Consider the following 72,089-nt stretch of genomic DNA (forward strand, 5'->3'; position numbering starts at 1 on the left):
ACAATTATCTTAAAAAGATCGATATGTAATATGACTTATGTAATTATATTATTACTAAAATAAATATGGGAAAAATGAGAAATAATCTATTTATAATTATTATAAAAATAAATTTAACGACCGATGTTTAGCTTAATTACCATAATAATTATTAGGCAAGTACACTAATATATGTGCAATTATACTTTTATACCTTATGTATATTCATTTTCACCATATCGCATTTAATTTTTTCTTCCTCCTCTATATTCGAATAAATTAATTTTAATTATTATAAAAAATCTAACAACACATGTTTAATTAATTTTTTTAAAGTTTAAATAATTTAAAATTTTTAAAAGGAAAGTGTATTTAATTTTTTTAAGTTTTTAAATAATTTTCAATCAATTAGTAATATCCTTTTCCTTTTCCAATTTGCCTAGTTTTCGTCTCCTTTTCCATTAGGATCTTTTTATATTTTCAATCAGCTTTCTTTTCCGTTTTATCTTTACTATTGTTTGCGAGGAAATTTTACAAATGATGATTTTATTTTCATTAACAGTAGTATAGATATAGAAGTACAAATAAGTATTTGAATTATTATTATTGGTGTAAATAATGATTAATAAATTATTTTTTATTATAAAATTACACAAAAAAATTTCATTGTTCTCACAATTATAATGGTTTAATTATTCTCAGAATTTGGTAAATAAAATTTTGTTACCAATTAAAATTTATTAATATTTTTATCAATTAATTAATAATATTAGTTTGTGTTGGAAAGTTGAAGGGGGGATTTTATAACTTTTATTAATAGTGTTGATACGCGAATATAAAAACAATATTACCAATTAATAGATATTAGTTAATTTTCATTTTACATTTTCTTACCAAATAAGTTTTATTAATTATTTGACCAATAAAATATTTAATTAATAAACCTCAAAAGTTTTGACGGAAAAATGAAATAGAAGAGTTTTACTTTTATATATAGTATAGATTATATAAAGCTTACCAAATAAAGTCATTACATGTATACATCAATCAATAATAATTTTATTTGGTAAACTTTATATATATATACATGTACCAAATATAGTAATATTTCTTTGGAATACTATAATATACATCATATAGTAATTTGATTGTTGAAATTTTTATGTGTGAATATTATCATCAGAGGAATTTAATTACATACATTAACATAATATAGTAATATTTTTTAATACTATAATATACATAATACACTAATTTGATTTTTTGAATTTTTATTTTTTTAAATATTATCATGAGATGAATTTAATTACGTACATTAACATAATATAGTAATATTTTTTTAATACTATAATATACATCATATACTAATTTGATTGTTGGAATTTTTATTTTTTTAATATTATCATGAGATGAATTTAATTACGTACATTAACATAATATAGTAATTTTTTTAATACTATAATATACATCATATAGTAATTTGATTGTTGGAATTTCTTTTAATATTATCGTGAGAGGAATTTTAATTACGTACATTAACATAATATAGTAAGTGAGAGGAATTTTAATTACGTACATTAACATAATATAGTAATATTTTTTTTTGAATACTATAATATACATCATATACTAATTTGATTGTTGGATTTTTTTTTAATATTATCATGAGGGAAATTTAATTACGTACATTAACATAATATAGTAATATTTTTTTTTGAATACTATAATATACATCATATAGTAATTTGATTGTTGGAATTTCTTTTAATATTATCGTGAGAGGAATTTTAATTACGTACATTAACATAATATAGTAATATTTTTTTTTGAATACTATAATATACATCATATACTAATTTGATTGTTGGATTTTTTTTTAATATTATCATGAGAGAAATTAAATTGCGTACATTAACATAATATAATAATATTTTTTTAATACTCTAATATACATCATATAGTAATTTAGTTGTTGGAATAATTTTTTTTGAATATCATCATGAGAGGAATTTAATTACATACATCAACATAATATAGAAATATTCTTTTGAATACAATAATATACATCATATATTGATTGTTAGAATTTTTTCTTTTTAATATTATCATGAGAGGAATTTAATTACATACATTAACATAGTAATATATATATATATATATATATATATATATATATATATATATTAAAAATACGCAAGATTAATATATTCATACTGGAATAGAATTGAATAAAATATTACATTAATTTCATGAGAGGAATTTAATAATATAGTACGTAATATTTTAATGGGTTATTGTTCTTATAGTAGCACATAGATCATATACTAATATATATATATATATATATATATATATATATATATATATATATATTAAAAATACGCAAGATTAATATATTCATACAGGAATGGAATTGATTAAAATATTACATTAATTTCTGTGTATAATAAGGAATAGAATCATATTTTGAATATTTTGTCAATTTTAGCCATAAATAAGGAAGGCTAGGATTTCTGATAAGGAATTATTATATAATATTATGTTGACCGATTTCAAAATTTTTGGACTAAAATGAGCGGGAAAGCTAGCACTTCTGTTTTAATATATATATATAGATTTAGATTTAAATGTGTTAATATGTACATGTTTTCCATTTTGTGTTAATAAGAAATCTACGTGTATCCGATAAAAATATAACATGTTCTGAAGTGATAATTGCATGGGTCTCTAGCAATATCTTTATATTATAATATTGGCTAATTAACAAGTAGATATGAGTTTTCAAAAAAAAAAAAAAATACAAGTAGATATGTAATCTACTTCATTTATTTCTTGTAATAAGTATTATATGTATGTACAAAGTTCTGACTATAATATTAAAATATGGTATTTCCCTCAAATTTCTTACTCCAAATTAATTTATTGAGGTATATATGGTATGTACAATCTGATGAGTCTAATCGCGTGAGATATAATTCATATCAATATAGTATTAAAAAAAAAGTTAAACATTTCTAATACAAATTTAATTAAGAGCAAATATCATTTTTAGTCCTTCAACTATAATATATGTATCAATTTTAGTCCTTGACTATTAAAAATTTCAAATTAGGTGCATGACTATTCATTTTGTATCACATTTGGTCCTGCCGTTCAATTTTCTGGCCAAATTTCCGGCGAAGTCACCGGTGATCGACTAATTTATTTAATTTTTATTTTAAAAATTATTTTAATACTCCGTAACTTTTAAATTAAAAAACTTAAAAATAAAAAATAATAGTAAAAAAATAGAAAATGCCGGTCACCCCCGATGACTTCGCCGGAAAATTTAACGGCAGGACCAAATGTGATACAAAATGAATAGTCATGCACCTAATTTTAAAATGTTAATAGTCAAGGACCAAAAGTGATACAAATTGAATAGTCATGGACCTAATTTAAAATTTTTAATAGTCAAGGACCAAAAGTGATACATATATTATAGTTGAGGGACTAAAAATGATATTTTCTCTTTAATTTACTAAGCTCAAAATCTATTGTATTGATATGATTTAAAAACTAAAAATGTCATCTTCCTTATTTTTGGAGGAAATGTTATAATCTCCATGTTCATTACAGGTATTCTAAAATAATATAATTAATCCAGACAACATTCACGTGTGATCCTTTATTGGTCCCAAGTGCCTTGTAGCTGCTGTGTTGCTGTCAGGAGGGTCGGAAATTTTAAAAAGAAATTAATTAAAACTAATGAATCACGCCACTATTAGGTCAAATTAAATTACCTATAAGTAAGGTAACCATTGAGTCTGGATAAGATAGCCTAGCTAGATTTTTATCAATTTAAAAAAAATCTCATATTTGAATATGATTATTCTAGATGAGTGGTTGCTAATGGACTAATGAATGATAGAGAAAATCTGTGGCAAAATCTTTAAAAAAAAAAACAAAAAAAAACAAAAAAACAAAAAAAAAAAAAAAAAAAAAAACTATAAGGTGCATGTATCATATGATTATCATTAAATTTGTTGACATATTATTGACATTACCATTTTCATGTTAACAAAATATGACGTGTCATGCCAATCAGGTAAAACAAGTTGTTGTGTCAATTTTCAATTAAAAAATGAATTAACTTTTAAAAAAAATATTGGTCACTAGAAACGGACAAGTCGACCATGGCTCCTTCTATAGTTTTTTTTTTTTTAATATAAAATTAATTTATTTGAATTAATTAATATTTGCATGATAGCACATTTTTAATGGTTATCTAAAGGTAACCGACTAATTAGTTTAATTGCATCAAATCAACGAGGTAATGTGTTTAATTGTAAATTTAAAGTTTAAGAGAGGGTCTAAATTCTCAAGATGGGCCTTTAACTATGACATTTTTTCAAATTGATCATATGACTTTTAATTGCACCAAAATTAGTCATCCGACTATTGAAATTTAAGTTATATTAGTCCTCTGTTAGCATTAGCGTCAAGTTGGCGTTAAAATGGAGGGCAAAGTGGGAAATTCAGCTCATTTACTCTATTCTAATCATATTACGATTCTATTTTCGCATATTGCGAAACTTTTTAGTATAAATTAGGTATTCCTTTCCTCAAACTGCGACAAAAAAATACTTCCTGATTGTGAATGTCATGTAATGAACATGTTGGTTTCCTAGTAAAAATTAGGTCTACTCAATGACCAAATATACAATTTTTCCTAATAAAAATTTAACATTTTTATCATAATATTTATCTTTCTTTTATATCATGTTCATTTCCTTATTAGAATGCCATAAAAAGGAGAAATAGTATAAAAAGAAAAAAAAGAAAAGAAAATTATTATGATAAAATGTTAAATTTTTATTTGGAAAATTACACATTTGGTCCTTGAGTTAGACCTTATTTTTATTAGGAAACCAACATATCCATTACATGACAAACATAATCAGGAAGTATTTTAATTGCAGTTTGAGGAGAGGAAGACCTAATTTTACTAAAAAGCTTCACAATATGCGAATATGGACTCGTAATATGATTAAAATAGAGTAGATAAACTGAATTTCTCGTTTTGACATCCATTTTAACGCCAACTTTGACGCAAATGCTAACGAAGGACTAATATGGCTTAAATTTCAATAGTCAGAGGACTAGTTTTTGGGTGCAATAAAAAGTCATAGGACCAATTTGAGAAAAGTTAATAAGAGAACATTGATTCACCCCGAAATTGGTTATTCAAGGGTGTTTGATCTCAAATCCTTTCCACAAGTAGTGTACTAGGTCTCCCTAGCTTAGGAGTGCTTATTTAGGCAACTAAAAGCATTAGAGGCATTTCATCAAACACTTAGGCTTCAATACCTTCCTACTAATCTAACATTAGATCTACATAGGAACTCAAGATTGCAAGGAGCTAAATAGCTAATCCTCAACTCTAATCACTAACATGCTTAGATTGAGGCCTTAATCTTCCCAGAGATTGGCCAAAAACTCTTAAAATCTAATCAACATTACAATCAAGAAACAAGAATAATGAATCCAATTCTAGCAATCAACTTCCACATTTGAGAATCAAAGATCAACACTAGGCATCATAACTTTGCACATTCAATCCCTCTATAGAAATTAGCTACTCATCTTATGAATTAAAATCACAAAACCTAATTGCATTTAAGGAATGTAAATTGCAATCAAAATTGAAATAGAAACTAGAATTGAAATGAAGATTACCTAGGAGAATCTAAATACAAACTTCAATGTAGAATTGTTCTTGCAAACTTGAATCAATTGATGAAAGTCTTCTAGGATTTCCTTTCTCTCTCTACAAAGCTCTCAAAGTGAATTGCTAATCTAAAATTGTAATATGAAAATTATGATCCCTTTTTTGAAAATTGCCTAACTAAACCATTAAATAACCTTTCCAAAATTGCCCCCAACATTTAATTTCTTTGCACCTCCAGTCCACGTGGGCTCCACGCGTGGATCAGCATTGGAATCAAACCACGCCGGCTCCACGTGTGGAGAGGTGTTGATAAGCGCCAAAAACAGTCAAGTTTCGGGTCATATTTGGATAACATTTTACAATTTCAGCACCCAATTGTGGTCATCTTTCATAGATAAAACCTTTAATTAACACCTAATTGACAAATCCAACTCAAAGGATGTGTTTTGAGTCGTTTCCACAGGATATAGCAAAGTCTTGGACCAAAAAGAAGCAACAAACGAAGAATCGACCAGCAGGAGGCCGCCACGCACCACCACACAAGTGGTGGTGAGCGTGGAATAATTCCAGAACGCAACCACGCAGAGCCTCACGCGTGGTGACGAGCGTGGACGCGTCCAGTACGGCAACATCGGAATTTTGACTTTTTGGACAGCTATTTAAGCCCTCCTTTCTCATTTTTTATGGGGGGGGGGGGGACTTCCACAATTTTAAGATCTAATTTCTTTTTCCATTCCTTCCCCTTTGGGGAGGAATAACACACTCATTCCCACTAGATTAGAATAGTTTCTTAGATTAATGAAGATGGATTGAAGATGTAGAACTCATTATTCCTTAGGTAAAATACTCTTTTCTTAAGATTGCTTCTCTTAAATTATTGCTTAGTGTAATTTTACTTTGTTGCTTGAATGTTCACCATGTTTGAGTAGAATACTTTGGGGTGTGTGTGCCCATGTTAAACATTTGATTGATGCTTAAATCTTGCCTTATGATTGTGAGAACTGTGGATTAGGATTGAAGTCTTGTGTGGATGATGTTGTTCAAACTTTGCTTCTATTTCGGCCGGAATAGTTAGTGAAGCGAGTGGAAGTGAGAGTGCGCGCGATAGTGGCCTCTTACGAGCCCAACTCATCTACATCCCTGCCCTTAGTTCGAAAAGACAAGGTCCGGGAGGAGTGGTAGGCAAGGTGTTCGATAAAATGCCTCAACCGAATGAGGATTGAGAGTCTAAGTGTGATGCCACTCGGTATAAATACCGTGACTCTCTTATTCAATCTCGAAACTTGTTTTCAAATCCCCTTAGGACGATCAATCGAATTGTCTAACCTTGGTGCACATTCCCTTCATTTCCCTTTTATATTGTTTAGTTTACTCTTGTTCCTACAACCTCAACTTACTTATCAAAACAACCCTTAGTAATACTTGCAACTCTTACCTCTTAACACCCTTAATGTCAACACTAATTCGTTCCAATTTGTCATCATTGAGAGACACGACACTCGGGGACTTTTCCTCGTTTTACCACCTTCATTCACCTCACCAAATACCACAACACCAAAATGGCGCCGTTGCTGGGGATGACAAACGGTTTTGAATTATGTTGACGTTTTTGGAGTTAATTTTTAAGAGTTCTTGCATTGCTTTTTCTTTTGCTTAATTTGTTTTCTTATTTTTGTGGATTGATTGAGGAAGTGAGCTTTATTACCTTGAATATCTTTTTGCTCACTTGCAACTACTTTTAGTTGCAAAGATTGGTTGTTGGTTAAGCTTTGTGCAGGAAGTTTTTGTTGAAAATCATTTGAAGGCTTACCAATGAGAGCTTATATGCATCCCCATGGTTACCCACACCATGAGGGAAATCCTTTGAACTATATTCCACCCCAACCATATCCCTATTACCCGCATTCCACCTATGCTTACCCTCTACCAACATATCATTACCCACCTCCAAACCCTTACCCATTTTCATATCACTACTTACCGCATCCAACTTCTTATCCATCTTATATACATAACCATCACCCACCACCATACACACACCATATCCCACCGAATCAAAACGAATTTCCCCCACAATACTCCATTTATCAAAATGACTCGTTAAGCTCTAAAGAAATATCCCAAAATATAGAGAGTAAGCTTGCACAAATGATGAGAACAATCGACCCAAGCTATACTCCTGAGCCATTTTCGTTACCTAATTCCCACCTAAACACCCATTACCCATCTCCATCACAAATTCATAAAGGAAACAATCCTACACATTTCCTTGAAACACCACCTTCTAATCCGTATTCTACCACACCCGATCCTTGTGATTATATCCCACTGGCCAAGGACGAAATCGAAATTCTTAAAGAGAAAATAGAAGTATTCACAAGAATGGCCAAGGAGGATACAGCTAATTTGAAAGCCGAAATCAGGAGCGAATTAAAAGATTATCTCGCCACTCTTCGGGAAGAAGGACTTCCATTGGAGGAGATCGAAACAAAAATGCTAGCCATGATAGAGGAATTCATGAGGACAAGTTCATCACGGATAGGTGATCCACTTGTAGAAAATCTCCCAATTTTGGAAGCCAATCCAAGGATGGATGCACAAAACACTGGAAAGGAGGAAGGTAGTGAAGGAATGGTAGATTGTTATGCTTCGGTGCTAGAAGAAGTTCCAATTTTCGAATTGGAAGATCTAAAGGAGGTAGAGATGGAAAGTGAAGATGAAGGAATTGAAGTAGTGTGGGTAGACAAAGAGCCTACATATGGTAACAAATCTAATTATCCTTGCACTAATGCCTTTGAAAATCCCTGTGCTCTTGATAAAACTACTTTCGACACTTACGTGGATGACTCCCTTTCAAAATGCAACAATGATTTATATTCTTATGATACTGATTGTTTTTATTTCCGGGAGGATGATTCCATAGGTTTTGTTGACAATGCTATCAACGAATGCGAAAGTCTTGATCAAGATATTTATACTCCTTGTAAAGAAAACTCCCTACGCATTGATATTTCTATTACTTGCGACTATGATTGCTTTAATTTTTGGGAGGATGATTCTATAGTAAATCGCGATATATTGATTGGAAATCATAGGGATTCTAGTTTGTTTGAAAACGAATATGATAGTTTTAAATTTTTGGAAGAATCCTATGATTTGGGGAAAAATGAGTTGATAAGTGAGAGGGATATTAGTCTGTTTTACTCATGTAAGGATTATGGTGATTTCCTTAAACCAACAGAGCGGGGAGATGAGAAGAGAGAGTGTGAGAAAGAGATGGTGGATAAGGAAGGGATTTTCACGTTTGATTTGTTTGAGGGATTTGAGGGGGGGGGGTGATATGTCTTCCAGTGAAGGGATATGGTCTCAACCTTATGATAAAATTGATAAGAACATCAGGGGTAGAAGAGAGAATGACAAAATAAAGAGAGAGGACACTACCTTAGAGGAATCCAGGGGAGTGTTTGAGATCAAAAGCCTTACGATTACATATCGTGCTCTTCTTTTATTTAGTTTCGAATTCAAGGATGTCCTACACCTTGGGGCATTTCTTGAAACAAAAGTACATGGGACGCTTGGTAAGGTCCCAAAATCGGTCTAGCCAAAGACGTTAAACAAAGGCGCACTTGGGAGGCATTCCCAACGTTATCCTTAGGATTTAGATCTTACACTATTTATTTTTACCTCTCTTATTTTTGATAATCTTTGTCTTTTGTATAGTTTTATTTGACTAACAACGCAGATTCTCCATTCCAAAATGATTTCTCATGAAGATTTATCCAAGTCATTGACTAGATCCAAAAGGTAAGGACATTCGAAGTAGGCAACTGGGCACATCCACGCCCACTCACACGTGTGTGAGCAGGCGTGGATGAATTCCAGTGTGCTGCTACGCCCCTCCACACGCGTGTGAGTGGCGTGGACGGGCACTAGAAAAGTTGCGTAAATAGGGCGCGAAAGTGTTCTAATCTTTGCCCCTTCCTCATTTATCACATCCAAAAGCTAGAACTTCATCTAAGGTAAAAATAACCCACTCCAAGGTACTCCTTTGCACGAATTTCTTGAGTTTCCTTCACTCCATAAGCTATTTAAGAGGTAACACCCTTCCTCTCTATCTTTATTTACTTACATTAAGAACTTACTTTCTTTGAGAAGCATATTTCTATGGGTCTTTGTGGCTTGAGATTTTTCTTGAATGAACAGCTTAGAAATGGATTCTAGGACTCGATTGGAGCTTGCATTGCTATTAAGATGATGGACATTTCATGTTTTAGAAACTTCTTGCTATCTAGATTTCAAACCCTAGGTGATTTGGGTATATCTTTGTGTATGGAATTCAAGATGAAATTGGGAGCATAAGTTATAAAATTTGAAAATTTCTTGCTTTTTAGGCCTTACAATGATCTTTCCCACATTTTACTTGGTAAAAATTGAGTTTCTTTGTCTACTCATTTTTCAACCTCCACTTAGTTTGAAGGTAGAAGATGAAGTTGACCTTCATGTTGACCCTTTTGAATTCCATATAGTTTTGTCCATGTATCATCTTATTTGTTCTCTTGGAATGAGCATCATGGATAGAAAATGTAAAATTTTGTGCTACTTCCTGTGATACATAGTGTCTTCGAAGTAAGAGAATTATTTCCATATGCTTAAACATTATTGATCATTTCCTATAGGCAATGTCTTCCCAATCATCCACCGCCAATCAAGAAGAGTTGAGAGCCAAGAAAGGAAAAGCCCCAATGATAGAGACCGAATTACCAGAACCCAAGGAGGAAGGGAACGAAGGAAATTCTGAACGAAGAATACTCTTAACAGAGAAACAACGCAACGTTTCGAATATCTGCTCAATCTACCAGTCACCGGATGGAATTTCATTGACTTAGCAATGCTAAATCCCTTTCAATGTCGACACTCGGTAGCCTGCCTTATCCATCAGCCCTACTGGAGTAGAATCTTTGGATGGCGCCACCCGACTTATGCACCTACAATCTTCGAATTTGTGGCAACTCTTGAGGTTACAGGGAAAACTGGCGATCTGAAAAGCCCGACAATCCGGTTTATTCTTTTCAACGAGTCTCATCACATATCGGTTAACACTTTAGGGGTTTTGCTTGGATTTTACACCAAAGAAGACCAAGAAAGCTTGTGGTACAAAGGACGTCCTTTGGACTTCGGCGAGTTCGAGACTCCAAGGGGATATTGGAAAAAAATTGCTAAACTAGGAATTGAATGGAGCGGATCGAGGGTACTGCAATCTCATATCAAAAGAGACGATATCAGGGTGATTAGGCGAGTGGTGGCTCATTCATGGGAAGGACGCACAGGAAATTTCGCAAAGATCTATCGGACTGAGTTATTTGCGCTCTGGAGTATGGACACAAACACACCTGTGAACATGGGGGTTGTGTGCAAGAGATGGTTGAAAGCTCAACAGCAAGCGAAAGTCGCTTCCGTGTTTATGGGGCCATTGGTCACACAGCTGTGCATAGCCTTGGGGTATCAGGCTAGAATGGAGTGGACTGAAGAAGTCATGAAGAGGGCTGCTATGACTCCTTTATCGCTCAAAGACCTATCCACGGTGAACATTGGTCAGACACGACGATTGAGAAAAAGGGCAAGGGCAACCAAGAGGAAATTACCTAAGTTACCCAAGGTGGAAGTAGAACCGCCACCTCCTCCTTCGTTCTTGACAACTCCACAACCTAACACATCGAGGGAGCGAATTCACTCGTCCTCAGAAAATCAACACGATTCTCCGCCAGTCTTATCTCCTAGTAATTCCATCTTCAATAACTCAGTGGCACCATCCGCAAAGAGCCCAACTCCTGCTCAGTCATCCTCACTACCGGCAGCTCCCTCACGATTCACAAAAGTCACTGATTGGAAGACGATGCAAAGCTACCAGTATGAACTGCATCTGGAACAGGAAGCACTCCTGGAACAAAGGGACGCTAGACATTATGAACTCATTGAGGGATTGAGCATGCAAATCGCATTTCTCCGGGAAGAACTTGCGAGGAGAGGGCCCAGTGCAGGGCAATGAATGGAAATAGCTGGAATCTTGCCTTTACAAGGAATTGGATGTTTGAGTAACTTTTAATTAAACTCTGAGAATCTGCATGGGAACACTATTTTATTTTTATCCGCTTTTATTACATGTGTTCTTTTGTCCTATTTTGACCATGTTTCGTCCAGCCAAGGACGTTAAACGTGGCGCTCTTGGGAGGCACCCCAAGCCCAATAAGGAAGAGAATGAACCAAGGAACCAGATGGTCAAAATGAGGTACATTTCTTACCACCCATCTTTTGTTGATGTATTCTATTGTGGGATACTCTGATTAGGAAAAGGGAAAGTCAGTGCTTAAATCAAAAAGGAAGAATTGCTACGCAAGGTAAATCTTTCTTTTCTTTTTTTATAAAGACATAGCTTCGTCCAAGAATTGAAATGATATTCTTGTTCTTTGATTGATGATTTTGATTAATGCAAGATCTTTTGGGTGATAACATTTAGTAGAACTGTCCAAGCCCAGGAAACACTTTTAAGTGTGGAAAGGTGATTCTTGTTAATTGATTCTTTTGACCCAGCTCCTTTTTCCACATCTCCTCATGGAAACATCGAGGACGATGTAATCTTTAAGTGTGGAAAGGATGCTCTGCATATGATGGGTAATCAACCGAGTTGTTAAGGTGTTAGGATTAGAGAATGTGTTGTTGTCAACACTATCCAGGAAGACTCTTAATTTTATGCCAAACAAATTTTTGTAATATACTCTGGAAGCTACCTATGACACACACTGCACCACAAAAAATTTGAAATTTCTGAATGATTGCATGCTTTTCGTCTTCTATTTTGTCGGGACCTTAGTCAAGGATCTCTCGAAGTGGGAGTGTGTACCCCCTAAGCTATAGAAAGATAAAATTGGAGAAGCCCGGGAAATGAACTTAACATGGTAGGACATGGGGCAAAAGGAGAGCCTATAGTGAGCTTTAGAGTGAAAAATTCCCTAACCCCAAGTAAAAGGCATGAGAGGAAGATATGGTGAAAGTTTGATTTAAAGCCTCAATATGGCCACTCCCTGAGATAAAACAAGAGGTGAGCCGTCTTGCTAGGATATGGGGCAACCATTGCACCGTCTTCGAAAAAGCATGGAGATCCATGTGAAGTCGGTTGTCCCAAAGAGATCCTAGAAGATGAGAAAAATGAGAGGAGGTGAGCCACCCCGCTTGGATTCGGACACCCATTGCACTGACCTTCGAAAAAGCATGGAGATCCATGTGAAATCGGGTCGCCCGAAAATGAGATCTGAGGGGGTTGAGAAGAAAGAGAGATCGCCCAAAGCCACGGCAATGAGCGGTCCATGTCCCTGCCCTCACTTAATTTTCAGTATAGGGGCTTTGGCGTATGGATGGACATTTGGCTAGGGTGTGCACATCGTTACCACTAGTGGGATCGGCTTATAGACCCCAACAAAATGATAGACGAATCTTCAATGTTTGCATGATTGAAAAAGTGTGATTGTCGTTTTTGAAACCTACCATTAAAGACCTTTGTTTCCTCAGCAGATTCCTTACATTTGGTTGACCTAATAGTCTTGGTAGATATTGAAGGGAATTTCACTCGCTCTGTTCCAACACACCTGAACACAAAGCTTTTGATTAACCCACTTTCACTTAACTGTTCTTGGCGCTTATATGATTAGGATTTGATAGTATGCTTGCTTGAGGACAAACAAGGTTTAAGTGTGGAAACTTTGATAAGCGCAAAAAATAGTCAAGTTTCGGGTCATATTTGGATAACATTTTATAGTTTCAGCACCCAATTGTGATCATCTTTCATAGATAAAACCTTTAATTAACACCTAATTGACAAATCCAACTCAAAGGATGTGTTTTGAGTCGTTTCCGCAGGATATAGTAAAGTCTTGGACCAAAAAGAAGCAACAAACGAAGAATCGACCAACAGGAGGCCGCCACGCACCACCACACGCGTGGTGGTGAGCGTGGAATAATTCCAGAACGCAACCACGCAGAGCCACCACTAGTACAGAAAACACTTTTAACGTCGGTTATTTGGACCCTACAACGTCGGTTTTTAACCAACGTTGTTGTAGGCGACGTTATAAAGTAACTATACAACGTCGGTTATAAATAACCGACGTTGTATATATATTTTTTAATTTTTTTATTACTTTACACGTCGGTTTTTTTCAGAAAACCGACGTGTAATGTTAATTTAAAAAAAAAAATTAATGACATACGACATCAGTCGACGTCGTATGTGTTTTTTAATTATTTTAAGGGAAAAGGGTCAAATACCCCCTTAAACTTAAACTAAAAGTGCAATTAGGCCCTCGAACATTCAAAAGGTTCAATTACACACATGAACTTGTCATTTTGGTGCATTTAAACCCATATTATTGGTTATTCCAGGTGAACAACCGGTCATCATTTTTCCGACGACCGGCGGCCGGAATGTTCATCCCCAACCGTCCGTTGGAGAAGACGAAAGGAGAAGACTGTTCGTCTTTTCCAAACCAGTGCGGAGAAGACTGGTTCGTCTTCTCCATCTTCTCCGATGGAGAAGACGAACCAAACGGAGAAGACGAACGGTTCTTCTCCGTTGGATGACCAGTGCGGTGTTCTTCACCTCCGTTCGTTACTGTTTGTGGGCACAGAGCAGAATCTACGACTGCAAGATGCTATGGAAAAGATGAGAGAAAATAAAATAAAAATGCAATCTTTAAAAAAAATAAAAAATCTGTCTGCAAACTCATACCTCTAGAGCGCATTGAGGAGGAAGCTAATGAGTACACTTGCCCTCATTATCGATCAAAGGAGAAATCCTAAACAATTCAATTTCACATAGAACCACTTGTTTGGAGAAGACTCCACACTGGTTTGGAGAAGACGACCACCTTCGTTGGAGAAGACTGTTAGGGATGAACATTCCGGTCGCCGGTCGCCGGAATGTTCGTCGGAAAAATGATGACCGGTTGTTCACCTAGAATAACCGGTCATATGGGTTTAAATGCACTAAAATGACAAGTTCATGTGTGTAATTGAACCTTTTGAATGTTTGAGGGCCTAATTGCACTTTTGGGTAAAGTTTGAGGGTCTATTTGACCCTTTTCCCTTATTTTAATTTACATAACACGTCGGTTTTTTGCTAAAAACCCGACGTAATATGTAATTCAAAAAATAAAAAAAATTATTTAGTTTATTTATACCCACCTCATACCCTCATACATAATGATAACACAATCGACATTAAAAACTTGGTTCAAAAAGTGGTGTATAACAATTTGCCAGCATTCCTTATCTAATAATTCTAAGAAACAATCTCATATAACATTATGCTATTCTTGGAAACTAGAGTGTTATCTACTCCTCAGCAGAGCCCTCTCCACTCTTGTTGTGCTTTCTGGCAAACCTCTGGTTCCTCAAGAACTTGGGATCCATCCCTTTAGTGGAGGTATGGCAGTGCTTTCAGTGGCCTCTCCACTCTTGATGCCATTTTTGTGGACTGGTTGTGAAATGTGTATTGTGGTTCTTTGACTTTGCCATTTCTGCTTATGTTCACAATTCAAAGAGCAACTAGTGTCAAATTGCTAGGGTTCTAACAGTTGCAGCGAAGTATCACATGGACACAATTATCACATGGTCACAACCATTGTTCCAAGAAAAATTACCTAGCAACTGGAAGTAATCCAATAGCTATGTAGGTCACTAACATCTCTTTATTCTTTACAAACAAGATTATGTCTCAATTGCCACCAAATACACAAGAAAAATTACATAAAATTCCATATCTTCTGTTACCCTAACCTCCTTTCTAGCAAAAGATTGAGAGGAGGTTTTGAAAAAGTAGCATAGATTTTTTTAATTTTTTTAAAAAATAAAAAGTGGAACTCTGAAAGGTAAAATGATAATAGCTTATTGTAGATACCTTCACCCCAAGTTTATTGCAAATGTTTTCAGCAAGGAAAAGAGAGTATTCAAATTGCTTGTGTCCCTTGGTTGGATCTGAACAGATGAAATATATAAGATAAATGTATAGTATTGTTATGGACCTGTTAAAACTTTAGGATAAAACCTCATTTTGTTACCTCCAAGGAGCCATTCTTTAAAGATTTTTGAATGCTTACAATTGTGTCCTTCAGAGTGTTATAGTCCATCGGATTTCCAATCTACAGCAGAATGTTGAAGATTTAAGAAACTATTGGACTATTCTAATATATGATTGGACAAGTAGTGTTATTTTATTACATTGAATTAGGAAATACCCTGTGAGAAATTCGCACATTCCTTAGCTTCCCATGACCAGTAAGTCCACTAGCTTTATTTCTGTCATCCAAGGGAACATAGGACACGACTTCCTACAAATTTTACAAAAATATGACATGCCATTTGATTTGATATAAAAAAGACTACTAGAAGAAGAATGGATCTTACCAATACACTGCTAGGACCCAGGTAATTGTCATATTCTTCAATCATTTCAACAACATTCGGCCGCCATCCCAGCATTAGTAAGCACTCTTTTGGTCCCAAAGACCAATCCGATGCCTGCATTCAATAAGAAATTTAGTCAAAAATTCTGAAGGTGTTCGGGAGTCTCTAAGGCGCCTTTCCAACATTACTTGGATGGTAGAAGAACTACTGAAAGTAGCTGATTATATCCAGCCAAATAAGTGGGTAAGTAGCTTAACATCTAATACAGAATTTACATGCAATTTCAAGCAGAAAGATCCAATTCAGACGTCACAAAACCTTATCATAATATACAGAATTCCAAGTAACATACAATAGTAATTTCCATCACGCACAAAAATCTGAGTTCTTTTGGATCATAAATAGACCCAAAAGAAATCTGAGTTCTTTTGGATCATAAATAGACCCAATCAGCTAAAAATAGTGAAATCATTGCATAAGGTAAATAATAACTTCCAAGTTCCATATCTATAAGAATAGAGTACATCATGAATATATAGTAACACACACATTGATTTGTATTTGATATAATTGATAAACATTGTTTTCTGTTAACTAGCATTTTTACTAAAATGTCAAAGCAGCGAATATCATGCGTTCACACTCAATTCTTGAAGTGTGTCAGAGTCAAAGTGGGACTGCTCTCATCTACTATAAAGGGCATCTCTTCAGTGGACATGCAGATGGTTCAATTAAGGTGCTGTAATACAACCTACTTCATCACTTCCAAATAGTTTTTTGACTAAATAATGCTACAAGATAAAGACTAAATCTCTTACCAAGTTAGGTTACAACAAGTGTGAGTTTGCCAAGAGTCTGTTTGCTCTTTATGTGTTTTCTCCCATTATTCCTCTACCCTTTATTATTACTCTGTATTATATTAGAATGAGGGATAAAGTCCCTAGAAAAACTAGGCTTGTTTCCTTTAATTATAAAACTCAACTGCAAATGTCTCACATCTTAGGTTTGGGACATCAAGGGACAAACAGCCTCACTTGTACAGGTTATGAAGGAGCATCAAGGGACATCTTTTGGCTCCTGCAAGATATGCAAGTCACAATTGATCTTAACAATGCCCTATATTGGGGTGTGCATGTGTGTGAATTCAAAAAAGTTATATGATAAACTCTTGCTCAAAAACCAAACCTGCATCCAGAAGAAAAACTTCTTATCATCTGTATGAAATTTCAAAATATAAACCCTCCCAGCTGACTGATTAACCTGAATAGTTCAACAACAAAGAAGATCAACCGTGTGAATTTTCAACATGATTATTGGGGAAAATTACTATACACAAGACTTGGCAAATACCTTTTCAAAAAAAAAACCTCCTCTGGAACAATAATCTGATCCTAATGTTACATTTTGTCAAGGAATACAACTTCCAGGACAACTCAATTAGAAATGAGGAGCAATTTGGTTATTATTTATCAATGGAAAAGGAAGCACTGAGTACTACCTAATAGAATCACTTTTCACTTCTGCAAAGATTTTAATGTATGAAGGATACATCTTCAACAGCATTAAGAGAACGATCCAACCATTGAAAATGAACAAGTCCTTTTTCACCCTTAAAATCAAAAGACAAGGAAACACGTTTAAGAACAATGGATGATACTACCTTACAAAAGCTTGTTTTCATCAGTGAAAAAGACAAGGGAAGTTTTGATGCACAGGTCTTTCTAGTCTAGTAGAAAGAAACAAACAACAAAGTTTGAAATCCAATACCCTACCTATACGAACAAGCCCTTATCACGAATATAATTAATTCAACTTCAATAATTCAAAAATTGAAGTAATAATTAAAAAAAAAACTTAACAATATGAAGAAGAAGACGAAGGTAGTGCGGCGGTACGGCGGCGTGGCGGTGGCTGTGCGGCTGTGGGCAGGTGCGACGGTGGCTGTGTTGCGACGTCGGAGGCTCTGTTGCGGCGTCGTTTGGGGAGACGAAGAAGACAAAGGCGACGGGCGGCGTTGGCTGTGCAACTCGAGGGATGGCGGTGGCTGTGCAACGGAGCGGCGAATGCGACGAGGAAGACAAAGAAACGGTGGACGACTCCGGCGAGGAAGAAAGATTCGACAATCTGAAATTTGCGCAACTGTGTGGTTTTTAATTAAGAAGCGATGATTTAAAAAAATAATTAAGAAGCGATAGTTTGCCATACGACGTCGGCTATGTTACCAGTTGACGTCGTATCGCTTCTTCAATTTAAAATATAAATAATAATTGTAATATGGTGTCAGTTTTCCTATTAACTGACGTTGTATTTGAAATTTAAAAATAAATAAAAAAACTAAAATGATCTACGACGTCGGTTATTTATATAACCGACGTCGTAGGTTATTCTCTATTTTTTTTAATATTAATAACGTCGGTTATTAGTTAATAACCGACGTTAAATTATTTTAATTTTGTTATATATATTTAATTAACTTTTAACGTCGGCTTTTCATATAACAGATGTTATATGTCCGACGTTATATGTGATTTCTGTTGTAGTGCACACGCGTGGTGACGGGCGTGGACGCGTCCAGTAGGGCAACAACGGAATTTCGACTTTTTGGACAGTTATTTAAACCCTCCTTTCTCATTTTTTTTTGGGGGGGGGGGGACTTCCACAATTTTCAGATCTGATTTCTTTTTCCATTCCTTCCCCTTTGGGGAGGAAGAACACACTCATTCCCACTAGATTAGAATAGTTTCTTAGATTAATGAAGATGGATTGAAGATGTAGAACTCATTATTCCTTAGGTAAAATACTCTTTTCTTAAGATTGCTTCTCTTAAATTATTGCTTAGTGTAATTTTACTTTGTTGCTTGAATGTTCACCATGTTTGAGTAGAATACTTTGGGGTGTGTGTGCCCATGTTAAACATTTGATTGATGCTTAAATCTTGCCTTATGATTGTGAGAACTGTGGATTAGGATTGAAGTCTTGGGTGGATGATGTTGTTCAAACTTTGCTTCTATTTCGGCCGGAATAATTAGTGAAGCGAGTGGAAGTGAGAGTGCGCGCGATAGCGGCCTCTTACGAGCCCAACTCATCTACATCCCTGCCCTTAGTTCGAAAGGACAAGGTCCGGGAGGAGTGGTAGGCAAGGTGTTCGATAAAATGCCTCAACCGAATGAGGATTGAGAGTCTGAGTGTGACGCCACTCGGTATAAATACTGTGACTCCCTTATTCAATCTCGAAACTCGTTTTCAAATCCCCTTAGGACGATCAATCGAATTGTCTAACCTTGGTGCACATTCCCTTTATTTCCCTTTTATATTGTTTAGTTTACTCTTGTTACTACAACCTCAACTTACTTATCAAAACAACCCTTAGTAATACTTGCAACTCTTACATCTTAACACCCTTAGTGTCAACACTAATTCGTTTCAATTTGTCATCCTTGAGAGACATGACACTCGGGGACTTTTCCTCGTTTTACCACCTTCATTCACCTCACCAAATACCACAACACCAGGTGTCTTGGTTTGCCCCGGGACTTCCTTCCTCGCTTCGTTTGCTCGTTAAGTCTTCATGCCTTGTCAATTGGTTCCCGGACCTATAAAAACACTCAAATACACCAAACATATAGTTTTGCAACACACCTATGCATTAGAGCACAAAAATTCCATAAATAATTCACATAAGGACGCTAAACGCCACTAAATAACTCCAACTTAGACCCTTGATTCTAGATATCTTGAGTGTTTATCAAAGTTTCCACACTTAAGTTTGTTTGTCCTCAAGCAAATCATTTCAAACCATATGCACATAAGAACCAAAGATAACTAGGATCACTCAATAGGCAATTCGGTCAATCAACAAATGAATGCAAAAGCTACCGGAGAGGGGGAAATCCCTCATGCTATCTACAAAGACTGTTAGCTAGATGTCATACAACTCAAGAAATATTCTCGGGAAGCAAAAACCCTTTAAAGATAGACATTTAAGCATCGGGGGCACGCCTCTCACACCACTTTCAAGCATGCAAACCAATTTAAATTCACCTCCTATTTAGCTAGGGCCTTCAAGTTGATCCCACTAGTGGAAACGATGTACACCAATCAATCAACCCTTCCAACCGAACGCCAAAGCCTTGTGCGTAAAGATAAATGAGGGTAGGGACATAGACCACTCATCGCCAATGGCTTGGGGCGGTCTCTCTTTCTTCTCACTTCCTAGGGTAACATCATAGGGCACCCGACTTCACATGGATCTCCATGCTTTTTTCGAAGGTCGGTGCAATGGGTACCCGAACCCTAGCGAAGCGGCTCACCTCCTCTCTTGTTTTCTCACCAAAGATCAGCCAACTGCTCGAAACTGCTCACTGAATGCTCGGGCAACTTCATGCACTACCTCTGTGCTACACCGATCAAAGTTGTTAGGAAGGACTTACACATCAAAGGACCTTTCGCTCTATGGATTTGCATCAAATGCTCCTTGGGACCGCCCGTCTCATCATATGTCAAATTCTCGGGTAACTTGAACTTTGCTGGGGTCCTATAAGCCATGATCTCCTGAGAAAAAGGACTAGCCCTTATGAAAGACTGAGCATTGCTTGTCCTTCCGTTCACTTGATCTTGCAGGTCCTGAACCTGCCTAGATAACGCAACGACCTCATCCAGCCTTCGTCCAGGACCAGCCGACGATTCTCCACTACTTTCATGAACTGAGTGCTCCTTGACCTGTCTTTGAACATCTTCGTACCTTCGCTCGCGCCTATTTCTAGGCTCGTTAGGAGCGACCTCTCTTGGTACCTCCTAGGCATTCAGATTTCCATTGCCCGGCACATCCCGATTTCCCAACCTATCTAAGACGGATTAACGCGGGCCTCTCGACCCAGCTCGAACTGGAGATCAGCGCGAAGTGGTTGACCTTTCTTGCTCTACCGACCGAACAGACCGAGATTGCTACTGCTGAACCCTCTGAGGTGCACCCCTCTCACGAATGAGCAACTCTCTCTTGTATAAGTCATCCATTCGCGTGAGTGCTTCGAGAATTCCCGGTCTTTTTGGCGCAGGTGGTGGAAGTGGAGGCACCTCTTCAGCTCAGACCTCTTCAACGACGGGGGCCTCCACTCGCACTTGCTCACTTTGAGCATGAGAATTCTGGCGACTAAGCTACTCTTGCAAATCACCAGCACGGGGTCGGGATAACTGCTCTCGCAGGTCCCTCCCCTGAGTAACAGTTTGCCCCACAGTACCATTCGCTTATACCTGAGGTTACATTCTACCTTGACCTTGACCTTGACGACTCTTGGTGGTCGCCATTGCTACATACTTCCAACCTTTCTCAGTTAGTTAGATCCACACAACCTTTTGTATCGATCCCCACGGACGGCGCCAATGTTGGTTTTATCAACCACGAATGGTCGAACGGCAGACCAACACCACCAGAAAATTGACTAAGTATTATGGAGTGAAATTAGAGCAGCGTATCGACCCTTTTTGTATTATTAATAGCTTAGCCTTTCTCAAGGCCTTAAACTTCTATTTACACAAGTAAGGAGGGATTTCTCCCTTTGGTAACCCCAAACTACCATATACAAGTTAGGATTTATTTCCTTATTACATTTAGGTACTTCCTTAATCTACTTTGATCTTCTTTCCATATCTTCCACGTGATTCTTGCGCCCAACCGCCTTTGCCTTTAGGAAACCTTCTAAAATTCCTTTAGGAAACCCCATAACCGCCTTTCCTACCTTGGCCCCAGCCCTTAGGTCGGCCAGACTGACTCATCACTTGAGAGACCACCAAGCATATTCTTTTCATTCTCAAACTCTTCCTTGAACGTGTTCCACAAGGCTGTCCACTGAATAACCTCTTTAACAAATCCGTGACCGACCGACCGATCGTCGGCCGACCCTCGACAGGCCATCACCCTTTCTTCCGAGTCCTCCTCTCTTCTGCCTTTCCTATTGCTCCCTTCGATCTTCTCTATCTCGATTCCGAGTTCCAGGTACCGAGCCTTAGCTTATACCCCCATCACTTGCGATTTTACATTGCGTTCCATACCCCCCAATCCTCAGCGAAACGACATTTCACACCCGTACACTCACTTTCACTCATTTTTGATAAAATTAGGAGTCGTGCATGAATCTGGCGAAAATTATTAATGCTAGCTTCTCCCCTTTTAGACCGAAGTAGATCAAGTTGCTGTTTAAGTGTTTTGATTTTCTTGCCAAAATTATGCCAGTGTTCACCACCCCATTGTAACAGTGCATTACCACAATGGGAGATCTTCCCCTTCAGATTAATTGTCTGAGCAATAGTCCAGGCATCTTCCACTACCTTTGCGCAATCTTCATCCCTCACCCATGCATTCTCGAAGCGGAAGCGTCGGATTGGGCGAGAAAAGTCTTCTCCGTCAGGTTTAATGTGGAGGAAGATGGTCGAATGATCTGATTGCATCATTGATATATTAAATACCTTAGCATAAGGATATATTGTTGTCCAGCTATTAGTGGCCACTACTCTATCCAACCGTTCTTCTTAGGGGTGTGCTAACTATGGAAAAAATTTGGTTAACCGACCGAACCGAAAAATTTTGGTTAACCGTAATCGAACTGACTTTTTCGGTTCGGTTAATGGTTAAAGGAATTTTAAAATTTCAGTTAACGGTTAATTCGGTTCGAAACAGTCGGTTAACCGAATTAACTGAACGGTTAACCAAATTTTTTTAATATATATATAAATAAATAAATATAAATACTTATGTGTAATACTATACCCTAAATCCCTAATTCTTATACTTATAGTGTTGTTGCGGTATTATTTTTGTATATTTTGTTATAAATTTATTATGATATGTATTTTATTTTAATTGAATTTATTATTTTAGATGTTATTTTTATGATTTTAAATTTTAGTTTTAAAAAGTTCGGTTAATCGGTTAACCGACCGATTAACCGAAAAAAATTTCGGTTTGGTTAATTCGGTAACACAAATTTCGGTTCAGTTAACGGTTAAAGGTTTAAAAATTTCGGTTAATTCGGTTCGGTTAACCGAATGAACACCCCTAGTTCTTCTACAAAATTGTGTGTTCCTTTGCCTCTTTCCTTGGTGAAAGGGTAGCCTTGCATGCCTAAGTCACCTAGACCACAACCAAACAGTGTCGAGTTGAAGCCTCAGGTTAGGGAGTCTGGATGGGGATGCTAACCTCTCTTTTTCTAAGTGAGCTGCCAGATCATTAAAATCGTCTAGAACAAGCCAAGGGAGGTTGGATTTGGAGGCCATTGATTGCAAAAGATTCCATGCCTTTTATCTCCGGCTCCTTTGCGGATGACCGTAGAAGCATGTAAGTCATCATGGTTGTGTTTCTGAGAATAAGAACCTGCCAATAGCAAGTAAAAAAACATCAATTAGATATGAACATTTGAATTTTAATACTAATTATTCGTAATAAAATTTTCCGCACAAACTAAATAATAGAATATAAAATCTACCTTTATTCTTTTTAATTGAAATTTAAATTCCATTCTTCATAAAGGATAAATGTTGAACCACATGCCCCAAATGTTAATTTTACTGGCTTGAAATCTTGAATATTTGAATTTTGACCCGAGAGTGTAAGAAGTCCATTTTACCAATTTCGGGTCAATTTCTCGGATCTTCATAAAAAGGATCCTCCTCCACTCCACACCCTCGAATATTCCCTTTCTCTAGCCTCTCATCATCGTCATCGTCATCGTCAATTTGTCCTTCCAAGGCAGCACTCCTTTTCTCAGTGGAAAGCAATTCGAATCAATCAGCGCCTCGATACGCTAACTGTTTTCTATATGCGTTAGATCTGAGAATTCGCGTCTTCTTCTTCTTCTTCTTCTTCTTCTTCAGTACATGCGGTGGTGAAGGACCCGGATTTCTGGCGGCCATGTCTGGGGCTGGAGAGGCCGTAGGGCATGTCAATTTCCCAGCAATGACTGCAAAGGACCGGTCCGGATGCTGCAATCCGGTTAAGAAGCCCGGCCCGGTCTCCATGGACCACGTGCTGGCAGCTCTCCAGGAGACTAAGGAAGAGAGGGACATTAGAATCCGGAGCCTCTTCAGTTTCTTCGATTCCGACAATGCTGGCTACTTGGATTACGCCCAAATCGAGAAGGGCTTGTCCTCTATGCAAATCCAGGCGGACTACAAGTTCGCCAAGGAGCTCCTGAGAGTGGTTGATGCAAATAAGGATGGGAGAGTGGATTATCAGGAATTCAGAAAGTATATGGATGATAAGGAGCTGGAATTGTACAGGATTTTCCAGGCTATTGATGTGGAACATAGCGGCGGCATTTTGCCGGAAGAGCTCTGGGATGCTCTTGTAAAGGCTGGTACTTACGGTTACTTGTTTCATTTCTTTCAAAAGTTTTACAATATCGAAGTTCTTCCTTACTATGGGTCTATGACTTTATGATCATTGATTATCAATAATGGTTGCTTGTTATTGAAATTATAATTCAGCATGGGGAGTTTAATCAATCATACAACTATGTAATTAACTCTTGAGATGTTTGGAATGTGGTGAATATATTCAAAGTGGCAAAGTTATTAGAACAAGAAAAACTCCATAAGTTTAAGTGGAATCGAGTTGTTCCTTGTTTTTTGTAAAGTTACATTGAAAACTCCAAGTCTGCTGAATCTGATTCCTCATCCTATGTGGCTCGCTAAGGTTATTTATTTATTAATTTAAATTAATGGCCTTTGCCTGGTTCTTTCAGGATCATCAGTCATCAGCATATACTCAATACTATATAATTTGCAGAAAGTATATATAAATGTTGCTGATTGTCTTTTACTCTTTTCCAAGAGTCAGAATGCTTTTTATAAGTAGTATCAATATGAAAGCTCTTTCTTTCAATTGTCCAAACAAAAAAAAATAAAATAAAATAAAAAGAATCTCTCTTTTTTCTTTTTTCTTTTTTTCCAATGAGTTTGAACACTGCTGACTGCTCTAGTGTTAGGCAAATACTTGCTTGAGCCACCAACTTTCATGTGGTAATACAATCCCCTGTTAATGATATTCAGGTGGTTTAGGTGCTAGCTGAATGCAAGTGTATTACCACTTGCACGTCATTGATTGGGTGCATGCTAATCTGTTTCAATTATAGACTTACCTAAACATTAGTAAATTATCAATTGCTGGTACTAGGATAGAAGGTCTATTGTTCAGTTGTTTCGATTGTAGACTTAGCATAACAGATGTTTACAAGTAATGAAGAGGATTGTCTAATAGCATTATAGCAGCATGTCAATTCTAATATTTGGAGTATTAACTGAAATGTTATAACTTCTCCTTCCATAACATATATGAACATTATATGATACATACATAATAAAACATTGGGGCATAGGAATAGATGGACCTAAAAGGGGTGGTACATCAACTACAAGTTTGAGGTTAAAATATCACTTATTGCTCATAATATGTATATTCCTCTAAGGGCTTCTCCAGAGAAAGAGAAAATAGTTTTTTTTCCCCTTTAGATGGCCAATCATGGTATTAAACTCTATTTATGTTTGATGATTTGTGTGATATGAATTTCTTGTCCATATTGTAGGTTGCTGAGAGCTGAACACCTTCTTATCACCTTCTTATGTTTGAAATTTTAATATCAAATAGAAGGGCTAAAGATGGCAATGAGAAAACCCTTGAAAAGTATATTTGGCAGTGCATCTGTTTTCATAGAGATATTACTCAGTGCCTTTTCTTTTTGTTTAAGGAGTATCACTTTTCTTTCATTTCATTTTTTTTTGTATAATCAGAAAACAAATGCTCCTTGTTAAGTGAAAGCTTTAGCTCTTATATCCATGATTAGTACTAGTGATGGTACAAGCATTATTAAATGTAACATTGACCCTCACAAGATCCTTTCAAAGGAAGGATATTGCAAAATTTGGAGTCATGGTGTTTATTTTTGCAGTAATATTCTCACTTTAGCTGGTCACTGTTATATCTTTCTTGACAGAGGATGGTTACTTAGTTCTCACATTAGATTCAGTAGACCTGAAAAATTATTCTTGACTAGTTTACTTTATCACCAAGTTGGTTGATCTTATTCTTACATGGGTCAATGTGGTTAGCTGAATTGCTAGATACTTGATTCATTCTGAAGCTTAAATTAAGGTACTTGGCTCTTACCAATGCTTAATATAAATCTCACTGGAACCGGCAGTAAAGTTAGAAAAACCTATTATAATTAAAATTAAAGGATAAGTGAAGAGCTAAGTTGAATGACTGCATTTGATTGCTCAACATGCAACAAATTATAATCTTAGTCATACTTGATTTTGGTGAGCATTCCCCAATGTAAAATTGCCTTCAATGAACTTTGGTAGCTAAGATTTAAATTGGTGTAATGAATATACCCATGCTGCAGATTTGTAAGTTGCTTTATATTTGTCAAGTGTTTACCCATTGTGATAAATGAAGCAAACATTTTTACTTTTAATGTTCACTTTCTTGGCAAATTTTTGGTTCCTTTGACTTTCTTTCATCCATGAATTGTTCCTTGGACGAAATTATCTTGATTGCTTTTTTTATCCTACTAGTTAGATGCTCCTTTATATGCTAGTTATTACTCGGAGAATTTGCATTTCATTTGGGATGGTTTCTTTTTTCTGTGAATCATCTTCTCTTAGAAGTTGGGGCAGTTTCTTTTTGCAGGGATTGAAATTGACGATGATGAACTCGCAAGATTTGTTGAGCATGTTGACAAGGATAATGATGGCGTTATAACTTTTGAAGAATGGAGGGATTTTCTTCTTCTCTATCCGCATGAGGCTACCATTGAAAATATTTACCGGTACTTGGAAAGGGTCTGTCTTGTAGATATTGGTGAACAAGCAGTGATTCCTGAAGGCATCAGCAAGCATGTTCATGCATCTAAATATTTGATTGCAGGAGGGGTTGCTGGAGCTGCTTCTCGTACAGCAACTGCACCCCTTGATCGCCTTAAAGTGGTTTTACAAGTTCAGACTACACGTGCTTCCATCATGCCAGCAGTGAAAAGCATATGGAAAGAGGGTGGAATTTTGGGATTTTTTCGGGGCAATGGAATAAATATTTTGAAGGTTGCACCTGAGAGTGCCATTAAATTTTACACGTACGAAATGTTAAAGAATGCTATTGGACATGCCAAGGGACGGGATCAGAGTGATATAGGAACTTCAGGACGACTTATTGCTGGTGGATTGGCAGGTGCAGTAGCACAAACTGCTATATATCCAATGGACCTTGTGAAAACAAGGTTACAAACATATGCTTGTGAAGGTGGGAAGGTCCCACACTTGGGAAAATTGTCAATAGATATATGGCTTCGGGAGGGACCCCGGGCATTTTACAGAGGACTTGTACCCTCTATTCTTGGGATTATCCCTTACGCAGGCATTGACTTAGCTGCCTATGAGGCGTTGAAGAATTTTTCAAAGACATATATTCTCCATGATAGTGGTGAGGCTTCTAGTTTCTTCCTTATTTTGACCATATGTTTTATCTCTTCATCCAGTACAATATATTCTGAAGATTGCTCATTTAGCTACTTGGGTTTCAATGCAGAACCTGGTCCTCTTGTGCAACTGGGCTCTGGGACAATTTCAGGAGCTCTTGGAGCAACATGCGTTTATCCATTGCAAGTTATTAGAACTAGGTAAATCTGCAACTTGATTGGTCTTTGCCACATTTCATCCTGTGGTTTGAACAAGTTGTCATTGATTAAGTGTAACATTTCTTTGATTAATGCCTACTTGTTTCGTTGTTCCTCAGAATGCAAGCTCAACCTATGCATACAAATACTGCTTACAAAGGAATGTTCGATGTATTCCTCAGAACATTTCGACATGAAGGATTAAGGGGCTTCTACAAGGGGCTGTTCCCAAATCTTCTTAAGGTTGTACCAGCAGCAAGCATTACATATCTGGTTTATGAAAGCATGAAAAAGAGTTTAGATCTTGAGTGAGTAGCTGATACAAGGTTCTACAGGCAGCACAATTTTTATTAAATGAGGTAATTGGTGATGATGACGAATAAAATTCTTAATCAAATTGGAGATTGGTGATGTCTTTATTGAAATTTGAAGCCAAACACTTAATTTTTAATCTGTTTGGATAGATTGAGAGATTGGATGAATCACTATGTTCATCACATTGACTGACTAGTGTCTATGGCTGTGACTAGTATAGTACTAGTTCGTATGCAAAAGAGATGTGTTTCGAGTAATAGGGATATCCTTGTACAATTTTGCCTAGTTGTATGCAAAACGAAAATGTCAAAGTTGGGGAACCTTAAGATTTTTGTTACATTAATAATAAATATGCAGACAAGTTGAAGCTCTGCCACTCTTATCATCTGTTGCATACCAGTGACATAGATTCATTGATGTTCTGTGATTACTTATTACTAGAGCTTGAAGGGGAGGGTGTGTTTCTGCAGATTTGCTGCCATGCTGGATTTCCCAAGGGAAGCTCAATTGTGGTGGATACACAACACATGATCAATTTAGCAGGTGAGTCAGACATAACAATAAAAGACCACTTTGCCCCTTTCAATTCAGGATAAAATCAGATTTAATCTTTTCTGGTCACATTTGCCCGCCGGACCAAAATTGAGAAAAAATGCATAGTCAAAGTACGCAATTAACATTTTTGAAAGTCGCGGATAGCAATTAACACAACGATAATAGTCAGTGGACCAAAATAGTAATTTTCTCTATAGCCAAATCATTATTACTAAGGGCATATTGGTCTTTATATTCATAATTCCTTACCATTCCAAATCCAACCAAACAATGAAATTCATATTCTCAATAATTTCTTTTCCACAAACCAAACAGTGGAAGATGTTTTCCTGATAATTTGTTTTTCATGGAATTTGAATTACATTTCCTTCAAATATTTTCCAGCGAACCAAACGGGCTGTAATGGTACAATTATACATTACTTTACAAATATTGTATTATCAATAAACCAGTTGAAATAAAAAAAATAATAAAAGAAAAATATGAAGAGACAAAAATATCCTTGCTAAAATTAAGAAAAGTCATGAGAAATGACTAAAAATGTCTAAAAAAAAAAAATTGTCTAGGATGTTAAATTGCAAAAACAATAGTCTGAGACTAAATTTGGAATTGCCACCAAAGACAAGGGGCCTCTGGTGGAATTAACTATATTATTTTTTTATCAAACAAAATTGTTCTTACATCATTAAAGTTCCATATCTATAAGTGAGTGGGTTCCAATTCATGACATCCAATTGTTATAAACTGTATTAGGATGTATTTCAAGTATAGGAGGGAGAATTTTTTAGGGCACAAAGCATACACACACAGACACACACACTAGCAGGGTATGCGCGATGCGCGTAGCGAAAGGCCCAATGTTGATTCTTTTATAAGAGTTTTGATTTAGCATGATAGTAATAAAATATTGGCATGAACTTATGATATTGTTTGGTTGTTGTTTTGAACATGAATTGTTGGTCGTAGAAATGGGCCGGATGAAGGTAGGGTTTGTTTTGTTCCGGATTGCCATAAGCCACGAGGTGGTTTCTTTTTCTCTGTCAGTACGGTAGAAATGAGGATATGCTTCCTTTCAGCCCTAAAGAAGGCACAATTGACCTTTTGTCGATCTCTAAAATGGAAGTTAGTGGGTTCCTCTCATTCGCAAGAATCAGTATTATTACAGTATACGAATGGTCAAAATAAGATTAGTATTTGGAGAATATATTTTCAGAAGGAAACGAAGCGAAATGTAAGTTAATATGTTAAAATGATATAGATATAAATATAATTCGAAATGTATAAGATACAAATATAAATATGGCACCCAAAGACTACCTGTAATGCTTTCTCCTAAATGTGGGATCTTCAAGGTGTTTAGAGTTTCAGAAATGGACAACAATTAATGGTTATTCAGAACGTCAAAAATTAGTGCAGCTGACCACCAACGAAAATCACCTATAAAAGGGAAGGTAGAGCCAACAATAGAGCATCAAGTTAACTAACACATGTGTAGTATTCCTTGTTTTCTTTGCAGAAGAAATTGATTCCAGCCAAAATTCAGTGCATGTGACCGCCGAGTAGTGGAAGAATTACTTCGATGGACCACCAATTACCGTAGAGGACTGGAAAGAGTGGAAGAAGTCGTTTCGTGCAATGGTGATGCAAAAAATGGCAGAGGAAGGTGGATACTCAGCGGGCGTATCTGCAGACAAGGAAGAAGAAAGACAACACAATCAGTGACGTGTAACACTCGCAACGAAATCCTCAACAGAATCACTTCGCACTACTGGTAGAAGTAAGCCTAGTGGTAAATCTAAGAAGAAGTGATGTCACTTCATTCCAGAGACATTTCCATATGAAGCCGGGTCATCTTCGTCAAAACAGCCGGAAGTGTAAATCGACGCACCCGAAAGCTTTCGCAGTTGCAATTTTTTTTTTTTGTTTAAATGTGTATAGCGCATCTTATGTTTTCAGACCATGCACTTTAAAGTGTAAAGTCGTGCACCTTAAGACTTAAGTGCATCGTTTAATTGAATAAATTATTTATGCAATAATCCATACTTCAATAAATTATTTCAATTGTACCATCAACTACATTCACATCGACACCCTCAATTACTTCAACACATTATTTGAATAAATAAAACGACCCTAAGCATTGAAACTAGGCACCTTAAACACCAAAAGAACGCATCTTAAAGTTTAAATTTACGCAATTAATAGTTTTAGGCATAAATCAGTGAACACACAAATCTACACACATTATGTGTATAAACCACGCACCTTAACGTCTAAATGCACACATCTTAATAGCTTTGTAGTGAATACACAAATACACGCACCTTAGGCTTTCAGACCATGCACAATAAAATTTTATTTTGTGCACCTTAAACAGCAAATCTACGCACCTTAAGATTTACAGGTACGCACCTAGTGTAAACAGTTGCTCACAGTTAAGAAAGTTGAGATTTTCTACTTCAAACCTTAAGGTGCATATAAACCGTACATATAAACCGTAAGGTGCATTAAATTTTAAGGTCAAACAGGTAAGATTTTCTATCGCGAAGTTATATCTACGTACATTTAAACCTTTAACGTAGCTTATAGGGAATATACCTTGGGTACACGATTTACTATACGATATACGATCCTAGGTCGGTCCAGATTCGGGTCAGGGTCATGTGGTCGGGTCAATGTCAAACAATCAATGTCTTAGGCCTATATAAAGGCCTTTAAACTCTCAAGTAAGAGGGACTTCTCTCTTTGGCTCTCTCTCTAGACAGAACTCAAGAGACCCTTCTCTATTTTCCTCTACTCTACCTCTAAACATTTAATAAAAGAGGTTTTCTTAAGCTAATTTTTGACTTCTTCATCTGTTAATTCTTCATTCATTGTACACACTCAAAATACATTGAACAATTTGTTCTATCAGTAGCCTTATTCGGAATGGTGCAACCTTTAACGTGATCAATCAACCTTTAATTCAATGTGTTTTGGAATTAAGGACGATGACAATCATTCAATGGTCTCTTCAATGTCATTAATATTTTTTTTCACTTGAATCAGGTACATTCTTCCACCTATAAATTGAGAATTAAGCTATCCCAATTTGTGTAGAGTTGTCTTTGATTTACCATTCTTCCTCGAGTTCTAGTGTTCCTACCCAATTCAGCAGAACCTCCTCTCCACCTAGGCTTATTCCAGCAATACCATGTGCCAAATATGTAGCTGGCAAACACTCTATACCTTCTAGCAAGAAGTATTGAAGGATGTTGTGAAAACAGAAGGTGGTCTCCATGGCATATGCAAATCATAAGACGAGACATAAATGAATTTGACTGCATCTTATGATCTGCATATGCAATGGAGATCTACCTTCGGTTTTCACAACATGCTTCAGTACTTCTTGTTGAAGGCATACAATGTTTGCCAACTTTCAAATATGGACTATGTGATGTTGGAATAAGCCGAGGGGGAGAGGCTATGTTGACTTGTATAGGAACACTCGAGCTAGAGGAAGAGTAGTAAATCAAAGGCAACTCCACACACTCCAGAGGTTGTGCTGATTTGGACTAAATGAAGATTGTTTTATAGACGTTACGCACCTTGTACTATTATTTCGCGCACCCTAAACCGAACATCGACGCACCTTAAGGCTTTGACAATTGAAACTTTTTTCTTTTTCTTACAAGTCATTTAATACACGAATCAATACACCCTATGACTTGAAACCGCGTACCCTAAGCAATTAATTGGCGCACCTCATGCTTCTAGATGAGGCACCTTGTATTGTTAATACACATTTTAAACGATTAATCTAATTGTGACAACTGTATTCACTGTCAGCATCTTAAAGCTTTCTCGAGAATCAAATTAGAAGCTTTAAATGTGGGAACTTCAAGGAATTTGGAGTTTGCAAAAAATACAGCATTGAATGGTCATTCAAAACGTCAGAAATTAGTGTATGTGACCAAGTTCACAACACTCTATTCTTCCGGACCATGCGCCTTGTAGTGTTATTTCGCACATATCGACGCACCTAAAACAATTAAAACACGCACCTTAAAGTATTAATCCAATTACATCCGGATAAGTGACAAGTGCATTAATTGTGAGGACCTAAAGCTTTCTTGTGAATGAGATTAGAAGCTTTAAATGTGTGAACTTCAAGGCATTTGGAGTTTGAGAAACAGACAACTTTGAAGGGTCATTCAAAACGTCAAAAATCAGTGCATGTGACGAAGTTGATCGTCTATAAAATGGAAGGAAGAGCCAACAAGAGAAAATCAGATTAAGTGATACTTCTGTAGTAATTCGTCATGTTTTCTTTGCAAGTTAACCTAGTTGTTATAGTTATTTCTTTTGATGAGGAGATCAACACCCCAGACAAGGAAGAAGAAAGACAACCGCCTTAGTAAGCCGTAACACCACCACCAGAACTCTCATTTACATCCACACACGAGTTGTCAGCATAATCATTTCGCTGTACTACCACCAGCAAGCCCAGCGGAAAATCTAAGAAGAAGTGGTGGAAGAGTCGTACGAGTGGAGCGTGCATTCATCACATCCACGTGAACCTACAAAAGTCAGCAGGGCCTCTCTACCTAGGCTTATTTCAGCAACACCTAGTGTCAAATATGAAGGTACAAAAAATTGTGCCTTCTAGCAAGGAGTATTGAAGGGGTGTTAGAGTTTTTGGATGAGCATTGTGTAGTGGAGAATCTCTTCATTCCAAAGACGTTTATATCCGTCTTAGCATGCAATAAAGTACCAGAAGAAATATCTCCAAAGGTGTTAATGGATCCCACTTTGGGATGTTTGCTGCTACGGTTTCCATTTTGATAGACGTCGCACCTTAATTACTAAAACCACGCACCTTAAAGAGTAATTCAATGCACCTTAAAGTTTTAATCCAGACACCTACTCTTTTAGTATTTTTTTAAAATGTGTATTAGCGCACCTTACGCGTCCAGACCACACACCTTAAAGTGTACAATCGTGCACCTTTAAATATGTATGAGCCCACATTATGCTTTGAGACCACTGACAAGTGTATTCAGTGTCAGTACCTTAAAGCTTTCTCGTGAACGAAATCAGAAGGTTTAAAATGTTGGAATTTCAAGGCATTTGGAGGTTGAGAAACGGACAACATTGAATGCTCATTCAGAACGTTGACATTAATGTGGAAAATGCAACGCAATCGTTATAGTTATATCTTCCGATGAGGAGAGCAACTCCCCAGACAAGGAAGAAGAAACCCAACCTCTTGGGCAAGCTGCAACACCGCCACTGGGACTCTCACTTACATCTACAAATGAGTTATCAACATCATCAGTTCGCTCAACAACTACCAGCAAGCCTAGTGGGAGATCTGAGAAGAATTAATGATCGTAGAAACTATTGCAGATGTGTATTTTTGTGTTTATACGTGTATTAGTGAAACTTATGCTTCCAAAATACACACATTCAACTGTATCCGGTACCTTAAAGAGGGGCAGAACACCAAAGAGTAGTAAAAAATAGAACTCGAGAAAGCAAATAAAATAACAATAAACGAATGAGCCAACGACGGAGTGGAAAACAAAACAAAAAGCCCAATTACAAATAATGAATGTAATAATGAACGACGATGCAAACGTAACACATAAATTAAGTAGCACCTCAAAACGGGCGGCTATAGATACCCGATCAGCAGACTTTAACTGCATTAATAAGTTAGAAGAAGGACGAGGAAAAAAGAAAAAACACAACGTAAACACATGTTAGTATTAAGGCTGCAAAGTTGGCCAAAAAGACGCGACAAAGGAAAAAAGAAGCGCAAAATTTCCAACTAGCACCTGGGTTTTTTAAATGAGCCTAAATGGGGGGTCAAAACGGAAGGAAACAAATACAGTAAGAAAACGGAGGAAGAGAATTCCATGCCTTAAACGGTGGAAGAACAATGAAAATGGAAGGAATTTATCGAAAGGAGTTCACCGGATGGAAAGTGCCGGTAAGGCCGCATTGCCTTAAACAAACAGAATAAGTCACAGAGAAAATACACCACGTATGAAAATTATTGAAAAAACCACTACTGTGAAAACGCAAGCCATAACTGGAGTAAAACTTGGCAACAAACCAATGAGCACAATTGTTCAGGAGAACATGCTTTGTTCATATGCCGCAAACAGGAGAAAAATGGATGTACACGCCTGTGAAAATGGCCTGTCAGAAGGAAACCGAAAGAAACGAAAGGAACACTGCGAAAGAAGCAAAGCGGAAGAAAAGCGTTAAAAAGGGACAACAGAAATTGGAATACAAACGGAAGAAACATAACGGAAGAAGGACAGCGGAACCAAATGTCGGCAAGACTATGGGGACCAACGCAATCGAAAAGAACTGTCGGAATAAGGCACCACGCACGAAAAAAAAGAGTATAAGGCGCGCAGTTTCAACTTTCAAATGTGAGCATGCGGTTTTTTGTGTATGCAACCAACGCAAAACCAAAATAAAGGAGAAAAAGTAAACTACAGCCGGCAAATTTTGTTTCGGTGTGTGGATTAATACTCAAAGGTGAAGTGTATTAGTTGTAACTAACAAGAACAAAAAGTTTCAAATGCTGAAGTGCATAGGTGCGCCCATTTACGCTCTAAGGTGTGATTTTTTACAGTATAAGGTGCGTATTTTGGAAACGCAAGGTGCAGCAAGCCGCAATTTTATTAAAAGCGAAGGGAAAAATTGTAATCTAGAGAACACCCACCTTGCGGCGTTATACGGTATACGTTACTTACGGCCAAATGGGGTTGGTCGTTGTTATCTTCTCCAGAGGAAGCATATGAACGGAATGAAGAGTAATTTATAAACATGCGTTCAAAAAAAATAGAGGGATACAACGGAAGAAGAAATGCGAAAATGGAATGAAAATACTGGAAGAAGTTGCACGTGTGGAAACAGCTGGAAAAACTGGATTGGCCAACGCAAACAGAAGGAGGCGCGGGAATAAGCAACGGCAAAGAAAAATTAAAGGCAAATGTTTGAATGTTGCAATAAAGGCTAGCCGTGCAAGTGCAATATGGAAATTAAGCCAAAACTCGGCAGCGAACCAATGCGAGTAACTATCCAAGATATCTTGGCTGGGTACAAGCGTTACAGAGAAGGGGGAAACGAAAAGAAGTGGACGCAGAAGAAACCTGTTAGAAGCAAACAGAGATGGAGAAGTGTTGGAAGAACGGAAGAAAAAAGGGGAAATGAAACGAAAGGAACATGTCGAAACAAGCACAGTGCAAGGAAGATGTCTGCAAGACCATGCGCATCAACTCTGCCGGAAGGTTGTGCCGGGGAAAACTATCCGGACGGAAAGGAAAACAAACATTAACCGCTAAACTCTTTGGGTAAGGCAAATATGATTCTAAGCTCTGCGGTTTGTCTGATAAGGTGAGTAGTTTCAAATTGGGAAGGTGTTTTTTTTTTCGCACTCAATAAGCCGAGAGCAAAAAATAGACAGGAAAAAGTTGTCGCAGCCTGCAAAAGTTAGTGCGTTGATCTGTCTATTAAATGAATTGTAAGAAAACTAAAGAATTTTCAACTGCTGAAGAGCGAAGTTGCATCAGTGAACCCTGTCTATTCCGAGTTTGAGCAATTTAAAGTGTGTACCGTAGACACGCAAGGCGAGGCAAAGTGTCCGTTGAAAGAGTTGTAAATTGCAACTGCGAAAACACCAATTCCATTTGATGTACTGTATAGGTTACTCACGAGCAGATCGTTTTGGTTGTAATTATCTTGTTCAGAAGAAGCATATGAGCAAAATAATGAGGAATTTAGATAGTTTAATTCGCACAACTAAAGCGATACATCTTTGGTTCCTTGAGCAAGACAGGTTGCCTTTCGTGAGTAACACATGAAGAAATTAAATATTCCGATATACAAATATAGAATACAAGAAGTGTAGTGTGTATTGGAGAGAAAATAGGGATACATCTTGGCCTCATTTAGTCACAGCGGAATTGAAAAATAAGCAGGGGAAAGGGCGTGGGTTTTGTATGTGTTCCTAAAATACATGGTATGTGTAGTCAAATTGCGCCTTTCTCAAAGTTTTGGAGCTCGTTTTGCGTTCTTAATATGGTCTACCGAGATGTTTAACGGGCATGGGTTGTGTTCTTAAGTTACACCATTATAAGAATTTAAGTGCGCGGTCGATGTTGTTAAAGTGCTTTGAAAAAAAAAAAGGGAAAAGACAATGAGGAAAAAATAGAGGTTTTGTGTCAACGTTGTACGTACGTGCTTTCGACGACAAAGCGGGGGCTGGATAAAGCAATGAAGAGACAGAAACCAAACTGCATTCATATGTTATCATGAAAATATGCAGCAATAAGACTTTAACTGCGTGGTTGATGTTGTTAAGGTGCTTTGAAAAAAAAAAGGAAAAACACAATGAGGAAAAAATAGGGGTTTTGTATGAATGGTATAGGTACGTGTTTTCAATGACAAACGAGGGCGCTAGATAAAGCAATGAAGAGACATAAACCAAAGTGCATTCATATGTTATCACGAAAATATATATCATGCTCTAATGAGAACAAGTGCCCAGAAGAGAAATAAGAACCATTTACAGCTGTCTATGTGTCCAAATCAACGAATCAGATGTAATTTTTTTAAAAAAAAAAAAGATGTGGTGGCATTTTTGTAAATAACTCAAACTTTGGTGCAAGTAAATGTGTTATAAGTGCAAATAGTTGGTGCACCTTTGCAAGTAATAAAGTGCAAGTAAAAGCACTTACAAGTGCACCTATTTTCATTTACAAGTGTAAGTAATTTACGCTGTTAACATTCGTGCACCTAATTATAACGTTAGGTGCAACTAGTTATAACGTTAGGTGCAGTTAGTATTAATGTTCAGTGTAAATTTTACTTGCACATGTAATACATATTACATGCACTTGTGCACCTATTTTCACTTACAAATGCAAGTAATTTACATTGTTAACATTTATGCACCTAAGTGCACCTAGTTATAACCTTAGGTGCAACTACATCTGGACACGTGGCGCGCGGCGATTGGTTCTTAGTTCTCTCCTGGGCGGTGCGTTATCATTTGAACATATATATATATATATATATATATATACATATATATATATATATATACATATATATATATATATACACATATATATATATATACACACATATATATATATACACACACATATATATATATATATATAGGGGCGCGCTCCCATGTGAACTGCCGCCCAAGAAGAAAATGAGAACGCTTCACAGCCGTCCACGTGCCCAGATCAACGAATCAGATGTAATTTAAAAAAAAAAAACAACGCGATTGCATTTTCGTAAATAACTCAAACTTTGGTGCAAGTAATTTACCTTGTTAATATTCATACACCTGGGTGCAACCTAGGTGCACCTAATTATAACATTAGGTACACCTAGTTATAACATTAGGTGCACTTAGTATTGATGCTCAGTGTACAATTCACTTGCACCTTTAATACATTTTATTTGCATCTGCAATACATTTTACTTGAACATGTGCACCTACTTTCACTTAAAAGTGCAAGTAATTTACCTTGTTAACATTCATGCACTTGGGTGCAACCTAGGTGCACCTAATTATAACATTAGGTGCACCTAGTGTTAACATTCATGCACCTGGGTGCAACCTAGGTGCACCTAATTATAACATTAGGTGCACCTAGTTATAACATTAGGTGTACTTAGTATTGATACTTATTGTACAATTTACTTGCACCTGTAATACATTTTACTTGCACTTGTGCACCTATTTCGCTTACAGGTGCAAGTAATTTACCTTGTTAACATTTATGCACCTAGGTGCACTTAGGTGCACCTACTTATAACATTAGGCGCACCTAGTTATAACGTTAGGTGCAACTACATCCTGGACACGTGGCGCGCTGTAATTCGTTCTCAGTTCTCTCTTGGGCGGCCCATACGCACCTAAACGCTATATATATATATATATATATATACATATATATATATATATACACACACACACACGCGCACACACACACACACACACACACATATACACACAAACACATGATCAAATGAGAACAAATCCTTAAGAGATAAATAAGAATCAATCTCTGCCTTACATCTAAAAAAATTAGACGGATCAGATCAAATTTAAAAACAAATGCGATGATATTTTCGTAATTATCATCAATTTTATTATGTTCACTTGAACACTAAAATATGCAATTCTTGACTTTTCCAAGTTTGCACATTTAGTATTAATATTTTGCACATTTAGTATTAAGATTTTTGCATATTTAGTATTAAAAGAATGCACTTAAAAAATGCAAAATTTAATTGCACTTAGGGTTTCATTTTAGAGTTTATGACTGAGTTTTTGACTTTATTTGGTTTAGTGGCTCACTTTTGACTGCTTAAGGTCTAGCGTTTACGGTGTAGGTTTAAAATTACTTCTTCGTTGATTTTATAAAATTTACCGGGTTTGCATATTTAGTTGTTAAAGATTGCATATTTAAGTGTTCAAGCTTGTATAGTGAAGTTGATGATAATTACAAAAACGCCACTGCATTTTAAAAAAAAAATCTGCCCATATCAACGACTCTAAAAATAAATTAAGAAACATAGTGATTCTAATCTACATGACGTCATCTTCTCCAGTAAACCATCTCTGATCTACTATCTTTGCATTTTGTTCAAATCATGGAAGGCATATAACTATCTCCCGGAAGGCACAACAGTGTACACTAGAAAGCATAACAATGTGCTTTATGTTGAAACCCTAAGCCCGTTTATCAATATGCCCATTAGGTTGATAGATTATTCTTGTATAAACAGTGGTAGTCTGTACAGTTCTTGAAGTGTGTGAAATAGATGAACCTTCTATTCTCTCACATCTTAACATGGTATCAGAGCCTAAAACAAACCCTAGTTATTTAGTCGCCGTTACCACCGGAGTAACAGTAACCTGCGACTCTCTTCTCCTTTTCCGATGAGTATTTGTGGTCGTTCTTCCATTCATGTACCACAGATATCCTCGTCGCATCGTCGCGTGTCTTTAGTTGTAATCCAGTTGTCGTCCGCTGTCGCTCGTGCCTCACATACCACTACTGTCGCCGGGGATCTCCACCGTTTTCTAGCCAGATCTCCTTCCACCAGTCTCCGATCAAGATGCCGCTGTCACCATTGGAATCTTCTTGAGGAGACGCTCCTATCTGTGTTTTCAGATTTCGCCGGTCATTGTCGCTACAATCATTTGCCGACCACCGCTTTCAGAGACTGGAATAGTTTGTATTTTTTCTTCCTTCTTCTCATTATGGCATCATCTTCAACTACTTTTACCTCTTTTCCTACTATTACTATGGATAAGTTGGTTGGAAGTGAGAATTATGCATCTTGGGTTGCATCCGTTAAACTTTGGTTCAAGGGTCAAGGTATGTCTACCCATCTAGACACAAAGGTTGATGAAATTGTAGAAAACAAAGCCGAATGGGAGAGGGTGGATATCTTATTGTGTAATATGTTATGTCAGTCAATTGATACCAAACTCCATAACATTTACAAGGCATATGAGACTTGCTATGATGTTTGGAATAAAGCCACGTCTCTTTACACTAATGATGTCCAAAGGCTTTATTCACTGATGATTGGTTATGATTGGGATACTTCCACTTATTTATTATGATATATTGATATTTGAGAAATATGACTTGAATTCCTCCCTATATATGATTATTGGAACATATGCTTTTGAGAATGACTTATGAGAAAATCTATGCTTGAAATGATTATTTGATGAGTATTGCTATATGAAGTTATGAGTTCTTCTATATCTATGTTATGTTTTGAAAACACTTATGAGAGAAGAATATGTTTTGAAACTAGTATTATGTTGAGAATTATATCTTGTGAGAAATGATCTCTTGAAATCCTCCATACTAATATATATATTTTAGAACATTTTGAGAAAGTATTATGCCTTAAGGGGCTTATGATAGTTGTACTATGATTTGGAAGTAATTAGTGATTGATTTATGAAACGGTTATAATGCTTGAAAGTGCTAACTATTCATATCTCATATATTATGCCATGTTTTAAGTATAATGAACCATGGTTATGATACTTTGAAATATATAACGCTATTATTTTAGAATTTATTACCTTATAGGAATATGAAAGTGTTGTTGGGTAAAGTATAGTGTCCTTATTGAGTAAACTATTTTTCAGAAAAGCTATAAACTTTGTCTATGATATCAAGTGAAAATCATCTTGGGAAAGTATTATAACCCTTATATATAGTGTTGAGTTAAATTCATTTTAATAAAGCTATGTACTTATACATATGTGTGATCATGGGGTGGTTACTATTACTTATTGTGATAGTGAAAGTTGGTGGAGCCTTATGATATTGAGCGAAAACTGTTTTACAAAGGTTGTGGTTTTAAGGTGGTTGTTAGTACTTGGTGTTTTAACTGGAGTCTCAAATGTTGTATTTTAAGAAAACCTTATTGTGGGAAAATCTTTCGATTTAATTTGGTGCGAGTTAAACTTTGAAAATCTCCTCCCTTATTGTGAAAATCACTTCATTCAGTCTAGTGTGGACTTAAAGCATTTTGAAAATTCTTTTGGAAATGTTTTTACAAGGTCTTTGACTAATTGTTTTCTAAAATATGGTTTCTTCTAGTAGCAAAACCTATTTATAAAGTATACTTATTTTCAAATTATAAATGTAATTATTTTACAGGGCAAAGTGAACCTTACTTAGCATTTTTATGCTAACTTTGTGTTTCATATGTTCTTTCATAAACTTGTTTTTAGGATCTGAATAAGCAATTGATCAAGAGCGCTCTAGTATCCATTATGAGCTGATGGTAGAGCAAATGTTGAGAAATTAGAATGGTAGTTTAATTTTATTTATTGTGTTAAGGTTTTGGAGTTGAGAATACCTTGTTGTTGAATTTGGATAGTGATAAAGCTTTATTGAAATATTGAAGTTTGTAATAAAGGTTTAGCCTGAGCATCTAATCTAGGATGATTAGGTGTGGCGGTAACACCTTTTTTAAAGATAATTATATGTTCATTATGATTAATTTGGATTATTTAAATTAGGGTGTTACATATGCCCATTAGGTTGATATATTATTCCTATATAAATAGTGGTAGCCTGTACAATTTTTGAAGTGTGTGAAATAGATGAACATTTTATTCTCTCACATCTTAACATGGTATCAGAACCTAAAACAAACCCTAAATAAACCCTAGTTATTCAGTCGCCGCTACCGCCGGAGTAACAGTAACCCGCGACTCTCTTTTCCTTTTTTGATGAGTATTTGTGGTCGTTCTTCCATTCTTGTACCACAGATATCCTCGTCGCATCGTCGTGTGTCTCTAGTTGTAATCCGGTTGTCGTCCAATGACGCACGTGCCTCCACATGCCACTGCCATCACCGAGGATCTCCATTGTTTTCCAGCCAGATCTCCTTCCACTGGTCTCCGATCAAGATGCCGCTGCCACCATTGGAATCTTCTTGAGGAGACGCTCCTATCTGTGTTTTCAGATTTCGCCTGTCATCGTCGCCACAACCATTTTTCGGCCACCGCTTTCAGAGACTAGAATAGTGTGTATTTTTTCCTCCTCCTCCTCATTATGGCATCATCTTCAACTACTTTTACCTCTTTTCCTACTATTACTATGGATAAGCTGGTTGGAAGTGAGAATTATGCATCTTGGTTTGCATCCATTAAACTTTGATTCAAAGGTCAAGGTATGTCTACCGATCTAGACACAAAGGTTGATGAAATTTTAGAAAACAAAGCCGAATGGGAGAAGGTGGATGCCTTATTGAGTAATATGTTATGGCAGTCAATTGATACCAAACTCCATAACATTTACAAGGCATATGAGACTTGCTAGATGTTTGGAATAAAGTCATGTCTCTTTACACTAATTATGTCCAAAGGCTTTATTCACTAATCTCTAATATGCTTAAATTTTGTGGGACTGTTGATATGGGTATACTTGAATTATTAGGTCGAATTGAAGCTTTACAGCAAGAATACAATAACCTGATGTCACAGGAGAAGACTGCTGATGTAACACCCCAATTTTTCCACTTAAGAAAATACGGGTAAATTTTTTTTTAATTACAAATAACTTTTACAATAGCGGAAGCTTCAACAACAAATGGAAATATGGGTGTTATGCCACGTTCGAGTATCTCATACTCAAACGCACAGGCTAACTAACTTACTACCGATTACTAATACAATATTTGATTTGATTTCTAAAGGTATATAAAATCTTTACAATGATTCGCTCTCATGCTCAATGCCATGCAATCCAAACCTGCAAAATAACTAAAGAGGGGAAAAACAATATCAGCACGACGGCTGGTAAGACTTACTCCACCCCGTAAAACATTTTTGCATATAGCATATAGGAGCATATAATTTCCACATAACAATTTTAACCCCTTAGAATATTTTTAATCTCATAACATACAAATTATCTTTAACCAATTAGATATATAATTTGAGGAAATCATATACATCCAAATATATATCATAATATCTATAAAATTCTATGGGATCAACGGATTGCCTATCCATTATTCACAATTCTTCAACGACTATTTCCTCAAAATTCACCATATATCATATACCTCATCATTTCCATATAACCATTTCCTCAGGGCATTTCACAACATCATCAATATTCAAAAGAATTTATTAACTGATAAAATATCCACCAAAAGAGAATAATCAATTCCTCAAAACAATCACCAATGAGAGAATTCCAATCTCTCAATTAATCTCTTTCCACGAGATTAATCTTACAAAAATACATATTGAATTTCTCAAAGTCATCCACACTTTGATATATATAGTGTCAATGAGAAATGGGTACCAAATGAATAATTTTCAAGTTCTCAAAATATAAATTTCCATAAACAGGGAGTTTTTCCGGCTCCCTAGTGAGTCAGCTTTTACGTCACTACTCACTCCTCAAAATAACAGGGAAGTTATAAAACCCCCTAGTGAGTCAGCTTTTACATCACTGCTCACTCCTCAAAGTAAAAATATCAAATGGCACCATCCTCTTGACAAAATATATATATACATAACCTTAAAAGCTCACCACTTAAATCAAAATCATTACACCCAAATAACACTTTCAACTTTACACTTATACTACAACCTTTGTCACAATTTATTCATAGGCACAAATCATACCCTTATAATCTAAATATACTTATGCACATACCATACGACATGCAATTCCATCACATTCATATATACCTTTAAGTACTACACTAGGCAATAAATACCTAGAATATATATATCCAAACATATAGTATATTTCCTATATTAATTTAAATATAAAGAAATACACAAAACACATATCAACCTTCTTCACGGCATGTACACAATTAAAATACACAAATTGCAGATATCCAAAATATACCACAAATCTCAATTCACAAAATTCCACAATCACATAAATTCATACTAATCAATTTAGATCTCATATATCATTCAATAATCACATAATTATTTAATAATCATAATAAAATAAATATTGCACATAACCACGTATAAAATGATTTTAAATTGGGGTAAATAAATTTTAGGTAGACATAAATCTTACCTCAAAATCCGAAAATCAACATCATGAACCACCTAAAAATTGAAGGGTCAACAAGAAGGAATTTTTTTTTTTTTTATATATGAATGGAGGAAGATTTGGGCCCGGGGAAAAGAAAGGAAGAAGAAGAGGAAGTGTATATAGTTCACCTTCTTCCTTATCATATATACATATATACGTAATATTATATATATATAATAATAATAATTCTAATAATAAAATATATGGAATGAAACTCATCTCTTAAAATTAATATTTTAATCATATGGTAAAAATTGTGACACTTGTCACTACCTTGTGGTTCCAAAAATAAAATCTTCCAACTTATCAGTTGTGGTCCAAACAGATAAAGTTTCGGTGGAAAATAATTTAAATAGGAAGAATTTTGAAACTAAAAATTTATTCCAGACTAAACCTCAAAATTGGGCTAGGTTCGGTACACCGCGAAATATAGCGATGTTACGATCAAAATAAATTTTCACTCTTATAGCCCGTCCAATTTCAACTTAACTAAGCAGGAAGTTCATACTTAGTCATAATATGCATAATCATCCATTTCCTAGGAAATCCGAGCTGAAAATTCGTTCCTTAAAAATTTTACGGTTCGCGACCGGTACGTATGATCGCAGCTTAATAACAACTATACTCCCTTATAAAAATCCTTTTGAAGTATCGGGAGATCATCTTATGAATTTCATAGCCTAAAGACATATTTTTCGAACCTTAGTCTTATAGGAATAGGCGAGGGGTTACACTTTGGTATCATCAAAATCAATGGTTCGGGTTCTTAACAAATTGTTATACTATTGACCATGGTCCAGTTATGTTTCAAAATGATATTCAGATTATGTTCCAAAACGATATTCAAATTATGTACTTGCAATTAACATGTCATGTACCTAAGTTAATAATTATGTACTTATTGTAATTAACGTATTATATACTTGTAGTTAACATATTATGTATCTTCAGTTAATAAATTATGTACCTGTTACAATTAACATATAATGTATCTTTAGTTTATTAATAGGTACATAATCTTTAAAAGTACATAATATGTTAAGTTGTTAACTGCAGATACATAATCTAAATGTAATTTTAGACCAGAATTTATAATGTTAGGTGAACCTTGATCCATGGTATAATTTATCGGGAAAAAGCGGGAATAACAGTAAGAATTTCGGTGAGTGTTATGAAATATAATGCGAACTCAACTCCATCATAAAGGGCACTCTACCTATTAAATGACGCCAAAAAGCTTTTTGGAAATCTGCTTATTACATACATGTTTTTGGACCACCATACAACAAAGGTTCGACCAGAAAAAGATGAAACGGTGCAACCACTTCCCAATCAACCCTCCTTGCTGTGAAGGGTTTGTTGCATTCTATCTATCTAGACAAGGGGACGTGTTGTCCTCCAATATCCATTTTTGGTTCACACTCGAAGGGAATGTGATTGTATCTCCAAGGGGATACAACCCCACAAGGAGGAGATGCAACCCAATATGTTAAGGACAAAATGAAAACATGAAGGGTGTGTTTGGTTCGCACATGGGAATTGGAATCGGAATGGATATCAAATACTTGGTAATGGTAATGGTAATGGGTTTTGATGAAAGTATTTTGCATGTTTGGTAGTAGGATGGAATGGGAATGACTATTAATAGTTGGGGAAGCGGAGGAGGAAGGGGGTGAAACTCTTAGGGTGTGTTTGGTTCGCACATGGGAATCGGAATCGGTATGGGTATCAAATACTTGGTAAGGGTAATGGGTTTTGGTGAAAGTATTTTGTATGTTTGGTAGTAGGGTGGAATGAGAATGATTATTAATAGTTGGGGAAGAAATGAAGAAGGGAAATGAAACCCTTATTTAATAAGGGTATGGATTTTTCAATTAATGGGTATTCCAAAGCCAGTAGTATTCTAAAAACATGTCAACCAAACAATAACAATCACTTTGATACCCATACCTTATACCAAAACTCGTCAACCAAACACACCCTTATTTTATTAGGGAATGGGTTTTGCAATTAAGAGGGTAATCAAAACCCGTAATAGTGTTCTAAAAATCTGTCAACCAAACAATAACAATGACTTTGATACACATTCCTAATCGCTAAACTTGTCAATCAAACACACCCGAAATTGTTTTGTTAGAGATTGTTATTATTTTGTAATTATATTACTTTTCACTAATTCTCGGAGTCAAATTATCTATTTAGTCAATTTCAAAGTCAGATAGAGAATTAGTCCACATGAGAATGAGCCCCCATATAAGTATATAACATTCTCGAGTCTAATCTATACTATTAATAAAAACAAAATCTTTCGTTTTAACTTCCCGCCCAAAACACTCCTATACTATTAAGGTTTGCATAATATTGTAAAATATGGTAATACAATTTCTATTCGTACTACAATTGTACATTAAAATATGGTAATACAATTCCTAATATATTATATTATTTCCAACTTTCGTATTCCTAATACAATTCTATATTAAAATTATTAATCGTAATAATACAGTACATATACTTCACTACAACGTAATATTGTGAAATATGGTAATACATTTTATTATATATAATTTTTGATTTATTTGTTGTTTTAATTTATTGATTTACTCCAATTAATGTGTTAATTATTATGTACTTATTTGATTTTATTATTTCTCAAAAATATTGCAGCGGTTAGCAAACCAAATAATATATTTGCAATTAATAATGCGGACACTAGAGGAGCATCATTAAATGCAATCACAAATGATATATGTTATATTCAAATTATATATCCAATTTTTCATCTCAACTAAAGTAATATTTTAATCTAGAGTAAATCACCTATTTGGTCCCTCAATTGTTAGCGAACAGTCAATGTAGTCCCTTAACTCCGTATTAATCAATTTAGTCCCCGAAATTAATTATTTTTTGTCACATAACTCCATCCGACCGTTTTTGGGTGAGGACTCCGATTAACCGGGGGTATCTTGGTCATTTCACCGCCCACTCTCTCTGTCACCATTGCCCTCGTTAAACCGCCCTCGGCGGATCCCAAACTGCCACATTCCTCTGCTCCTACTGCCCTTGCACCGAAATCATCTTCTTCTCCAGCGGTAATTTCATCTTCCACTCTTGACCCTAAGCAACTGAGAGCTCTGCAATCTTTGAGTGTTCCTACCTCAAAAGATCCCTGTTCGCCCCTCCACAATCCTGGTGAGACAGGGTTTGGTTTCAACTTCGACGCCATCGCCGGTTTCGCTTGAGAACTAGCATCGCTTCTAGAACGCTCCCTCTCCCTCTCTCTATCTCTGTCACAGGCGAAATGACCAAAATACCCCGGGTTAATCGGAGTCTTCACCATAAAACGGTTGGATGGAGTAATGTGACCAAAAACAATTAATTTCGGGGACTAAATTGATGAATACGGAGTTAAGGGACTACATTGACAGTTCGCTAACAATTAAGGGACCAGATAGGTGATTTACTCTTTAATCTATTTTATATATTCAGTAATTGTTTTATTTTTATGTATTGATATTATTTTGTCTTTATTTGGTGCAATTATTTTTTTTTTTTTTTTTTTTGCAAAAAATTGAAGTTGCTAGCAAGCTAAGTTTATATGAATTGAACAATATAATTGGGCCCTTCAAACCTTCGACTATCGTCACAGATGGTAAGAATTTTCTCTATTAATTCACTACCTATTTCTTCATTTGTTGTATATGATAAATGTGTTGTTATATATGCTTGAATAAATGTGTTGTTATATATGCTTGAATAAAAACGAATTCTATATGATCAATGTGATGTTATATATGTTTGAATAAAACAAACTGCAGCTGATATGTGTAACATGTTTTCACCGTCCAATAAATGTTCATTGAATATGCCAAATATGTCAAGTTCAACGTTTTCATCACGCCAACCATTAGCTAATGTTATGAACGGTAATTTATACTTCACTGTTCATGAATTTTGCCTTTTGTCATTCCAAAATGTGTGTTTAACTTTTTTTCATTACTAAAAAGCAATTTTAAATTTTATTAAAGTGGAAAGAGAATCGCATCGTCGGTGTAATCGTGTTTCGCGATCAATTGTAAGAAATTCCAGTAGATCATCGTAAAGAACAAATGGGAGTAATTTAAACATGGATTTCAAACAGGTCAATGCTCAAAATAATAGATATGGTGAGTTTTCTTTCCTTTAAATACAAAAGTTCATTCGTTTCATTTTTTTCACAATATAAATAATGTGTGTTAATTGTAACCTGTTTACTTTACTAGATTGTTATTTTGACATTGGAGATGTCACTTATTCGTGTAAGAGTTAATTCCACCAATGGTCCTCCGACTATGTTGATTTTTCAAAATTAGTCCCCAACTTTTAATTTGGACAATTTAGGTCCCTAGCTTGACTTTCAAATTCTTTCCAATGTTGGTCATTTCGTCAAATTTTAGTTAAGTTGAGGTCAAAATGAAGGGGTAAAATTATACGTTCACATGTTTAATGTATTATTACTCATATTTCTTCTGTTCTATACACTATATATATGAATATAATCTCAGTCGAAGTCTAAATCGGAACCATTGATCCCAGTCAAAGTCTCTTCGACTGAGATTATATTCATATATATAGCGCATAGGACAGGAGAAATACGAGTAATAATACACTATACAGGTGAACCGACAATTTTACCCCTTCATTTGACCTCAACTTAATCAAAATTTGACTAAAGGACCGACATTAGAAAGAATTTGAAAGTCAAGAGACTTAAATTGTCCAAATTAAAAGTCGGGGACTAATTTTGGAAAATCAACATAGTCGAAGGACCATTGCTGGAATTAACTCTTCGTGTAATTATTGTGGGGCTTTATTTTGGCAGCAAGAACGCTCAAATCAAAATTTAGCACGCACATTGCTAAAATACACAGTGTTGCTATGAGGGCAAAATCCAATTACCTCGCATGAAGGATCCTTCTCATGTTCTCCAGAGCCTATACTTTGGTGATACTAAATGGAGCAGACACTTCCTCAGTAATATTCGAAGGTATAACAACATGTTCTGGTTCACGTCTCTGGGCGGTAGAGTCGATAGGTCACTCAACAGTCAATACGTGTAACACTCCTCTAGTGTTTAGGGTTAGTGGTCAAAATTATCACTGGATTGGAAGTTTGGTTCCAATAGAAGGGTCGACGCTAAAATTTGTGCAACTATATATTTACGACACAGATAATGAGATTAACAATCGTATCAATTCTGTCAGGTAAATTAACAAATACGTACTCTCTTTTGTTCGCATTCGACCTAGATATTCAACTATTATTTATCTATTCTCATTTTTTTCTATACAGAGTGGACAATAACTCAGGGGATATCAATGAAGAGATTGTTATTGAATTAAAGAACATGCTAGACCAAAATAATGTTTTGGTCAACTGTTTCAGAATGGCAAGAACTGAGATCCAATCTAACCCAGTTGTTGAGGCTAAGATGAATTTAATAGGCAGGCAGAGCAAAGATGGATGGACCTACAATTTACCTACCGCTCATGAGGTAATTGTACTTATTGTCGGGGATCTAGACCCATCAATGGGTGATCTAGACATATTGATCGAGACTAGGACTGGGCAGTTAAAGAAAATAAACCAATTGAACCCTGCATATCTACCACTACAGTACCCTTTGTTGTTCTCTAACGGCGAAGATGGTTATCGCGAAGATATTATATTCTCTATTGCATGGCGCCAACGCCATCATGGTAGCAGGATAAGAACTAGCACAATGAGTATTTCTCATTTTATATACATGAGAAAGTAAATGAGAAATATACATTGTTGTATTATAGGAGGTTATTCCAACAATTCTTGGTTGATACATATACAATGATCGAATCTGCACGCTTAATCTACATTAGAACTCATCAGAAGGCGTTGCGTTGTGAAGCTTATCAGGGATTGAGCAATACGTTGACTAGAGTATAATTAGACCCCACAGATCGGGGTAAAAGAATTATACTCCCATCATCATTCACAGGTAGAGCTAGGTATATGATTCAGAACTATCAAGATGCAATGGCAATATGCAAGCACATCGATTATCCACACATATTCATTACATTCACCAGCAACCCAAAGTGGTATGGGATTAAGCTGTATGTTGCACATTGTGGCCTTAAAGTAGAGGATAGACCTGGCATCATTTGTCGCGTGTTTAAGATGAAGCTTGATGCGATGATTGAAGACATCAAAACAGACAAGCTGTTTGGCGAGATATGTGGAGGTATTTGAAAATCATACATATTTGAATTTGTCATCATCAATTATAATTTTCCTTTATAAACTTCAATTGTTCAGTTTTAAATTTTCTTTGCAATTATCTACACGATTGAATTTCAAACCCTTACACACACATCTTGCTATTTGCCAAAAGAATGAATAGGGCAAATTCTGTGAATGAAATTGGCGCCCTAATCTCAGCTAAAATAGAAGACCTAGATGCTAATGTTGAATACCATGACGCAGTCAGCGAATTCATGTTGCACGGACCCTATGGAGAACTCCGGAAGCATTCGTTGTGCATGGTAGATGGTAAATATTCAAAGTATTTTCCAAAAAAATATGTTACTCATACAATTATGGATAAAGATGGTTACCCAATCTACAAAAGGCGTGGCAATGGGCGCACAATCAGTAAAAATGAAATCGAACTTGATAACCGATACGTCGTCACGCATAATATACATCTGCTCCTAAAATATCATGCACATATTAGCGTTGAATGGTGCAACAGTCCAAGTCTGTTAAATATTTATTCAAATGCGTGAACAAAGGAAATTATAGATCACGACATAATTCATGAGTAGTTCAGCAAATGTTCTCAATGATGATGTAGTCGATGAGATTAACATGTACTACGATTGTTGATATATATCAGCATGTGAAGCCACATGGCGGCTATTTGGATACTTGATACATTATCGAACCTCACATGTAGAGAGGTTAAATTTCCACTTAGAGAATCAGCAAAATGTTTGTCTCTGGTGAAGATCAACCCCTCGACGAGATTGTGGAGAACCAAACAGTTCAGCATAGCCAATTCAAGGCTTGGTTTGAGACGAACAAAATATACGAAGATGCCCGGTAACTCACTTATGCAAAGTTCCCCAGTAAGTTTGTTTGGAGACGAGATTTGTGTGAATGACTGTTGTAATACGATATTGCCCTTCAAGTTCCAGCGTAAACAATTCCCACTGATGCTCGCATATGCCATAACTATCAACAAAAGTCAAGGTCAAACACCAACTCATGTTGGATTATTGCTGAAAAAATAGGTGTTTAATCATGGTCAATTATACGTGGTTTTTTCCCGAATCACCCATCCTGATGGCTTGAAGGTGTTAGCTCTAAACGCGGATGGACAAGATTCTGTTACTACGTACTATCAATGTCTTCTACAAAGACGTTTTCAATAATGTGTAATTCAAACCGATGATATTATGTTTTTATTTTTCAAAGAACACATTTGCCTAAGTTATACAAATTCTAAACACTGATATATAAAATCTTCAAAGTTTCAGCACCGAATGTTTACATCTACACATTAGCTATTAATTCAAAATTATATGGCCAAATTCAAGCGTTGATAACATCACAAAGCATAGTTGATCCAAACCATATTTTCAATTGCGCTATATAATACTTGATGTTATAATTTATATAATTATATATCAATCTAAATATTCTTAAAATATTATAACAAATCCATTCCGTGCATCGCACGGGTGAAAATACTAGTTTGAGTTTAAATAATAAAAAGGTGGAATGATCACCCATCTGTTGGGCGCTATCCGTGCCTTCAAACAGGTAAGGAGTTGAATTTTTTCTTTTTAATTTTAAAAAACCAAAAAAAAAAAAAAAAGTTTTGTAGAAGAATATATGATTTTTCTCTCTAATATGCCACATGTCACCTCTCTCCTCCAATAATGCACTAAAACTCACCAAAAAACCTCCATTGAAGTTACTCTAATGCCACTCCAAAGTCCATTGTTTATTCATTTCCTGACATAGAAACCGCAATGGCATTTAAATAAAGGAGTGACCATAACAACTGCATTATCAACATATATAAACCCAAGCAAACTCAATACATATATAATCAAAATGGTAGTAAACAACAGAATTCATACATAATCTTTCTAGTGAAATTTTACCTCTTTTATGTGATTTGCAGACTATAACACAGGAGTAAGATTTTTCAAGTAGCGAGTATAAATTTCCCTTATTACACAAAAAAATTGGAAGTAAACAGTCCCTCGTTACCAAAAAATATGGAAGTAAACAGAAATCGCTTCACTGTTAACTGAATATGAAGACATTGACATCCACAAAAGACTACAACATTCGAACACTCCAAGAAGGAAAATATTTAGAATAGAAAAAGAAAAAAGAAAATATAATTGGGATAAAACAACACAAGACTATAATAGTGTGATTAGTATTCAAAATTCAAAATGTTCATATCTCTACTGAATTCTTTTTTCCAACAGTTTCTTGTCCTCCCATATTTTAATTTAATGTTTTTGTAGATTCACAAGTTCTCCAAAAAATGTTGACTTACATCACTCGAATGGGGCAGGGGGGACATCAAGGGTAATTCCGGCTTGAATTTGACCCCATCCAATAAGTCGCCAATGCTTCTCAATTCTCCGACTGAGAGCAATTTTCTCGCCTTTGCTGGTGCACACCGGGGATGTCAACTGAAGCTTTGCAAAGACATTCTTGACAGCAACGACACGAGCTCCAGTAGACATAGATCCTATATTCAACATTAAAATTTCTCCCTTTGTCAACTTTGTGACCTTGCCCTGTTTTTCTGTGTCTTTTGTTCTGACACCCAAAAGGCGTCGCAACAAAAAGAAATTCACCTGCAGTAAAGGAGAAAAAAAAATATATTGGGTTCAATGCCAAACCAAGTAAACATAGAAAATAACTGATACAAGTATAGGAAAAATATTCCAAGGAACTACCCTTTACCTCTAGCTCACTAAAAATATCTGGAAGTGACCCAACCTCACCAAGGACTTGTCCCACCAATCGATCAGCACGTGTCAGTGTTGGGTCCATGGTTGTGCCAACTCCAATTAAGCCTCCAGGCACAGCAAATTGGAGTTCATTCTGCTCAGCGTACAATGAAACTATCCTAGAGTATATGGGGGTGCATTTGATGTTTCCATTCTCATCCTTGACAACAATACCAGGACGAACCTCAATTTTTTGGTTAACCTTCAAAACACCCTGCACAATGAATTGAATATCTTTGAATCACTAATCCAGTATAATTCCCATGGAAATCCAACCTGTCTATAAATTAGTCATGACCATTAGTAACTACAGTGAAAAGGCCAAATAACAAAAATGAAAGTCACATCCTTGATCAGTGATTACTTCACACATCCACAACTTACTTAAAGGCTTTGAAATTACAAGCATACCTTCAAGATACTGCCACCAGCTACGCCACCTCTGATTTCATCAACTTCAAAACCAGGTTTATTAACATCAAATGAGCGGATAACAATCATGTTTGGTGCTGAAGTGAAGTTCCGTTCTGGAATGGGGATTTTCTTCACAATATATTCGCACACAACATCAATGTTATACTTTAATTGAGCAGAAATAGGTACCACTGGTGCACCATCAGCAACTGTGCCCTGAAAATACAATTAATATGGTTTGACACTCCTGAATATGATCCAGTAGAGGAACCTTGACCAGACCTCAGTTAAACCCACTAACCTGGATGAATTTCTGAATGGCCTCATGCTGGTTGATGGCAATATTTTCCTGCACTAGATCAACCTTGTTCTGAAGAATGATTATATGTTGGAGGCGCATAATTTCAACAGCAGCTAAGTGTTCCGAAGTCTGAGGTTGAGGACAGCTCTCATTGGCAGCAATTAGAAGTAAAGCTCCATCCATAATTGCCGCTCCATTAAGCATAGTAGCCATGAGAATATCATGGCCCTACAAGAAAGGAAGAAAAGGAAAGACTGTAATCTTATATCTGATAATACAATGTGATGGATGAAACACTTGATGTAGAAAAGCAGGCACAGCTGTTGAAAGGAAAAGCAAATATTGATGTTTCCTTGCTTTCATGCAGTAGACGTTGATTGAAAATCATGTGCCTCTATTTTGGACATATATAAGGGATCAGACCAAAGAAAATGATTTGCATTAACAGATTGGCAGATAAGAATACTAAATTCGCAAAGTTATGGGGTACAAGGTTGTGAGCTGATAATGTGGAGCAATGAAGCAATTAGATAATGGCGAAAATGCAATTATTAAAAGAAAGAATCCCATGGGATATTCTGTTAGGAGCTTACTGGGCAATCAACGAATGACACATGCCTCAGCAACTTCATCCTGCAGTTCTCAAAACCAGGCACATCGCACATAGGACTATCTTCTTTTCCACTTCCATATGCCCTACAAAATGATATTGTATGTAACAGGGAAGCTACTAGAGTGAATCAAAAAGACAGCCTCCCTTCCCATATCAACAAAACTTACTTGTAGCACATAGGTCTAGGGCAACGTTCATCTTCACATTTATATATCTTTGCATTGGCATATCCAAGCTTAATCGTAATATTACGTTCAAGCTCATTTTTAAAACGAACAGTCTGCAAAGAGAAGGTATATTACCAAAAATTTCAACTATCTTTTCTGACAACTGTTCTTTCTATATAAACTACTACATCATTTACAAAGAACATGAAAAAATGCAAGTCAGACCAACCAACAAGTATAGATTTGCTTCAGATGAGACAACTCAGCACGTACAAGCAAACTTTTCAAAGCGAAAAAGCGCGCTGAAGCAACGAACCCTGGCTTCGCTTTAAAGCCAAAGCGCAAAGTGAAGCGTCGCTTTTTCACATAAAGTGACGCTTTTTAAAAAAATTAATATATATACTCAAAATACTCAAATAGTAATGCAAAATAACATAAATAGTGATAAACTGATAATCTCATAAAGTGATAATACCATGGTCCCATCCAGGTTCTTGATTTTTTGGATTAGACATTATCGTAATATCATAACATACTAATATTGATCTAAAAATACAAATTATTCAATTCAACATTTCAACAATCAATAATTCAATAATAAAGCTTAATTGAATTAAATGTAAATTGAAATTTAAGATTTTAAATATAATAATTTCAAAACATAATTTAATACAAAAAAAATAAAAACAAAAACAAACACAAAACAAAACGTGTACTGTGAAGTGTAAACTACTACTGCCATGTGTCGAACAACACTCCAACTCTATTCATATTTAACATTTTAACCTCAGATCTCAGTTGTCTTCTTCAACTAAGAAGAGGAAAAAAAATACAGAGTGAGAAGCACTTAAGCAGCAGCGATTTACCTCCGGACTCTGAGTTCAGCTCTCAGGGAGGAGGCAACGGCGAGGCAGCGAGGAAGCGGCAGCGATGATGATTGAGGCAGAAAGCTGTGAGGGACAAAGGGGGTGACCAGAGCAGAGCAGTAGGCGGAGGTCTGGGGGTGAGGCAGAAGGGTTTTTTAGCTACTTAGGATTGATTTTAGAATTTTGTTTCGTTAGTTTTGTTTTTTGACCATTGACTTGCACTTTGTATGGTAAAGCCGCTTCGCTTTTCGCTACTTCATCGCCTCGCCGGAAAGCGCACTCAGGCACGCGCTTCTTCACACAGCTGCATGTTGCCCAGGCAGAGCAACACCTCGTCGCTCGCCTCGCTTTTCGCAAGTTTTTCATAACTTTGCATACAAGTATTGCATACACCGAAATAACCATTCTAGAACTCTTTTTTTCCCAACATATTAGAAGTTTTTTATGTATATACTAATCATTCTCCTAGGTAACTACATTTTTATGGCTTCAAACAGAAAGACTAGCAGCACTACTTAGTTATTCTTCAACCAAGCTTCATAATTAATTGTATCCAAGAGTGACTACACAGAAAATAAGGCTTCCTCAAAGCCTAAGCACTTATATGCACAAACTCAACAGATTGTGACAAACCTGGACACCAGATATGGCTTTTACAACTGTTGACTTCCCATGGGCCACATGGCCAATGGTGCCTGAAAATAGAAAATTGAACTTAGTATTGAACATTTGAATTCATCACAGTAGCAAAAGCTTGCCTGCTTGCAAAATATGCACGTAACTATGTATGCAGGACAAAATGATGCTTGCAGTTTTACATTTCAATGAACTTACCAATGTTTATTGTTGCCTGACGAGAGATCACCTCAGGTGATAATGGATGTAGCTGTGTTACATCCAACTTACTAAGATCCTGCTCCATCAATCCTTTTCTAGACATTTTTTATTTTTCTGCTCTTTACTTCAATATCCACTCAAATTTCAATTCTGGAATTTCAAGGGGAGAGACAAAGAATGTCATTCTAAGAGGAAATATTTAATTTCCATAGAATCTTGCATTTACATATAGACGCATGGTCATTCAAAGAAAATCAATAAACTTAGTGTGCACAACTGCACATATCACCCACAATAGCATAAAACATATGAAGCAATTTCATCGTCATAAAGGTCACATTACATAAGGGGACCAATAATGTAACTACTAAATTTATCTCAAGATGCTTAGATCCCTCATCATAATCTCCAAAAGAGACTAATTTTACCCCGGACTGGCAAGAGGCATACTTTGCCCAATGTAGTCCATCATCCCAACTTCTTCCATGACTAAGATTTGTTAAATTTACAGTAAAGTCATTCAATCCAGCACATATGCAGTTCAGACTTCCCATTAAACAGGGTGAATTCAAATCAGGTAAACACACTCAGTCAGCTAGAAATTACAAGAAATTTACATAAATGCTGCTGAGTTCTAGGTTAGGCATGCCCACTGTGGCATTCAAAGGCGTTCTCAACTCTCTAAATCTCAATTCACCATATCCATGTTTACATTGCGAGCGAGCTCTCACAAAAAATCAGAGGTTATAGAACAGCAACATGGTTAAAAAATACTAATACTAATAATAATAATACCAACTAATTTCCAATAATGAAGAGCTTAAACACCGTCCCCAAAAGACCTAATCCCCTGACCTCATTTCAAATATGTAAAAATTTTCATTTCGAAAACCGAGATAAAGAGAGAGTAAGAGTGTTCGCGCGCGTGCCTGTGGACTCACCGGAGAAAAGGCGTTTCCGCCGGCCGTCGAGAGTGCAGTGGGGTTTTCGAGAGTTGAGCAAAGCGAGAGAGACGCAATGAGGTGCTGTAGGCCTGTAGCTGACGGAACACATTCCTCAAGGTTAGGGCTGTCTAACCCGGTCCAACCAGACGGGTTGGGCCGTTTAGCACGCCAAACTCCTAACCTCTTTGGGCCATGCAAATTGCATATTTCAGCCCAGCATTGCATGGACCGGCAAATTATTGCATGGACCATGGTCCACACAGCTGTGTGGACCAAAAATAAAAAGTAAATTATTTTTGTATTGAACGTACATTATTTTTGTACTGTAGGTGTATTATTTGATGGTATATATCAAATAATGTATCTTCAGTACAAAAATAATGTACCCTAAAATAATGTACCTACAGTATTAGAATAATGTACCTTCAGTACAAAAATAATGTACTTTTTATTTTTGGTTCACACAGCTGTGTGGACCATGGTCCATGCAATAATGATTGGACTACTTTGATATATAATGTACCAACATGTTCAAATACAGTACAAAAATAATGTACATTCAGTACAAAAATAATGTACTTTTTATTTTTGGTCCACACAGCTGTGTGGACCATGGCCCAAAACTACGACGTTTAATCTAAATAAATAAATAAAAATTCGCAGGTTAAGTAGTAACGCCGCCAGTCGCCGTTAGGCTGTTATGCGCGATTTTTCTCTGCGATTGTTCCTGTCTGCAATTCGGCCATTGTTCTCTTCTTTGTGATTTCATTCGATCAATCGCAACCTCCTTTACGATTTCAGTCATCGCCATCTCGCCTCTGCGACTGCCATCTCTACAATTTCATTCATCGAATTGCTTCTTCTCCATCATTGAATACGCATTTTGCATCATGGATAACATCAGTGATACTATACGAACAACAGAATTGATGCTATCGAATTAAATGATGATATTACAGGTTTTTATATTGTTTATATGTGATTTAGGTTTGCTTTTTAATCTGTATTTTTATTTATATCGTGCTTTTTTTATTATATTGTAGGAGATGTGAATGCCTTGATTGATGTTGAATTGAGTTCTCCCATTGATGTTGAATCAATTCTAGGTTTGTATTTGATTGCATGCTACATTGTTGAACATGCTTAATGTATTTATTAGATACATTATTTGCAGTTGGCACTATTCGGGGTGCAACTGAAGAGAATTCACCGATTGGGGTTCATGCTAGTTCTTCTAATGCTATGGATGAGAGTTCTTCTATTCCAAGTTTTTTTTTTCAAGTTGTTTATTATTATTTAATTATTATTAGTTGTGTTTCTGATTGAGGTACATTATGTTTGTGCGTTAGGTACATTATTTTAATACATAGGGTACATTATTTTTATGTATCATTTCTGTGTGCATTCTGATTCTGACTAAGGTACATTATTTCTGGTCCTTTGGTACATTATTTTAATGGATAGGGTACATTATTTTTATGCATGATTTATCTGTACTTTCTGTTGTCAAGGCAATTTATTCTTTTAGTGACTATTGTGTTTCTGATTGAGGTACACTATTTATATGCATTAGGTACATTATTTTAATCCATAAGGTACATTATTTTGATCCATCAGTTATTTGTGCTTCCTGATTTGAAATTTGTATTTCTGATTAAAGTACATTATTTTTGGTCATTAGGTACATTATTTTAATGGATATGGTACATTATTTGTATGCATGATTTATCTGTACTGTCTATTGTTCATTTAGTTTATTCTTTTAGTAATATCTTATTTCTTTGTAGAGCATTGATGGATTTATTCGGCACACCCCACTCCCCTCTACTTAGAAATTTGATTTTCACTAAAGATAATATCAATGTGTTATGCTAGTAACTTGTTAGTTGTATTGTTTTTTAAATTTACAGTTAATCAGGACTTGTTGGGGATTACAGTTGCTTCAATTGAAGAAGCATATAATTTATATAATGACTATGCTTCAAGATTGGGATTTAGTGTTAGAAAGGGCAAGCAGTATTACGTTCCCGGTACTCAGATTATTAAAATAAAAAAATTCCACTGTGCAAAGGCTGATTTCAAGTCTAATACAAATAAGTCTTCAAGGTCATATTCAAGCGTAGACACACGAACAGGGTGTACTGCAGGTTGTCAGTTTGATATGGCGTCTAATGGGCAGTTGATTGTGACAAAACAGGTAAAGGATCATAACCATGAGTTGTGCCCACCTTCGAAAAGTTATCTTCTTCGGTCACACCGAAGTGTTGGTGCTAATCAATTGTCTTATGTAAAAGACTTGAAAAGGAGTGGGTTTGCACTGTCGGATGACATCCGGTTTTTGAAGCATCAGTCTAGAGGTTCACCTTTCGTTGGATTTACACCAAGGGATGCATATAATAGCCTACTTACAGATTCGATAAAGAGCCTAGATGGCACCGATTCGAATTCATTAATTGATATCTTTAGGCAGAGGCAATTAAATGACCTAACTTTTTCTTTGATTTTGAAGTGGATGGCGATGCAAGATTGTGTAGTTTTTTTTTGGAGGGATGCAAGAATGAAAGAGGATTTTGTGTTGTTTGGTGATTTAGTAGTACATGACACAACGTATCGTACTAATAAGTACGATATGATTTGTGGTCCCTTTGTTGGCATGAATCACCATTGTGTGAACATAATGTTTGGTTGTGGGTTTTTTATTGAATGAAAGGATCGAATCATTTGTTTGGTTGTTTAAGACATTCTTGCGAGCTATGGATGGTAAGTGTCCACAAACAATCATGACCGATCAGTGTTCTGCTATGTCTGCTGCAATTTCACAAGTTTTCCCAAGTGCAAGACACAGACTTTGTATTTGGCATATTGGAGAGAATTCAAAAAAGCATATCAAAGGTTTAAGGAGTCAAAAAGGCTTTATGCAGTTATTTAATCTTCTATTGAAGTACACGGACACTGAAGTTGAGTTTGAATTTTATTGGAATAGGTACGTAAACTATTAAATTTATCATTTTCTATATATGTTTTGTCATTCTTGCATTGTGAGTTGTATTAGTTTGCAATAAAATCAACCACGTAATGTTTTACTTTTGAAGTTAAGTTGGAAAGTATATTGTTTAGAAAATGTACTTTATGTGTTTTAATAATGTACCTTATGTATACTTGAAATGTATCTTTTGCAGTAACATTTTGATAATATTTTTTTCCCTTCTTTTCCAGTTGCATTTAGAACTTAGATCTTTTCCTTGTCCTTTATGTGTGTTTCCTTTGTGGCATTTGTGCTTATAAAATCAACTGACATATACTTTCTTTGATGTTAAGTTAGAAATTGTAGTGTTCAGAAAATGTACCCTATGTGTTTTAATAATGTACCTTATGTATGTTGAAAATGTACCTTTGCAGTCACACTTAGGTTTGTTGTTTTCAGGATGATGACAGAGTATAAGTGCCATACAAATGCTTGGTTAGACAAATTGTATGATATTAGGGAGAAGTGGTGTCCTGCTTTTAGTAAAGATTACTTTTCTGGAGGTATTTTATCGTCCCAACGAAGTGAGACTACAAATCATTCAGTTTCAAGAAGGTTATCTAAAACATCTGGGTTGTGTGATTTTTATAACTCTTTTGTCAATGTGGTTTCTGAGTGGATGAGTGTAAAGAGAATGGAGAAGATGTGCGGTGTTCTCAAGGGTTGCCTACAATGGCATTGGATCATGTGAAGCTTCTTTTACATGCTAGGAATGTATACACCATAGAGGTATATTACTTGTTTGAAAAACAATATTTGAAAGGTGTTGCATGTCATCAAGAGATTGTGGCGAGCAATGCTAATGAGTTTAAATATCACATTTGGCGCCCAGATATTGACATTATTCGGCATGAAGTTTGTTTCAATATGAAGGATATGACAATATGTTGTACTTGTAAGTTTTTCTCAGAGATGGGCATTCTTTGTTCACATTGCTTGCGTATTTTTAACATTCATTGTATTGAAAAAATTCCCGAGAAATATATTTGTAATAGGTGGACAAAAAAGGTGGTTGAAGACAGGATAATGGATATTGCATCATCTTCTAGTACGCTTACCATTGCTTCTCCAATTTGGGTTATAGAAATGGGTAGAAAATTGCAAAGGTTAGTTCTATCAAGTCAAGACAATTGCAAAGCTCGACAAGTCTGTGAAGAAATTTTTGAAGATGGTAGAATAAGGATTGAAGGTGAGGTTGGTCCCATTTGCTTTGATGATTTGGAAAGACCCATGCTAAGTGGTGGTATACAAAATCCAGAACGAAGTGGTGTAAAAGGTGACCGTAATCGAAGGCCAATTAGTACACTACAAAAAAAAAGTATAACCAAGCTAGAAGTCGAAAGAATTATGCAAAGACGGTTGAAAAAAACACAAAGGCTACAGTCCAATCTTCTGTGCAGCAAGTTGTTTCTGATATTGCTGGTAGTGGTTATCTTGTTCATCCTAGTGGCAATACTAGTTCAGAGTTGATTTGTGGTTAGGTTAAGTCTCAAAACAATTCAAATGATAATTAGAAGAAGTTGTACTAAAATTTTGTTTACTTATATATGCACTTTGACAAATTGTGAACTGGTTTTATATTTTCTGACTTGAAAGTTGTGTTTCTGTTTATGGTACATTATTTCTGTGCATTAGGTACATTATTTTAATGGGTAGGGTACATTATTTTTCTGTATCATTTTTGTGTGCTTTTTGATTTGAAAGTTGTGTTACTGATTATGGTACACTATTTTTGTGCATTAGGTACATTATTTTAATGGATATGGTACATTATTTTATGCATGATTTATCTGTACTGTCTGTTCTGCATTCAGTTTATTCTTTTAGTGAATATCTTATTTCTTTATAGAGTATAATTAGATTTATTTGGCACACCCCACCCTCACTCTACTTAGAAATTTGATTTTCACTAAAGATAATATCAATGTGTTATGCTAGTAACTTGTTAGTTGTATCGTATTTTTTTATATTTACCGTATGAGCTAACAAAATTTATCATTTGCTAAGGTCACATGTGTTATTGAATTGACCATCACTTGATTTTTGTGATGTACTTTGTGCGTTAAAAAAATGTACCTAGAGCTTTAAAATAATGTACCCTATGGGATCACAAAATAAACCCTTTGCTAAAGTCACACACGTTTGTGAACTGGCCATCATTTGATTTTTTAAATGTACTATATGAGCTAACAAAATGTACCATTTGCTAAGTCACGTGTTTGTGCACTGACCATCATATTATTTTTGTAATGTATTTTGTGGGTTAGAAAAATGTACCTAACGCTCTAAAATAATGTACCCTATGAGCTAACAAAATATACCATTTGCTAAGGTCACGTGTTTGTGAACTGACCATCACTTGATTTTTGTTATGTACTCTGTGTGTTAAAAAAATTTACCTATACCTCTAAAATAATGTACCCTATGAGCTAACGAAATGTACCCTTTCCTAAGGTCACATGTGTTTGTGAACTGACCATCACTTGATTTTTGTGATGTACTCTATGGGCTAAGAAAATGTACCCTATGAGCTAAAAAAATGTACCTAACGCTCTAAAATAATGTACCCTATGAGCTAACAAAATGTATCCTTGTTAGCTAGTGAAAGTCATATATAACCATCTCATACAAAGTGAAATTCAATATTATTTACTAGTCATATCATATCAATAGAAAGTACAAAGAATCCTCCCAAAATTTCTAGTCTTCCATTGATACACATGGGATGTTTGGAACCAAATCTTTGGAACTACTATTGAACAAAAGATTATATCATTAGCTACCAATGCAAATGTTTTCCAATGCAACTGCCATTATGGCATAGAAGTCAATTAATTACAAGTTGTCTATCCCATCAAGTTGACTTGTAAATATTCCGGGCTGCGTTTAGTACGGAACCTCTGTACACATTCATTTATGAAAATAATATGTGATAAGCGTAAAAAATAGTCAAGTTTCAGGTCATATCTAGACAACATTTTACAGTTTCATCGCCCAAGTGTACACATCTTTTATGGTTAAAACCTCTAATTAACACCTAACTAACAAATCCAACTCATAAAATGCGTTTTGAGTCATTTCCTCAGGGTATAGCAAAGTCCTAGACCAAAAAAAAGCAACAAACGAAGAATCAACCGAGCAGGAGGCCACCACGCAATACCACACGCGTGGTGATGGGCGTGGAATAATTCCAGAACGCAACCACGCAGCACCACACGCGTGGTGAGGGGCGTGGACGCATCAAGTAAGGCAGCAGCGGAATTTCGACTTTTTGGACAGCTATTTAAACCCTCCTTTCTCATTTTTGAAGGGGGGCTTCCACAATTTTCATATCTGATTTCTCTTTCCATTCCTTCCCCTTTGGGGAGGAAGAACAAACACATTCCCTCTAGAATAGATTAGTTTTCTTAGATTAATGAAGATGGATTGATGATGTAGAACTCATACTTCCTTAGGTATAATACTCTTTTCTTAAAGATCGCTTCTTTAAATTATTGCTTAGTGTAATTTTTCTTTGTTGTTCTTGAATGTTCATTATGTTTGAGTAAAATAGTTGGGGTGTGTGTGCCCATGTTAGACATTTGATTGATGCTTGAATTTTGCTTGGATTGCTTCTATTTCGGCCGGAATAGTGAACCGAGTGGAAGTGAGAGTGTGCGCGATAGCTAGGGCTGTCAAAGTGGGCTGAAGCCCGCGGGCTGGCCTGCACCCACCCCACCGTGGGACGGGTTAGGGCCACAAGAAAGATGGCCCGCGAAAATGCGGGCCTAACGGGCTTGGCCCGCTAAGGCCCGCAGCCCGCTCGGGTCGCGGGCCAACCCGCATGCCAAGCCCCATTTTAAAAAAAAATAAATAAATATTCAAATGCTACACAACAAGGCAGTACGCTGCCTTGCTGTGCAGCTATAACATATATATATATATATATATATATATATATATTACAAAATTCAATTTTTAAAATTATTAAACACAAAAATTAATATTATTTGTAGACTTATTTTTTAAAACTTTGAATTAATATTAATTTTTGTTAAACTATAAAGTTGGATTGCAAATATGTAAGTTTGCATTTTTAGATTCTACTTATTTTTTTAAACTTTGAAGTAATTAAAGAAAAAAAAAAAAAAGCCCGCGAGGCCCGCGAACCCGCGTGGGGCGGGTTAGGGTTGTATGAACCCTAGGCTGCGGGCTTGGCGGGCCGGCCCGCAAAAACCCGCCAGACATTAGGCCCGCGGTGGGGCGGGCCTAATGGGGCGGGCCGACCCGCTTTGACAGTACTAGCGATAGCGGCCTCTCATGAGCCCAACTCATCTACATCCCTGCCCTTAGTTCGAAAGGACAAGGTCCGGGAGGAGTGGTAGGCAAGGTGTTCGATAAAATGCCTCAACCGAATGAGGATTGAGAGTCTGAGTGTGACGCCACTCAGTATAAATACAGTGACTCCCTTATTCAATCTCGAAACGTATTTTCAAATCCCCATAGGATAATCAATCATTGTTTAGCTGTGGCATGCATCCCCTTCATTTCCCCTTTTAGATTGTTTAGTTTACTCTTATTCATACAACCCCCAACTTATTTATCAAAACAACCCTTAGTAATACTTGCAACTTTGACCTCTTAACATCTTCAATGTCAACACCGATTCACTCCAATTTGTCTTTCTTGAGAGACACGACACTCGGAGAGTTTGACTCTTCGTTTTAACACCTTCCTTTACACCTTCCACCTCACCACAAAAATACTTCCTTCAATATGTCTACAGTGTATTTTGCTCTCAAAGATGTCAAGAACAAGTCCTGCACATATATTGAAACAAAATGGTAGTTATATACACAAGCAAACACATGAATGAGTATGACATAAAATCATTTTATAGAAAGAAGTATTAAAAAACTAACAAACAAAATCATAATATGCACATAACAAACATCTACAGTACTTACATCTGCAGCTGTTCTGTTAAATCCGGAATCCCAATTCGGTCCAATGCCCTTAAAGGTCTCCATATGACGCATGCAATAAATTCCGCAATCAGTAACATTAGAAGGATTTTTCCAATACATCTTCACTAATTCATGCTTAAACACCTCATCATCATCCTCATTCTTTGTCATTTTGTTTAACGAAGTTGTGATCCCTTTAAATTTGCAGTAGTTCTTGAATGCTTCAACTTGCACATTAGTTAATGTCCATTATAATATATCAAGTACATAATAGTTCTTAATTTGAACACACAAGAATCTTAGGTTTGCAACTTACAAGGATTTGATCACAATTTTCATATCTAGAAACAAAGTCGAAACCCTTGCCAAGTGTTTTGTTGTCAATGACTTGGACAACCCTTTTCTTGAAATTCAAGCAGATGATGAAGTAGTGATCATGGCGTAGAACAGCGAAGAAAATTTAAATACATATGATTTTAGAAGTATAAACAATGAGTATATATAAAATGGTTTTCATAGAATTTATTAATTTATAATATTATGTATTATAAATTACCAGTTCTGCATCAGAAATGTCAATGTTGGAGGCCAATTGAAGCTCAAAATCCAAACATTGATTGAATTGTCTTTGTTTTGAACTTGGAGAGATTTCTTTTTTCTCACCATCTGAATCATCAATTTGCATCTAAACACGAAATGATATTTGTAAGTATAACATATTACATGGCTAAATAATAATGATTAAAATGGAACACCATCAAATATAATGTACTATATACACCTAACTTTTATGCACACAAATAATGTACTCTATGAACAAAAATTATGTACCCTGTGCAGAATATCTCACAATAAATAAGAACTTCCATTATCAATATAATGTTGTAATATAAGAGAAAGTGCAGCCACTTACAATAGGATTGGTAGTGAAGTAGATGAACTTTGGCTCACCCATTCCACGGGTGATATTATTTTTATTCATTTGTAAGCTCCAAACATCTATAATAAACTTCTCTACCCAACCACTCCGTAGAGTCAAGAACTGGTCTCTTCCAATGTAGTACCTTTTAAACTTAAATAGCGTCTCACTGCAAGAAAATGTCTTGTTAATACTCATTAAAGACAAATATTAGCATAAAACATTATCAGTAACCTACTCAGCTGGATGTTCAGGTGACGGGTCCATAAATATAAAATCAGACAATAGCTTTTGCTTTTCACTCACAAAGGAGAGCTTTTCATTGTTTTTCGTCCAAAATGGAGACCTCAATTTCAATGGAAGATTTTTTAATTTTCTGTTTCCTCTCTCCCCATGTTGGACATGTTTAAAATCAGACTCTGATTCTTCAATTACACTGCCACATAAAAATAATGTACCCGATCAATAAAAATAATGTACCTAATGCACAGAAATAATGTACCTTAATAAAAAATTTTAGACTTTACTTACATGTCAAACAATGGTTTTACTGTTGTTGTGCTCTTTTCAATCTCTTGGAGATTGATAGGTGCATTGTGTTCAGCAGGGCATGTGGTGGTTGTTTCATTTGGCTTTTCAACATCCGAGGGGGTAGGTGTTAACAAATTCCAGCTTGGTGATGAAGGTAGGCCATCCAATTCTGCTTCTTTTGGATGTTCACCAGGGTTTGTGGTGACTATGAATGCTTTCTCCAATGCTGACACTGCTGCAAGAAAGCTCTCGTCATTGAAGATTATTGGATCATCATCCAACAGCGTCGAAGTCTCAGCAGGTTGGGAAGTTGATGCAACGTTCAGCATATCAGACATCTTGCTGAAAGTTTTCTTGATAATGTCTTTCCCAATGTTTTTGCTCCCAACTTTAGCCATAACTTTCTCAAATTTAACTACAGCTGCAGCCAATATCTTCATTTCTGTAGATATCTTCTCTAAATCACTCATTGCAGCTTTATCACCAACTAGTACCTGCACCTCCACCCCATCGCTTTCTTTTTCCTTTCCTCCAATAGTTTCATTGTTTTCAACATCAGCAACTGGCTTTCTAACTCTGTCCAAAATTGTTCCCCTGCCAAATGCACCACTTTGCTTTTCATCTGCAAATCGTTTTTGGATCATGTCAACCGTCCAAGCTGATATTGCAGGGAATTTTCTTTCTATTTGGTGCCCTTTGAATTGCAACCTATCAATGTATGGAAACTAAAAAATAAAAAATAAAGTTAGTATGAAAGCCAAAGATTCATTAAGAGAATAAACAACATACATTGAATCAAATGTATTACCACTAAGAAGATGAGTGAACCAGTGAAGAATGCAGTGGGTGTCTTCGTCCATTTTTCAACACTATCAATAAGACTTTTGAAAATATATCCACACCAGTTCAAAATCTTTAAGTTGTTCACATCCATCAATGAGTACAAGAGTTTAAAGTTTGATGTCCATTTGGCGTGGCCCTTGAACAAACTGGAAACAACAAACACCACAAAATCCCTTTTGAACATATCACCATGGTCTTTCCTCTCACCTATTCCCTCAGAAAGTGTTTCCACCAATGGAGAACAACTATCTATTCCCCAATGCACTCTCCATTCTTCCACCAGGTTGTTATATTCTGTAGTTGCATTTGAGTTGTTCCCTTCAACAACTTGAATATCACCCTTGGGGAGGCCTAATGTGCTCTCCACATCATCCTCTATCAGCAACATTTCTTCTTTTTCCAACCTCAAAGCACATCTATACACATCAAAGTTTGTTACCAAATAGGTAGTCAACATTCTATCCAAGCTGGACAACTTAATCTCTAGCAATGAGCCAAAACCAATCTTCCGGACAGCGTTTTTCTATTCATCAGTGAGCTTTGGCAACAGTTTATTTAGCTCCATAGGTGACATCCTTGACTTGAGCAATCCAGGTTCATTTGTAGGTTGAATTTTCCCTTTTCCTTTTTCTTTCTTTACTACACTGGGAGCATTGCCCTGATCAGATTGGCCCCTATCTTGATTTCTCTTCGATCTCTCTTCTCTAGCATAGTCTGATGATCTTTCAGTTTGAGTCTATTCATTGTTTGTAGTTCGTTTCCTTTTCTGGTAGGTTTTTGTAACCTTTTCTAATGTAAGATTCAAGTCTTGGCTAGACATATCTACTACAACTAAAATGTTAGTAAGACATTGATATTATGTTTAGTAAATATTAAATTTCTAAGTAATTTACAGGTGTGGGCAAGCAGCCAAGCAGAACTGAATAGCTGGTGATATAGTTATTCTTGATGAGTAATAACTAATAACTGATAAAATAGTTAAACAAGAAGGTTTAGTGTTATTAAAAAATGCAAAATAGTTGTACCAAAAAGTTATCATTCCAGACCACCTATCAGCTATTAGTTCAGGAATCCTTTTCCTTTGTCCAAACTTAGATGAAAAAATGAAAAGAATGACAGGAGAAAAAGATGAAGGATGGTTAAAAAAAATCTTATCATCTTCAGTTCCAAGAAAAGGTAAACACTTAACTAAAAGCAAGCTACATAATTCCTTTGGCAGAAAACCATACTCTACTAAATTAGTTTAGGAATCCTTTGTGGTTCACTTATTAAGATTTGAAATTAAAATAAATCATGTAGAATGGAACATAGATATCTTTAAATGGCCTCAAAATGGTAAATTATCAGGATGATACATCAAACTAAGTAAATGACTGTACCTTAGAGTATTGCAATTTAGTTTATGATGCAAATTTGTAAAGAAAAGAAAATTATATGGTAACTCCTAGCTTAGCAAAGAATACATAAAAGCTGGGGTGGAGGTAAAAATTTTAAATTAATGTACCATATCCATTAAAATAATGTACCTAATGCACAGAAATAATGTACCATAATCAGAAACACAACTTTTAAATTATATGTAAACCTTTCTGCAAATTGTATTCCCAACAATTTTAATCCAGGTGCAAACAACATGAAATTATAAGCTTCTTAAATCACCAACTGATATTATTTTCTGATGACTAAAATATACAATGTGTTCCCATCTATACAAACTGTACATGGTACCCTAAAGAACTAATTTGAGTGGCAGCACAATGGATATCAGCATCCAATTACTAAAGATAGCAGTGAATATATAAACACAACCACAGTGGCTTCCTAGTAGACCTTCCTAAGAGTAAACATCATATAATTAATTACATATGGACCTATTACTACCATGTGATCATCCTTTCTGATAGGTGTACCATATGTCCAAACCACAAAGTTGATTTTTCTTTAATTTATCCTCAATAAGACCACTTTCAGAACTCATATGCATAGTAAAAAAATAGTAGAACATACTAAGCTACCCATCTTTTCCATGTGCACCCCTATTGTTTAACAAGTGGAAGATTAGGAAAAAAAAGTGACAAAAGACAAGAAACACCAGTGTGTGTTAATACTTGAAGCTTACTAGCAAAATTTGAAATAAAAAATATCTTCATTTTTAGCTTTATCATATATAACATTCTACGGAGTATTTTCCACTCTTTCAGTAAAAGGTTAAATGCTTCTAGCCGCAAGGGAAGATGCCCTATTTTTCTGTTCTCTTCCCCTCCCTTCAACCAAACATTGTGAAATTCAACAACTCTTAAGCATTTTGAGAACCATGAAAATAGGAGGCAGGAATTAATAGAACTGCAAAGTTGATATTGAAGTCCAAAATATAGGTTAACCTAATACTCTGTAATTCATAGCAATCTAGTCAGTCTCCTCTTCCAAGTTCCAAAACATGCTTTGTTGAACCAAACCTAAATGATAAGTACATACAAATTGGCTCACCAATGGTAGGAACTGTTGATAGAACTTCTCCTATGTGCAGTGAACTAGATTTGTCTAATTGCTCAGACTCTGCAAGATCAACTATCAGCAGCTTGCTTTTCTGAACTATAGGTATATCATTGCCATGCCTATCAGTTTTGCTGTATTTCTCTTTGAAAGAGAAGCCACTTATCCCTCACATTGTATAATACAGCTTCATGTTTAGTCTTCTGGACTAAGAATTTTGTCAATGTTCCAATTTTGGGTCCTTTCAAAATCATGATTGTTACATTAGAACAGGTAAAATGTTTGTCATGCCAATAAGGTTTAAATATTAATCCCTAAAACGAGTAAGAACCATAGGCAGTAAAAAATGTACTATATGCATATCAATAATCTATTATGTACACATTTACAACCTGCTCAAAAACAATAAACAAGGAAATTTGTGCTTGAACAAGGAATGAGTTGTTTACCTTCAAGAACCTGTTGTTTCCTCAAGCAATGGAGTGGTTTTGTCTGTCTTCTTGTGGCGATGGCGATGGCGTGGAGAGTGAGGAAGTAGTGGAGATGGTGATGGCGTCCGAGTCTGTTGCGTCTCTCCACAATGACGATAGAAGAGTGATGATACAAGCAGCAGAAATGGCGTCCGAAGAGTGCTGCGTCTGTGTCGCGGAAACAAGGAAAGAAAAACAGAAAAAAAAAAAAAGAAAGATAGGCGACCTAACGGCGCCGTCTCTCCTTAGGTGGAGAGACGACGTCGTTTTGTACCATGGTCCATGCAATAACAATTGTTGCAATACCAATCGTTATATCGTGGACTAGGGTCCATAGTGCACTGTGGACCTGGTCCGAAACGATGTCGTTTTGATGTTAGTAGACGTGGACGCGAATGACTTCAGGGAATTCATTATCTATAATACACAAAATCTTTGTCTAGAATACACAGAATGACTTAAGTGAATACACAGAATATTGACACAACTACACAAAAATCATCTTCCTAACATTCGGATACACAAAACACATCACAATCTATGTTTAAGTACCCCTAACATGAGTACACATAATTGTAGTCTACAATACACAGAATGCCTTCAAAGGATACACAGAATATGAAAACACCAAATACACAAACGCATCACCCCTGTATTTAAGTACCACTAACATGAATACACAGAATCATTGTCTAGAATACACAGAATGACTTGAGGGAATACACAGAATATTGATACAACTACACAAAAATCATCTTCCTAACATTCGAATACACAAAACACGTCACAACCTATGTTTAAGTACCCCTAACATGAATACACATAATTGTAGTCTACACTACACAGAATGCCTTCAAAGAATACATAGAATATGAAAACATCAAATACACAAACGCATCACCCATGTATTTAAGTACCACTAACATGAATATATAGAATCATTGTCTAGAATACACAGAATGACTTGAGGGAATACACAAAATATTGATACAACTACACAGAAATCATCCTCCTAAACATTCGAATACACAAAACACGTCACAAATACCCCTAACATGAATACACATAATCGTAGTCTACAATACACAGAATGTCTTCAAAGAATACACAGAATATTAACACAAATACACAGACCGGCCGAAACGCGAAACGTGATTTCCAAAAAAAAACAAACCATTAATTAAAATGACTAAAACGACGTCGTTTTGGTACGGAGTGCACAATGCATTGTGCACCCTGGTCCACGATATAAATTGCCTTGCAATACGACAAATTTTACTATGAACGATGGTCTATGTAACAGCATAGACAATAAAGTATGTATCATTTTAATTACATTTCAGTTT

At 35.9% G+C, this 72,089-nt stretch overlaps 4 protein-coding genes and 1 long non-coding RNA gene across 9 annotated transcripts; 3 read left to right on the top strand and 2 right to left on the bottom strand.

Moving 5' to 3' along the window:
* Nucleotides 1-15,274: 15,274 nt before the first annotated feature.
* LOC116010912 lies at nt 15,275-21,384 on the bottom strand. Its single transcript, XM_031250405.1, has 8 exons — nt 21,124-21,384; nt 20,535-20,938; nt 18,004-18,283; nt 17,330-17,404; nt 16,145-16,258; nt 15,976-16,068; nt 15,799-15,879; nt 15,275-15,715 (listed from the first exon to the last, which is right to left on the bottom strand). Exons 1-8 carry the CDS (start codon nt 21,382-21,384, stop codon nt 15,641-15,643), a joined length of 1,383 nt encoding a protein of 460 aa, XP_031106265.1. The 3' UTR covers nt 15,275-15,640.
* A 2,454-nt stretch (nt 21,385-23,838) lies between these two features.
* Nucleotides 23,839-28,501, top strand: LOC116011053 (calcium-dependent mitochondrial ATP-magnesium/phosphate carrier protein 2-like). Its single transcript, XM_031250561.1, has 4 exons — nt 23,839-24,492; nt 26,826-27,611; nt 27,717-27,807; nt 27,924-28,501. Exons 1-4 carry the CDS (start codon nt 24,048-24,050, stop codon nt 28,114-28,116), a joined length of 1,515 nt encoding a protein of 504 aa, XP_031106421.1. The 5' UTR covers nt 23,839-24,047; the 3' UTR covers nt 28,117-28,501.
* Nucleotides 28,502-30,039: 1,538 nt separating this feature from the next.
* LOC116011055 lies at nt 30,040-30,707 on the top strand. Its single transcript, XR_004096965.1, has 2 exons — nt 30,040-30,125; nt 30,191-30,707. It is a non-coding gene; the product is annotated as an uncharacterized LOC116011055 (long non-coding RNA).
* Nucleotides 30,708-51,550: 20,843 nt separating this feature from the next.
* LOC116010515 (eukaryotic translation initiation factor 2 subunit gamma-like) lies at nt 51,551-57,605 on the bottom strand. Of its 5 annotated transcripts, XR_004096928.1 has the most exons (11): nt 57,514-57,605; nt 56,570-56,722; nt 56,369-56,430; nt 54,870-54,982; nt 54,683-54,785; nt 54,090-54,317; nt 53,786-54,004; nt 53,328-53,588; nt 52,912-53,218; nt 52,293-52,352; nt 51,551-51,566 (listed from the first exon to the last, which is right to left on the bottom strand). XR_004096928.1 is itself a non-coding variant. In XM_031249954.1 (10 exons), exons 2-9 carry the CDS (start codon nt 56,673-56,675, stop codon nt 52,913-52,915), a joined length of 1,398 nt encoding a protein of 465 aa, XP_031105814.1. In that variant the 5' UTR covers nt 56,676-56,722; nt 57,514-57,605; the 3' UTR covers nt 52,234-52,352; nt 52,912. The 5 variants fall into 5 exon arrangements, 4 of the variants coding, with proteins under 4 accessions (XP_031105814.1, XP_031105813.1, XP_031105815.1 ...); XM_031249954.1 differs by lacking the exon at nt 51,551-51,566 and having other exon boundaries at nt 52,234-52,352; XM_031249953.1 differs by lacking the exons at nt 51,551-51,566; nt 52,293-52,352 and having other exon boundaries at nt 52,629-53,218.
* On the top strand, nt 57,107-62,022 carry LOC116010913 (protein FAR1-RELATED SEQUENCE 7-like). Its single transcript, XM_031250406.1, has 8 exons — nt 57,107-57,149; nt 58,560-58,622; nt 58,691-58,783; nt 59,427-60,046; nt 60,255-60,499; nt 60,941-61,044; nt 61,158-61,735; nt 61,942-62,022. The coding sequence occupies exons 1-8, from the start codon at nt 57,107-57,109 to the stop codon at nt 62,020-62,022; spliced, it is 1,827 nt and encodes a 608-aa protein (XP_031106266.1).
* The last annotated feature ends 10,067 nt before the right edge of the window (nt 62,023-72,089 follow it).

This window comes from Ipomoea triloba, chromosome 2 (genome assembly GCF_003576645.1).
Source record: "Ipomoea triloba cultivar NCNSP0323 chromosome 2, ASM357664v1".
In the NCBI taxonomy this organism is placed as follows: domain Eukaryota; kingdom Viridiplantae; phylum Streptophyta; class Magnoliopsida; order Solanales; family Convolvulaceae; genus Ipomoea; species Ipomoea triloba.

Bases quoted from the DNA above. Each gene is read 5' to 3' on its own strand.
- LOC116010912 (XM_031250405.1), bottom strand. From the start codon at position 21,384: ATGGTACTGTGGGGCAAACTGTTACTCAGGGGAGGGACCTGCGAGAGC. The intron at 18,284-20,534 runs GTAGTGCATGAA...AAAACCACACAG, and splicing joins TTGATCGGTGTAGCACAGAG to TTGCGCAAATTTCAGATTGT. The intron at 15,716-15,798 runs GTAACAAAATGA...TCATCTGTTCAG, and splicing joins TAAAGAATGGCTCCTTGGAG to ATCCAACCAAGGGACACAAG.
- LOC116011053 (XM_031250561.1), top strand. From the start codon at position 24,048: ATGTCTGGGGCTGGAGAGGCCGTAGGGCATGTCAATTTCCCAGCAATG. The intron at 27,612-27,716 runs GTGAGGCTTCTA...GTTTCAATGCAG, and splicing joins ATATATTCTCCATGATAGTG to AACCTGGTCCTCTTGTGCAA. The intron at 27,808-27,923 runs GTAAATCTGCAA...GTTGTTCCTCAG, and splicing joins TTGCAAGTTATTAGAACTAG to AATGCAAGCTCAACCTATGC.
- LOC116010515 (XM_031249954.1), bottom strand. From the start codon at position 56,675: ATGTCTAGAAAAGGATTGATGGAGCAGGATCTTAGTAAGTTGGATGTA. The intron at 54,983-56,368 runs GTTTGTCACAAT...TTCTCTTTGCAG, and splicing joins AAGCCATATCTGGTGTCCAG to ACTGTTCGTTTTAAAAATGA. The intron at 54,786-54,869 runs GTAAGTTTTGTT...ATCATTTTGTAG, and splicing joins CCTAGACCTATGTGCTACAA to GGCATATGGAAGTGGAAAAG.
- LOC116010913 (XM_031250406.1), top strand. From the start codon at position 57,107: ATGCAGTTCAGACTTCCCATTAAACAGGGTGAATTCAAATCAG. The intron at 57,150-58,559 runs GTAAACACACTC...ATTATATTGTAG, and splicing joins ACAGGGTGAATTCAAATCAG to GAGATGTGAATGCCTTGATT. The intron at 58,784-59,426 runs GTTTTTTTTTTC...TTAAATTTACAG, and splicing joins TGAGAGTTCTTCTATTCCAA to TTAATCAGGACTTGTTGGGG.